This window comes from Glycine soja, chromosome 5 (assembly GCF_004193775.1).
Source record: "Glycine soja cultivar W05 chromosome 5, ASM419377v2, whole genome shotgun sequence".
In the NCBI taxonomy this organism is placed as follows: Eukaryota; Viridiplantae; Streptophyta; class Magnoliopsida; order Fabales; family Fabaceae; genus Glycine; species Glycine soja.
In genome coordinates this window covers 40507212-40579300 of record NC_041006.1, presented here as the reverse complement: position 1 = coordinate 40579300, position 72089 = coordinate 40507212, and the positions used below count along the sequence as shown (strand labels likewise).

The 72089-nt window shown below is 30.7% G+C and overlaps 5 protein-coding genes across 6 annotated transcripts; 2 read left to right on the top strand and 3 right to left on the bottom strand.

Moving 5' to 3' along the window:
• Positions 1 to 5683: 5683 nt before the first annotated feature.
• Positions 5684 to 10135, top strand: LOC114413335 (omega-hydroxypalmitate O-feruloyl transferase-like). Its single transcript, XM_028377669.1, has 3 exons — positions 5684 to 5829; positions 5951 to 6395; positions 8976 to 10135. Exons 2-3 carry the CDS (start codon positions 5961 to 5963, stop codon positions 9840 to 9842), a joined length of 1302 nt encoding a protein of 433 aa, XP_028233470.1. The 5' UTR covers positions 5684 to 5829; positions 5951 to 5960; the 3' UTR covers positions 9843 to 10135.
• An 8713-nt stretch (positions 10136 to 18848) lies between these two features.
• On the top strand, positions 18849 to 30699 carry LOC114413333 (protein MICRORCHIDIA 7-like). Its single transcript, XM_028377668.1, has 20 exons — positions 18849 to 19541; positions 21005 to 21079; positions 21229 to 21263; positions 21342 to 21420; positions 22267 to 22359; positions 22933 to 23017; positions 23736 to 23811; positions 24323 to 24451; positions 24602 to 24700; positions 24802 to 24903; positions 25158 to 25322; positions 25404 to 25499; positions 26372 to 26423; positions 26511 to 26622; positions 26717 to 26790; positions 26901 to 27265; positions 28179 to 28273; positions 28377 to 28464; positions 29794 to 29916; positions 30258 to 30699. Exons 1-20 carry the CDS (start codon positions 19088 to 19090, stop codon positions 30339 to 30341), a joined length of 2481 nt encoding a protein of 826 aa, XP_028233469.1. The 5' UTR covers positions 18849 to 19087; the 3' UTR covers positions 30342 to 30699.
• A 3066-nt stretch (positions 30700 to 33765) lies between these two features.
• On the bottom strand, positions 33766 to 39097 carry LOC114413332 (membrane-anchored ubiquitin-fold protein 3). The gene is made up of 4 exons (XM_028377667.1): positions 38866 to 39097; positions 38533 to 38748; positions 36105 to 36275; positions 33766 to 34102 (listed from the first exon to the last, which is right to left on the bottom strand). The coding sequence occupies exons 2-4, from the start codon at positions 38660 to 38662 to the stop codon at positions 34047 to 34049; spliced, it is 357 nt and encodes a 118-aa protein (XP_028233468.1). The 5' UTR covers positions 38663 to 38748; positions 38866 to 39097; the 3' UTR covers positions 33766 to 34046.
• A 10450-nt stretch (positions 39098 to 49547) lies between these two features.
• On the bottom strand, positions 49548 to 52103 carry LOC114413331 (bidirectional sugar transporter SWEET13-like). The gene is made up of 6 exons (XM_028377666.1): positions 51948 to 52103; positions 51472 to 51508; positions 51122 to 51335; positions 50825 to 50986; positions 50574 to 50693; positions 49548 to 50148 (listed from the first exon to the last, which is right to left on the bottom strand). Exons 1-6 carry the CDS (start codon positions 51991 to 51993, stop codon positions 49954 to 49956), a joined length of 774 nt encoding a protein of 257 aa, XP_028233467.1. The 5' UTR covers positions 51994 to 52103; the 3' UTR covers positions 49548 to 49953.
• A 9523-nt stretch (positions 52104 to 61626) lies between these two features.
• Positions 61627 to 64082, bottom strand: LOC114413328 (bidirectional sugar transporter N3-like). 2 transcript variants are annotated; one of them, XM_028377665.1, is made up of 6 exons: positions 63886 to 64082; positions 63703 to 63709; positions 63383 to 63593; positions 63073 to 63237; positions 62299 to 62418; positions 61627 to 62175 (listed from the first exon to the last, which is right to left on the bottom strand). In XM_028377665.1, the coding sequence occupies exons 1-6, from the start codon at positions 63965 to 63967 to the stop codon at positions 61879 to 61881; spliced, it is 882 nt and encodes a 293-aa protein (XP_028233466.1). In that variant the 5' UTR covers positions 63968 to 64082; the 3' UTR covers positions 61627 to 61878. The 2 variants fall into 2 exon arrangements, with proteins under 2 accessions (XP_028233466.1, XP_028233465.1); XM_028377664.1 differs by lacking the exon at positions 63703 to 63709 and having other exon boundaries at positions 63925 to 64073.
• Positions 64083 to 72089: the final 8007 nt, after the last annotated feature.

The window sequence follows — 72089 nt, the reverse complement described above, 5'->3', positions numbered from 1 at the left end:
TATACGAACTAGGCTACCAGTTTGCATTATCAAGCTTGAGTGAATAAGAACTTGCCCCAGGTGAAGGCCCGTGACAAGAGGATAAAGTTGGCCCTAAGTAAATTTCTTTCACCAACAAAAATTAATAAATTAATAACTATCATTGGTCTTTTAAAAAAATAAGAGAATGAAATTTGAAATATTTAAAAATTGTAAAATATATATTTTTGTCTTTTATTGATTTTTCATATTGTGAAAAGCCATTTAGTGTTCTCTAATTTAATTTTATGCCTTTACGTTATCTTAAGTTATTACGATGACTTTGGGTTTTCAAAGACCATTTTTTAATAGGCAAAGTTATATACACTATCTACTCATCCTCCCAGTATCCACTCAAAAGACCATTAATTTCTTTAATTAGGGTCCTTTAATTCAAAACTCCATGGCTATCTTTAATTACTCACTTTTGGTTCCTTATATATGATGATCAAGATTTAATTTTGGATCATGTGTATAGAAAATAAAATATCCTCAGTGCACACAAAAAAGTAGTACTTCTTTTAATTAAAAATGTTTTTGGGCTTCTTTTCACTTGTAATTCTAACAATAAATATAACATTTATCTACACGTATCTCATTCGAAATGAATAAGATGAGAATTCATGAATAGAGATTGAAATTGAGTATTTCTTCCCCCCATTGAAGTTTTATTTTTCCCCCTCATGTGAAACCTTGTTTTATCTATTTTGTTTATAAGATACGTGATATTCAAATTCTCAAAGCTCTCACTTTGTGTTTCAATCCAAATGCATTGTTGTGTGAAGTGAAACCTGTCCTGTATTTAGAGTAGGGTAAGTGATTGGAGTGATCACATTCTATACAACGTTTTTGTTGATTATTTGCATTTGTCAGAGAGATAATAAGTAGTACTAACAGGGAAGAATTTTGATTTCTTACATTTTTTTCCTCCTTCTTTTAATTTTCTAGAACTTATACTAGTATTTTTATAAAAACTCGTTTCCCTTTCCTTATTCCTCTTTAATTTTTCTGTAAACAAACCATATATTACATACTTTTTTAAAAAATATTTAGGAAAATCAATAAAAATATACAACTACTTCTTCTTTTCATAGAAAGGATACTACTACTAGTAAACGGCTGCTAGCTACTCCTAATTATCCGTGACATAATTGGACTTACATCTATATAAACGGCTGCATTGGCAGCTATATTAATGATAATAAATTTAGTTGGAACTGCAATTATGAGTGGCCTCACACTCACAGTCACAGCAATAGCAATTGATATACAATTGCAATTTAAAACAAACAAACAGATCATTACTTATTATAATGGCCCAGATATTAGCACTCCAATCCGAACAACTAATGCAGCCCATACGTTAATTGTCAACATACAGATATAAGTAACACTCACTAACATTTGTGAGCATCCTTCCAAGTCAAACTTGGCAGTTGCCACCATGGTTACGCTCTGCATCAATAATGGGATAGCTTTTTTTTTCTTTAAAAGGAAATACTATACAGATATTTTCTTGGGATTAACATTATACTTTTTTAGTATCAATATTCTAAAATATTTATCAAATAAAACATTTTTTATAAAAAAAATAATATTCAATATTATCTATACATTTTTATCATAATAATACTACACCAACAGTGGAAGCACGCATTCTCACATGTTGGAATGGAAATAATTAAAGAAATGATTGGTTTATGAATTATGACTTAGCTTACACCGCATCACGTTAAATTAGGTCTGATTTTTTAGGAAATAAATAAAGTCAAAACTTTATAAATAAATAAAAAATAGTTTAAAAGTTATTTCAAGCTATTCAAAAAAAAGTTTTTTCTTTTAATAGTAGGCCGGCCGACTTATTTAAGTAACACTATAAATATTGTTTTAATATTATTATTATTATTATTATATCATTTTTTTATATTATATTGAAATTGTATGTATTTATTTAACATGCTAAAAATTAAATATGTTGATATACACAGAGTCAAGGCTACAGTTTTTTTTAGAATAATTTTATATCCTATTTAAAGGCTTTTATTACAAAATAAACTTTTAAGTAACTTACAATAAAGGTCATGCTACATCTTAAAAATAAGTTTATACATTATAAACAAGTTAATTGATTAGACTTGATTCTTTTAAAGTCCAGCATATATATTTTGTTTGTGTCGTATGCTTTTAATTAGTATAAGTGATTTTAAATTTTATAACTTATAACAGGAGTGTGCAATGGTTTGGTGAATAAAATGTGTATCCAGCTCGACCTAAATTTGGATTTTGATGTTGTTTAGGATAAATTTAATATTATTTTAAATTTTGAACTTATATCAAATTCAAATCTAAAAATTAATTTACATATATAGTAATAAAAGTTATCTAAATTATATACATTTTTTAATCTTATTACTAATTCACCCGAAATTTCCATGAAATAATATATGTTATATTGTACTGAAAATATGAAGTAACTCACAAGCAACAGATATTAGCGAGTAAGAACAATTATAAAAGAATCATAGTCTTTCGTGACTACTAATTATTATATAAGGGCGTAAGTGGTATTTTAGTCTGAGCACTTCTGTAGAGGTCAAATTAACCTAGTGCTATGGTTGTTTTTTCATTATTGGGATACATAAATGAAAAGAAAAAAAAAAAAAAAGAAGAAGAGAAAAACGGATATAACGTACATGCATGGTACGTACTCTGCTATCCAATCAATAAAAAGAAGTTAAAACCACATTCGAGCAGTTCTTTCCACTGAAAAGCTAGTGGTGGAGTATTGTGCAGTTTAGGTGAGAAGATAAATTAAAGTGCCTTCAATTTCACTGCGTCCAACAAAAAAAAAGACTGAAAATGGTTCCTTTGCATTATAATCGATTATAATGAATATCGTTGGATTGTGATTGAATAATGAATATTTTTTAATGAGGATGGAGCCTTTGAATCTGTTCTGTTATGGGATATACCAGTTGAGATTGCTTCCACTAGATCTTATTCATTTCAATGTCATTGAAAGCCCGACGAAAAATTTCCTTCTTTTTTTTTATCAGCTTACGGGATTAACTAATTACGCACATATCCTTAGGAAGTTAATTATGAGTTCATATAGTAATTAACATACCTGGTTGGCAAACACGTGATGGGCAGCTATATAGATGTACACTTAGGAGTGTTCAGTTTTAAACCCTTGGGATAGATGTACTTAAACATCATTTCACACTTTCCAATAGACAAAATGTAAAAGCAAAGATTTGTTTCATTCGGGTGAACCTGGGTTTACATTGAGGTGAATGGTGAAACAAACACACTATTCATGCGATTAACTTATTAACTAGGAGTGATGACTAATTAATTGTGCGAATCAACTATTTTTTTCATACTGTTATTTATTGAATTATTTTTGTCGCACTGAGTAAGATTAAACTAATTTGTTTTCCGGAAAATTTAAAAAATTATCATACTTTGTTTTAGGTAAATTACCTTACTTTTAATGATTAATTTTTCAAAAATACCAAACCGTACCTTTTTTGACAGATTTTTTTTTTTATATACATTAACTTGAAAATCAAATATCTAACTACATATTTAAGAAGTAAAGTTATCTATCAGTTATAAAGTTATCTATCAGTTATATCAAATTAGTAGGAAAAAATTATCCTACATTATTTTATTGACTATGATCTTGTTGGTTAAATCAGTGGAGTCACTCTCTCACCATATTGCTAGTAACAAAATCACATTTATGGGTGTGTTTCGAAAAACTAACATATAAGGTATTCGAAGTTTAAAACCTAGTTGAAAAACTGAAATTTGTAAGTTAATTGATTGAATTGAGAGTTTTTTTATAAGATTAGTTGATGAATGTAAAATGATATAAAATAATATAATTAATTATTTAATTAAAAAAGGTTAAGAAAATAAGTAAATTAATGAGGATAAAAATGAAAAAGAAAAAAATTAATAACTTGTATATAAGTTAACTATTTTTATAAACTATTTAAAATCACTTAAGGGTGAGTTTGTTTAAACTAAAAAAAAGTAACTTCAAATAAATGTTTTTTATATAAGTGTTTTTTTATGAAACAGATCAGATTTATTTTTAAAATAAATAAAAAATTAATTTTTTTAAACAGAAATAATTTAAACAAACACACTAAAAAATATATAATTGTTTATTTTATTAAAATAAGTACTTATTTCAATAAATAAATTTAAAAAATTAATCCTTAATAACTTATAAAATAAGAAATAAAAAAGTTACCAAAATAAACTGCCAAACAAAGTCACGCACGATCAAGAGTTAAATGAATTTTTATAAATTCTCCGAAACACTCCCTATGTCTTCAAAGTTCAAATATGTGATCAAGAGTTAAATGATTATGTTGGTACGTAAATGTTTAAAAATATTAATTTCTTAAATGAATTTTTATATCTAGAGAGACTATTCGAGATTATCAGCCGCCAGAGAAAAAAAATCACATCCAACTTGAAATTTTCTTTTAGATGTACGTGTATTAGAATTAACTCTTATTTCTTGTAAAGCTAAAATAACTATAGCCTCGTGACCTTAATTCAAGCAAATAAGACTTATTCCGGATGCATATTATTTCAATTAATTAATATTTCGCATACAAATAAGATTTCAGCCAGTCTGCAAACCTGAAACATATAACTCCTCTAGGAAATAAGAGTTAATCCCGATACGTGAAGTTTTTTTTAGGGATGATACGTAAAGTTATTTTGACTTCTGAAAAGCTACACTTTAAATAATAAAATATACTTATGTTCCTTAATTAAAAACATAAACGACTAATTAATAATTGTAATAAAATTATACATAAAATAAAATCTAAATTGTTGATTAATGGTTACTGAAAACACATTAGTAATCTATGTCATATCATGTACACTTTTAGCTAATTAAATTAAATAAAGATCGAGACCAATCTTAAAGCGGAAACATATGTCCCAGCATGTCCTTTTTCTAATTAATATTGCCACTGGTGCATGAATCATGCTTGGCCTATCAATTCCTATTGACCTAACGTATTGATCATGTCTCCAGAAGACTCAGAGCTAGAGCGAGTTTATTTACCTTGAGAAACTAAAAAATTCATTCGAAATAGTAATATAGACTATATGAATCAATGAAGGGGTGATATTTGAACATTAACAATTTACAAATATTTCATTAATACCTTTTTTTTTTTTGTCACGTCATATTACTAATATTATTAATCACTTATCTCTTTTATCTCTCTCAAAGTATACACACTTTTATTCAAGAGTAATTTCCCAAATCAACTAATCGCATGATTATAAAGATTGCAAATTAAAATTGTGTTATATAGTAACAAATTAACTCGAAGGACACCTACATATATATTTTATACTTCTCTAACATTTTTGACAATGAAACTAAAAACACCCAAAAGAAATAACAAGTACCATCGATTCGGAAGAATGAACCCGAACATCACAATGACCATGGCTGGATACTCAGCGCAGGCGTTAGCATTAAATGTTTTGGCACATGAAGCCCGACAATGACAGTAAACTTTATTTTTGTAATTATTTATTGTTATTTATAACAATAAAATTATTTTCCAAGTCTAACAACACTTAATAAGTACTACTACAGTTTATTCTCTGTTTACCAATAAAGCAAGTGGCTAACCTCTTCCTATATAAATTTCTTTTAGGATATGCACAAATCTGAGTTATATAATCGTCTATGATCATATATATCTGTGTATCAATTTTCTCTCAACATCCTAGGTTTGCTGCTGTAAACATCTGATCAGAGTAAGTTCTGCTACTACTATTCTTTTTGCATATTCATAACTAGCTTGTTATTACACAAAATTTGCATACACACACACGTTTTTAAATACACAAATGCCACTCGTTTAAAAATTGTGGTCAGGTTCATATATATGGCGAATAAACTGAATATAAGGCTAGGAGAACCAACTCTGGTGCCACCAGCAGAAGAAACGGAAAAGGGTCTTTACTACTTCCTTTCAAACCTTGACCAGAACATAGCACATCCAGTTCGAACGGTTTACTTTTATAATAAGTCTGCATGTAGAGGGAACGAGGAAGCAGCACAAGTAATAAAGGATGCTTTGTCGAAGGTTCTTGTTCACTATTACCCTATGGCTGGAAGATTGGCCATAAGTTCAGAAGGGAAACTGATCATAGAGTGCACAGGTGAGGGTGTTGTGTTTGTTGAGGCTGAAGAAGCAAACTGTGTGATAAAGGACTTGGGAGATTTGACAAAACAACCTGACCTTGAAACTCTTGGAAAACTGGTTTATGATATCCCCGGTGCAACCAACATGCTTCAGATACCTCCTTTGCTAATTCAGGTTTGTGTTGTTAATTAATTATGACTCTTGCTAACTAGTTTACTTTAAGATATATGGATATTGATTAAAAATTAAAAAAAAAATATTTATTGTAAAAATCATGATATAAAAAAAACTCATAATTAACATGACTGATTAATATTTATTGTAAAAATCTTTTAATTTTTTTACCAATACCTAAAAATACTGATTAATATTTATCATTATTTATTAATCCTCTCAATTACATCTCTTAATAATAATAAAAACTAACAACTACGTACGAAAAAGAGATCTAGAGTGCTAGCTATTGCTATTCTTTAAAGAGAGAGTCATTGTTCAAAGGCAAAACTTACGGTGTCTTGATCGGCATCGCGTCATCTAGAATTTGTCTTTAACGTAAAAGTTATTGTTGGCAGTTTTATTTGGACTCAAGTAATATGGTTCTATTATTATTATCTTTTTTATATTTGAAATCACATGAGTAATGTGTAACTCGTATTTAAATATGTTTTTTTTTTCCTTTTAGGAAATATTCAAACATGCGGTTAGATGCAAGTTTTTCAGAGATTTTGATGTTGTTTTCTAATTACAATTGGATTTAGTTTACTAGGATAGTTCCACGTAACAAATTTTTGGAAAAAAAGTTAACATAAATTCATAAGGTGAAATTTCAATTTTAATCTTATAATAATATTAAAAATACCAGTATTTGGATGGAGAAATTTAAAATTCTGAAAAATTTTAAATTTTAAAAATTTTAAATATTTCAATTGAAATTCTTTTATTTTCAAAATTTTGTGTTCAGATAAAAAAATTAATATTATGAGAATGAAAAAATGAATGAGAAAAAAGAAAAAAATATAATTGGTAATGTTAGGAGAGTTTAAAGGGTGTTTTGTTGAAGAAGACGATAAGAAGATAATTTCGATTTCTCACCTTTTAGAAGGAAATTGAAATTCCAGATTTTTAGTTGTTTAAAATTCCAAAATTTTAAATTCTTCATAAAAAAACATCCAAACAATTAATTTTAAATTACAAAAATTTAAATTCTCTGATAAATTATTTTCCTTAGTTAAAATTCTCTATCCAAATCCTTTGTTTGGATGGAAAAATTTAAAATTCTGAAAAATTTTAAATTTTAAGAATTTCAAATACTTCAATTAAAATTCTTTTATTTTCAAAATTTTGTGTTTGGATAAAAAAAATTAAAATTATGAGGATGAAAAAATGAATGAAAAAAAAGAGAAAATATAGTTAGTGTGCTAATTATAAGTGTTCGTTCACATCCGATCGATGTTTTAGGAGTTCGCAGATGTTTCTTGAAGAGGACTATAAAAAGAAAATTTCAATTTCTCACCTTTTAGAAGGAAATTGAAATTCCAAATTTTAGTTGTTTAAAATTTTGTTTTAAAATTTCAAAATTTTAAATTTTTCATAAAAAAACATTCAAACAATGAATTCTAAATTACAAAAATTCAAATTCTCTGATAAATTATAGCTAAAATTCTCTATTCAAACATACTAAAAAAAAATTATAATACAGAATAGTGAATACCATGGGTAATTCCCACACGGTCACACGGTCACGAGCAGTTTCGTGGGGACGGAGGGGGCTATGCCTCCCAAACTTTTGACAATCTCTCTATATATATATAATTATTAATAATTTTTAGTCATTTAATATATAACCCCAAAGTGACATTTTAGTTGAAAATAATCTTTAGTTATTTTTTATTATTATTATAAAAGACAATTTTTAACATTATTAATTATTAATATTTTCATACATAAACTATTCCATCAATTAGTTGTATTATTATTATCTTTTTTATTTTTCTTTTTTTATGATTTTTTTAATTCTCATTTTGTACAACATAACTTATACCTGCAAGTTTTTCTTTTAGGTTTTTTATGCAATTTTTTTTTACAATTTTTCTTCCAATTTAACTATGATTTTGATAAAGGTATAATTATTTTCTTAAATCTATTGTAAAATAAATTGAAAATTTTAAAATATCCTCATATAAATTTTGTTATTAAATAGCTTAATTTGTCTTGTAGATTTTTTACAAAAATAATTTAGACATAAATTCTCTATTTTTTTTTTAGTAGCATAGAAGAGTATAAAAGTCATAAAAAAATTAAAGATTATTATTAACAAAGTAGAAAAATATATATTAATATTATAAAAAAATAATTAAGAAAATAACTTATATTTACATAATATTTTTAAAAGTTTAAAATTACTCATAAGAAATAGTTTTACATGTAAAAAAAAGATTATATTTAATTTATATAATATAAATTTAATTATTTTGTAGACACTTAAAAAAAATTATCACGTCACTTAATGAAGTGTCACAACATTAATTAATTAAGTAATGATATGACATATTAATTATTTAACAACCTTGATTAATTAACCGACAGTAAAATCAAACATAAAAATATTATAGGTAGTAAAATAATTTAATATGAAATTTAAATAGTAAAATCAGATTAGGATTATAATACAGGTATAAAAGAAGATTTCCATTGCAAATTAAAAGCATATATACATGTTTATAACTTAAGGTGCAACCAAACCCTCTCTTTTAGGTGACAAAGTTCAAATGTGGTGGATTTGTTTTGGGCGTAAACGTGAACCATTGCATGGTTGATGGTATAAGTGCTATGCAATTCGTGAACGCATGGGGTGAGACAGCCAGAGGCATGGACTTGAGCATTTCACCAGTTCTGGACCGAACTATACTAAGAACACGAAATCCTCCAAAGATAGAGTATCCACACCACGAATTCGACGAAATTGAAGATGTATCAAATGTCACAAAAGTCTATGAGGAAGAGATCCTCTACGAGTCCTTTTGTTTCGACCCAGATAAGCTTGAGTTGCTTAAGAAAATGGCCACATCAGAAGATGGTGTTGTAAAGAAGTGCTCTACTTTTGAAGCACTTACAGCTTTTGTGTGGAGAGCTAGAAGTGAAGCCTTAGGGATGCACATGGACCCTAATCAACAAACCAAGCTACTTTTTGCTGTTGATGGAAGGTCTAAATTCGTGCCTCCAATACCAAAGGGGTACTTTGGCAATGCTATTGTGTTTTCAAATGCTCTATGCAAGGTAGAGGAGTTAGTGAATAATCCACTGTCATTTAGTGTGGGATTGGTTGGCAAAGCAATTGACATGGTGACAGACAGTTACATGAGATCTGCTATTGACTATTTTGAAGTGAAAAGATCAAGGCCTTCCTTAACTGCAACACTTTTGATCACAACATGGACTAGGATACCTTTCCGAAGTGCAGATTTCGGATGGGGGAAGCCCTTCTTTTTTGGGCCTGTAACTTTGCCAGGGAAGGAAGTCATTTTGTTCTTGTCTCATAACGAAGAAAGTAAAAGCATAAACGTGCTCCTAGGTTTGCCTGCTTCTGCCATGAAAAGGTTTGAAAGGCTGATGGAGATATGAATGCTGATCACAACAGTCTTAATTAATTCCCTTCATTAATAATGTCGTAAGTAAGGCCTGCGTTTTGCTTCAAATTGTTTTATTGTAATTGAAGAATGTTTAATTGGAAGGAACAGTTTATTACAACCGCAAGAACATTACTTTATGGGTGACCATTTATAGGTTATATTTTTTTACATGAAGGTCGTTGGGGTGCATGATACTAGTATGGAAATAATTTATATAAATGACATGTAATAAAGGAAGATCCCTCTATCCCTCATTTTGATCATTGAATTATTGGTTAGCAACTATTGGACGGTTGATATGATAATTTAACTTTATCATTTAGTTTTTGTCATTTAAATTTAAATTTAATTTAAGTTAAAGATAACTTAGGATTCTATTATTCTTTTATATTATATATATATATATATATATATATATATATATATATATATATTTTGTACACATACTGAATTGTTGAACAAAATCATATTTTGTCTTCTCTATATAATATCAAATTAGTCTATGTTGCCTAATAGTTTTTTCTCGATCCATCGATGATTTCTCTTACCACGTTGTCACTAATAGAAATCACAACTTTTTAATAATCACCATACTTGACATACTAAAATTACCTACTTTCTCCAGACTCACAATCTGTATGGCTATGTCACTGGTGATGATATACTTTGTCCCTCTCCAATCATCCCATCCTATATATGCTCACCAAAAGTGGCAAAATCATTATGTTTTGCTAGCATTTCACCCTATTTTATCTTCTCTATACCAACCACAGTAAATGCATGAGTGAAGATTTGTGAACAAAAAATGATACCAATACTTGTCCCACTCAAATTTGTATACCTACCTTTAAGAAGTTAGACTTCAAATTGCTGGTTGGCAAAGTCATGATGAGCAGCTAGGGTTTTGGCTTAAACAGCATTGATTAGTTATAATTTACTGTACGGTGACATCCGATAATTTGAAAAACCGTTGGGATGTACTTAAACATCATTTCACACCTTCCAAGAGACAAAATGTACGTAGAAGCAAGAGATTCTATTTCTTCTGGATGAAGTGGGTTTACGTTGTGTTGAAGTTTGAGACAAAATAAAACACACTATTCATGCTACTGGCTTGTGATGATTAATTAACGATGTGAATCAACTATTTTTTTCATATTATATGTTGAATTATTCTTGTACGTGACACAGTCACTAAAAAAACTAATGATTTTAAAAATTATCTTACTTTGGTTTAGGTAAATTTAAGGTATTTTTTTTTACTAGAAGTGAATGATTAATTTCTTAAAATATCCAAATTTATTTTAAGGGACATGACCTTTTTTAATATGTATTTTTTATATACACAAATTTGGAAATTAAACCTCAAACTATATTTGAAAAAAAAAAGTAAAGTTATATACTAACTATGTCATATTGTATTAGTAAAATAAATTACCTTCCTTGGTATAAATAATTAAAAACCTTATTGACTACGATCTAGTCAGCTAAATCTGTGGAGTCACTCTCCCACCATTATTGCTTATGGCAATAACACTCCTTATTAAGTTCTAACCATATTTTCAAACATGTGGTCAAGAATTTCTTATACAAATTGATCAAGACCACAAATCATGTACTGATTAAATCTTAGGGATGACTTTTGAACATCCAAAGAGATTAAACATCTCCTTGACGAAAACTTATTAAGTAATCTTAAATCACTACATGATTTGTGGTCTTGATCAATTTGTATATGATACATAATTAAGAGATATTAATTATTTTTTCTTAAATAAAAAAACTTAAATATGTATTACCTGAAGATTGGTCGAGATCATGCAAAAGTGATAATCTAAAACTATCTAATAATTTCTCTTGATTGACAATCCGGAGTTGCTATTGGTCCCAAAAGCATTGCTAATGGTTCCTACCAAGTGGTTGAAATATTATTTTTTTTTCAAAAAATGTCCCACATAATCATGATTCTAGGTGATGAGAAACGGAATCATGATTCCATTGTATATCATTTTTCGCACCCCTTCTACACTTTGTTTGTGTTGTGTTCAACAGAATTATGATTTCATTTTTAATTTTTTGTCACCCCAAACAACGCAATAGAATCATAATTTCATTGTTATTTTTTTCACACCCAGGGCAACAAAATTACGATTCCATTACTATTTTTTTGTTACCCCCAAACAATGTAATGGAATCTGGTTTTGGTTGTATCCTTCAAAAATAAAATAAAAATAACAAAAATATGATTTCAGTGTGTGTGCACAAATGTTGTGTATTCATTTTTTTATTTAAAAAAAATATGGAATCATGATTCCATTGTGGTTGTATTTATAACAGAATCACAGTTTCGTTTATCATGAAAATGCCAAAAGGGGGGGGGGGTGCGGAGTTTGTGAGAGGGTTGAGAAGGGAATGTTGAGAGATTTTAGGCACGAAATGTTGGATCTAGAACATTAATCTAACACACATCAAGCAATGGAAACTTGAATCACACACACAAACTCACCAAGAAAAATGGAGAAGATGAGCAAGAAGGAGATGGAAGAAAAACAGAATAACGAAAATTGCATATTTTGCGGAAACGGAAAAAGTGTTTATCTCATAACAAAATGCTTCCCTTATGTGAAATTACACTTATTCCCCTACTTATATCAGTAAAGACAGAATTACCCCTTTCTCTAATACTCTCCTTTAATTCTGTATCTATCCTTTAAACTCAACATTACAATAACAGTAAAAGAAAACAACAAATCACAGATACAACACCCTCACAACACTTAACAGAGATCTTCACTGCATTTTAATCACTCCCAATCTGCTCCTTAACTCTTTGAATTGATCAATCTTCAATGGTTTAGTGAATATGTCTGCTACTTGCACAGTAATTGGACAATACTTAACACTTAGCTTGCCTTTTGTCACTTGCTCTCTAAGGAAATGAAATCGTGTTTCAATGTGTTTGCTCCTCCCATGAGCAACTGGGTGTTTAGCTAGATTGATGGCAGATTTGTTGTCCACCATCAGTGTAATAGCACCCTTTTCCTTCATCTTTAGTTCACCAAAAATATTATCAAGCCATTGAGCTTGACATGCTGCCATAGCAGCTACAATGTATTTTGCCTCACATGAGGAGAGAGCCACCACTTGTTCCTTCTTTGAGCTCCACGAGATTGGGGTATCACCATAGAAGAACACATAACTTGCTGTGCTCTTCCTATCACTCTTATCTCCACACCAATCAGAATCACTATATCCCATAACATTACATTTTTTGGCAGCACTGGAAAACAGAATACCATAATCGAGAGTACCTTTCACATACCTCATTATTCTCTTGGCAGCACGGAAGTGAGAAAGTTTAGGATTCTCCATATATCTACTAATTAAGCCAACAATATACAATAAGTCAGGTCTAGTACAACAAATATACCTCAGTGAGCCCACCATTTGTCTATACAAAGTTACATCTACTTCTTCTTCATTAGGATCTTTCACCAAGTTCACACCAGTGGCAGTGGGTGTGTCTGCAGAATTGCAGTCAACCATTTTGAACTTCTTCAGTACATCTCTTGCATACCTCCCTTGATGCATGATCACTCCCTCATCAGTTCTCTTGAATTCAATTCCAAGAAAATAAGAAATAAGGTCCAAATCAGTCATTTCGAATTCTCTCATCATCTCTCCTTTAAAGTTGGCAATTTCAGTCTCATTATTTCCTGTCACAAGCAAGTCATCTACATACAGGCACACTACAATCAAGTTAGTAGTATTGTTGCCCTTTATATAAACACCATGCTCAGTTGTACATTTGAGGAATCCAAGCTTCATTAGAAAGCCATCAATGCGCCTGTTCCAGGCTCTAGGCGCCTGCTTTAAGCCATACAAAACCTTGTTCAATCTGTACACCTTCTCTTCACTTCCTTTTATTTCAAACCCAGGTGGTTGACTCACATAAACCTCCTCCTCTAGAGGACCATTCAAGAAGGCTGATTTCACATCCATATGGTGCATATGCCACCCTTTTTGACTTGCTATAGCAGTAATAATTCTCACTGTCTCCATTCTTGCAACAGGTGCAAACACCTCCTTAAAATCAATGTCAGCCTTTTGCAAGAATCCCTTTGCCACTAGCCTGGCCTTATACTTGGAAATCTCTCCTTTCGGATTCTTTTTTACCTTATAAACCCACTTTACTACAATAGATTTTTTCTTAGCAGGTAGAGGCACAAGTTGCCATGTATTATTCTTTTCAATAGCTTTCAGCTCTTCTTTCATAGCATCAGTCCACTTTGTGTCATTCATTGCTTCCTCCAAGCTCACTGATTTAGATTCAGCAAATAGAGTTAAGTGTACTAGCTCACCTTCCTCCCCTATTGCTGAATCATGTATCAACTCATAATCTTGTAACCTGCTAGAGGGTTGTCTAGCTCTCTGTGATTTCCTTACTCCTCCTTGGTAACTGTCATCAATTACTGCAGCAGAAGAATCACTTGGCTCATCAATAGAAGCTTCAATCACAACTTTTGTAGGCTCTTCTACCATCTCTTTATCCCAATTCCAGTCCTTGGATTCATCAACTACCACATCTCTACTCACGAGCACTTCTTTGGTTATTGGATTAAACCATTTGTAACCACCAGTGGCATGATAACCCAGCAGTATCATTATCTCACTTTTGCTATCTAACTTCTTTCTCAACTAATCAGGCACATGTTAGAGCCAAAAATTTTAAAATGACTAACCACTGGTTTGTGTCCAGACCATGCTTCTTCAGGTGTGATTTTATTGAGCCTTTTTGTTGGGCTTCGGTTTAGCACATACACTGCAGTGGAGACAGCCTCTGCCCAAAGAAATTTTGGTAGCTTCTTTCCATTAAGCATGCATCTGACCATATTCATCACTGTTTGATTTCTTCTTTCTGCTGCACCGTTATGTTGGGGAGTGTAGGGAGGTGTCACATCATGCACAATACCTTCCAGTTCACAGAATTCATCAAATTCATTGCTAGTATACTCTCCTCCTCCATCAGTGACTATAGTTTTTATCAAGAAACCAGTTTGTCTCTCCACCATTCTCTTGAACTTCTTAAATACTCCTAGCACTTCACTCTTTCTCTTCAAGATATACACCCAGATCTTCCTAGTGAAATCATCTAGGAATGATACAAAGTATCTACTCTCACCAAGAGATTCACACTGCATTGGGCCACACACATCAGAGTATATCACTTCAAGCTTTTCTCTTTCCTTAGTTTCAACAAATTTCTTAAAAGACTCTCTGTGCTATTTAGACTCAACACAATTTTTACATAATTCTTTTGGTACATTTATCAATGGCAGCCCCCTAACCATGTTGTGAGTATTCAAGTCATGCAAGTCTCTAAAATTCAAGTGACCATATCTGTGATGCCACACCCAATCATCTTCATTCACTACTGCAACTAGGCATTTATGGCAAAGTGCTTCCAGATTGGCTCTAAATGTCCTGTTTCTAGACATAGAAACATCAAATATCAAACTGTTTTTACCACCTGAATCAAACAGTTTAAGTTTTTTATCTTCCATAATCACCTTATGGCCTTTCTCCACTAATTGTCCTAGACTGAGCAAATTGCTCTCTAGTCCAGGTACATAAAATACACCTGATATGCAGTACTGTGTACCATTCGGCATCTTGATCATCACATTTCCAACTCCTTCTGCTAGCATAGCTCTACCATCAGCAAACTTGATTCTATTTTTCTTGCTTGCATCAAAGTTGACAAGCCATTCTTTATGACCAGTCATATGTGTAGAACATCCTGTGTCAAGGTACCATTCATCAATGGTGCATATTTCATCTGCAGTAGTCACCATGAGCATCACTAGCTCATTTTCTTCATCATCACCTTTGGCAAGATTTGCCTCATCACCTTGGGAATCCTTCTTCGCATAACACTCATCTGCAAAGTATCCCCACCTATCACAATTATAACATTGGATGTTCTGTTTATCAAACCTTTTCCTACCACCTCTTCCTCTACCATTGCTACCACCTCGATAGTAGCCTCTGCCCCTGCCTCTCTGCGACTGATCAGGTTTATTTTCAACATTATTCTGGCCTCTTCCACTACTAGAAACATAGCCACTTCTTCCTCTATTGTTCCTACCAAGACCTCTTCCTCTAAAACCACTTCTTCCTCTGTTACTGTCGCCAGAATTCTTGTTACTAGATTGAGCCAATAAGGCTTGTTCAACAATTTTCTTCTTATTTCTCTCTAGCAATCTAAGTTCTCTAGCTTCTAGTGAACTTTGCAATTCTTCTAAACTCATTTCACTTACTTGCTTGGATTCCTCAATTGCACATACTATATAATCATATTTTTCCAGCAGAGATCGAGTAATTTTATCACAAATTTTTCCATCAGTTAGAGTCTCACCTTGTGTAGCCATCTGATTGGTGACTACCTTTACTCGTGCAAAGAAGTCAACAATCTTCTCATTCTCTTCCATCGTCATTGAGTCAAACTGTCGCTGCTTCGCTAAGGTCGCCTTCGAGATCAGATTGAAATTCGCATCATCTACACTCTGATGCAGAAAGAATATTGCCTTCGCATCCTTCTTCTTGCTATCCTTGTATGCATTTCTCACCGCCTCAATAGCGGGTTCTGCTGGTTCCGTCGCTACGCCATTCTTCACTACCTCCATCACGTCTTGAAATTCAAACAACGCCTTCATTTGAATATGCCACTGCTCCTAATTTTTTCCATCAAGAACCAACAATTGCGCAGGGACATTTCCTCCATTTGTGCTCAACTTCATTTTCATTCAATTCGTGTTCAATTCACTGAATCGATGAAGAACACTCACTCACACTCGTGTTTCCCAAATTGCAAATTGAAACCTCACTGATTTCACTTGTGTTTCCCGATCCTAGGCTCGATTAGGCTCTGATACCAAAATGTTGGATCTAGAACATTAATCTAGCACACATCAAGCAATGGAAACTTGAATCACACACACAAACTCACCAAGAAAAATGGAGAAGATGAGCAAGAAGGAGATGGAAGAAAAACAGAATAACGAAAATTGCATATGTTGCGAAAACGGAAAAAGTGTTTATCTCATAACAAAATGCTTCCCTTATGTGAAATTACACTTATTCCCCTACTTATATCAGTAAAGACAGAATTATCCATTTCTCTAATAGGGGAGAGAAGGAGAAGAGGTACCAAGAAAGGGGAAGAGGGGAGCGGAGGGAAGGAGAAAAAGAGAGGTAGGGGCCAATAGTGTTTTATGATAAAGCCCATATATGGTTTGTCAAACCTACCCCGTAGGGACAAAGCCCAAAAATAATCCAACTGACCTCTTCAACAATATATAGCTATGAATCCTGACTTACCTGCCCGACTCAAACAAACAAAGCACACAGCTTTTTGGGAATATTTATTCCAGCGATGAATAAGCCAAAAAAGAAAAAAAGACACCTTCCTTCAGACACGATTATTTGGAACCTCTGAAGTGTTCATTTTGTTGACAATGATTTTAAACATCATAATAGATGAAGTAAATGTGCATTTAAGAAACGCTTGTTGAGCTTTAGATGTGATCCAAACAATTAACCTTAAGCAATTCTATCACGTGTTTTAATTTCAAAATCAGCTTTTTTTGGCGTGGTTTCGAAATAAACTGTGACACTTCTGAAAACATTTTCATTCCGATAAATCTAATCTCCTTTTTTGTTTTTGCAGAATCTAATTCTCTTTTAATTTAATAAATTAACCTAGTGTTGAAGGAAATGCAACTAGGAATCACCTCCAATCCAAATTAAACCATGCATGCATAAATATGCGTCTGCAAAGAGTGAGAAAAACTGCAAGAAAATTGAAACATATTGTACACAACGGATCGACCCGAAAACACAAAAGAAAAATTGATTTGTTAGTAATTTTTTTATGAGTGGGAAATAAATGACTACAAAGAGCGCTGAAAACAAAGACACGAAAAAGGTAAACTAATCCCTAGTGATGGAAGCGCTGCAAGCAGAAGATGCCTCAACTGGGAAGGGCTTGATTCCAGAAGATGGAAAGTTGACTACTGAAGAATTTGTTAGTAATAAACCATGGCACTAAGAGTAGGGACGGATCCAAAAATCTTATAATAAGTGGTTGAAATTTTTCGGACATAAAAAAATTTCTTCCCTATTCCTTAACTACTCCACCAAATTTGTGATTTTGATTAATGAAGATAATATGTGTAAAGAAAAGCTTCAAACATGCAATATCATCCAATCAAGGTTCCCATATGCATTTATGAATTTGATTATAATAACATGGAAGAATTCAAAATCTTATCTTCTTTTTTTTATTTGATAATCAACATTTAATGAATTTTAATTCAATTATTACTTTTTTTAATTACATAAATGAATTAAATCAATCATTTAAATTGTATTTAAAATTTTGATATTTTTTATGCAATTGAAATTGCATGATTGTTCTTAAAAATTTTGAAAGGAATTTTTTTTCTGGATAATATATACTACTTGGATTAATAAATGGTCATAGATTACAAATTATAAGTAATGGTCAATATGTATAATCTTATTCATAAGTATGATCATAAATTTAATCTTTGATTCGAATAAAATTTAAAAAAATATTAATCCTTTAATAAATATTAATACCTCAGAATTAATTTTTAACTTTGGGTTGAGTAATATCTTAATTAAAAGAAATAAAAATAATAAATTCTTGATTATAGATATATTAAATCAAATATTGAATAAAATAAGAACTTAATATATTTTAATCCTATTTTCTTTGTATCCAACTTGTATTTTATATTCTATTTTTATCTTATGTTATCATTACTACTAAATAATTTCTGATGCCTTTTTTTACAATTCTTCGTAATATTTAGTGCAAATGTTAAATAAAAATAAAACTGTAATTCAAATGGGAGAATAATATTAAAATCTCTAAAAGAGAAATTTAAAGAAGTAGTAGTTTTTACTTTTTAGAAAAAAGAAACGTGGGCGAGTGCACCATATTCCCTGGATCAAGGGCGGAGTTCGTCTTTTCTTCTCCTCTCCTCTACGAGACAGACAAATCACAAATCCCCTTTTTAGTTCAATCGTTCCCATCACCTTCGCTTGATTCATTCGTTGCGATTTTAACTTTCCAACTTCAATTTTCAAATCTCTAAAAACCTCTTTTATGTTTGTTTGTGGAATCTTCATCTCCCGTTTTAGCCAGCCATGGATGTTTGCGTAAAAGAAGAAGTGTTGGAGACTCCGATTGTCACCGAGAGGAGGCCAAGAACCGGCGTCGTTTCGGCGCCCCCTCCGGGTTCGGTTATTGAACTCAGCGATTCCGACACGGACGAAGACGAGGGCCATGATTTGGACAGTGCAGTCGCCAACGCAGTGAACGGTGCTTCTTCTTCGGTAGAGAGTCCGTCCAAGAAGCGAAGGACGAGCGAGGCTGGAGGAGTGGTTTTGCCGGTTGGATTCCTCACCCCTCTCCCTCCGGCTCCGGCGCCGACACCTCCTCCCACTGCGGTGCTGTCCTTGCCGGCGCCGGAATGGGCATCTAATTCGACGGCATCGCGCGCCAACGCGAGTAAGAGTTTGAGTCTGAATAGCTCCAAGCAGTTCTGGAAGGCCGGGGATTACGATGGTGCTCCGCTCGGAGGCTCTGGATCTTCAACAGGTGCGTTTTGTTCTTATGAAATGCCAAATAGTTACTAATTGGGGATGATATTGTGTTCTACACTTTTTCTTATGTTTCTGGTCTTCATTTGCATCTATATTATATGACAACAATAAGAATGATATTAGCATTCGGTATCCATTTTTTTTTTTTACAAACTAACCGATATTCGCACAAACTACATATTCAGAGAATAAAAAATGCGGATAGACAGGCCTCTCGCAATGCTTGTTTTCCCCGTAGTTTTTAATAATGCTTATTCGGAACTGAAAGAATTTATCCACGTGCTTGTTGTTTCTAACGTATGACAAGTTTAAAATTAAAAAAGGTTGACAGAACCTTAGTTCTATGTCTGTTGTGATGTTAGGTGAAGTAGAGATTATTTTTGGGGAGGGAAAACCTGCTTGATTCCCGGGAAATACAGAGATTACCATACATTGTTATTGTTTTTGCGTGTGCCTTCACAAAATTCAAAATAGGAAATTGCAAAGAATTTTACAATTAAAGGATTATCCTCTCCCTTTTAAAATGTTGTTTAGATTTTGGGCTGAAGTTCCTTTAGTTGTTGTATGATTTGTTGTATATGTATCACAGCACTCTAAACTTAGAAACCTGTGGTGTAACATTTGCTCCCATTTCAACTTCCAAGTCATTTTCTTGTTTCTTGCTTACTTTTATTCAAGTGAAAACCCTTTGGTTCCAAAGTTTGTCTCCAAAGTTCAAGTTTAGAGTAAACCTCTTCCCTCAACAATCAAAACTACACCATCCAGAAAAAGCATGCAATTAGGGATAGTCGATTGTATGCCCTTGTTAAGCACATCCAAGAGACCAAGACTAAATTAAATAGGTAAGAACTAAAGGTTGGGCCTTGATGTAGTCCTATACTTTCAGGAAATTCCTAAGTCTTGCTTCTTCTGGATGATGTAGTTTTGATTGTTGAGGGATTAAATAGGTAAGAACTAAAGGTTGGGCTTTGATGCAATCCTTTTAGGAATTAAATAGGTAAGTATTTAACACATGTCTTGTATAGCCTGAATATAACCCATGCAAATACCTTAATTTTCCAAAGTCTCTTACAACACTTCTCTTTGTATGCATAATCTTTTGTATAGCGACCATCATGCTATGCACAATTTTACTATATGTTTTTGAGGTTGAGAGTTCTGTGTAGCTATTCAGTATTGATTATCATACTCTCTCAATTAATGTCTTGGGACTTGGCTGACCATTTCTGAACATGATGCTTTAATTAAGGTTCAGCATCAAACCTTTTCTGAACCTTCTTTGTTATGCAATGAATAAATTCAATAAGTTCTTCATTGTCATAAATATTCTTGTTGCCCTTTTCTTTTGGTTGATTCTTTTATTCCTTTTGTCTGGCTGTCACAAACCTGAGGTTCTTTTCGTTAGCCTGTGTTGTTGACAATGTAACCATAATCTGATATTTCTTCTAAAATCTGCAGTTGGTATGGATCATGTCAGAGTTCACCCCAAGTTTTTACACTCTAATGCCACAAGTCATAAGTGGGCTCTTGGAGGTAAAGTGGAAAATGGGCATGTTTGTATCAATGGTTAATGGTTAATCTTTTTTTTTTTGTGATATTTAATGAATTTTTGCCCTTCCCCTTGATCCTTGAGATTTATCATTATTTATCATGCTTAGATTGATTATGCTATGTTTATGCAGCTTTGGCTGAGCTTTTGGACAATTCATTGGATGAGGTATGCTTTGCTTCCCATTTTTTGAATAAGGCATCGTTTGTGATTATTACCCAGCCTTACTCTTGAATTTGACCTCAGGTCTGTAGTGGGGCCACATATGTTAATGTAGATATGCTTACAAATAAGAAAGATGGCACTAGGATGTTGCTGATTGAAGGTATTTTCATTCATAAAATTTCTTTTCTGCTCAATAGATATATGGAAAGAAAGATGAAGTGTATTCGTATTTATGATGATTGGTTTTGGTTATAAAATAGAACTATAGAAGGAAGTGGAGGATCTACTTTAAGTGCTGTGATTCTATCATTTATCCCGCTATTTGTGGAAGCTATCCCACCACACAATAGTTTCTCCATCAAAATGCAGAGCAAACCTTAGTCATTGAAGGTGGGCTTTACATCAGCCGGGCAAACACATCAATTGAAATTCTACTTACTGAAGGAGAATGCATAAAATAAGAACAGAACCACATGAAGGGGACACGTAAGAGAATCCATGAAGATTCTGGTTTGAACATGTTGCATAGCTTCAAAAAGAAGGATCTTACAGGTTGCTACTTGCTAGTGGCACTTTCAAATTTTCAAGATTAACCAACCAGGAGGGGATTTTCAAAGTGAATGTTACAATATTAAATGGAGCAAAAAAAAGGGTTATAATATTAAAATAGAGAACTGCAGATCTCAAGCGAGACATAAGACATTGAATGGATTTTCATTTGAAATTACAACTGCAGAGAGAAATATCTAAGCAAGCCACGCCTTTCGTGTGTTTAGTATGGATTTTTATTTGTACTAAATAGCATTTTCCTTTTACCATCTCTATTGAGAAGCAAATTTTATTTTGACATGGCTATATGTGGAAAAGGTTTAGAAATTTGATTTTGGAATGCCTTATTAGTAGAGTCCTAATAGAAGTGTTATATGCTCCCACTTTCTTTTACCACTCTTGTTTTCTTTTTATGTTTTCAAAATCTAATATGTTGGGTTATTAAATTTTATTTCAGATAATGGTGGTGGAATGGATCCTGAAAAAATGCGTCAATGCATGTCGCTGGGGTATTCCGTGAAAAGCAAAATGGCAAATACAATTGGGCAATGTAAACTTTTAGTCTTGGGGAGATTGTAAATCTTATTGAATATAACTCCGTCCCTATTTATAAGACCCAACTTTTTTAAGTTGTTTGTTCTTTTATATAAGACCCAATCCATTATGTTCCTTGCATTAATTATTTTTAGACTAAAATACCCCTAATTAAATAGGAGAGAGGTTATATTAACATGCATTTAGAAGAGAGAGAGAAAAATTAATGACAATGGTATTTTTGGTAAAGTATATATATTTAAGACAAATTTATCGTTATCAACTAAATCATTTTTCTTAATCCTGAAGAAGTAATCCATTATGTTCCTTGCATTAATTATTTTTAGACTAAAATACCCTAATTAAATAGGAGAGAGGTTATATTAACATGCATTTAGAAGAGAGAGAGAAAAATTAATGACAATGGTATTTTTGGTAAAGTATATATATTTAAGACAAATTTATTGTTATCAACTAAATTAACCATTTTTCTTAATCCTGATGAAGTAGGTAATTGTGTTTTATAAATAGGAACGGAGGTAGTATTTCATTCAAGAGAGCATACTAATCTTTTGTGTTCATGTGATAGATGGAAATGGCTTTAAGACAAGTACCATGAGACTCGGGGCTGATGTAATTGTATTCTCCCGCTATCCTGGGAAAGATATGAAAAGGTTTGTTTGACTTTCTTATTGCTTCATTCATGATGCTTGTTTGCATTTGTTGGATTTATGATGCTTGTTTTCATGCACAATGGTGTAGTATTTACCCAATTTACTAATAGCTGTGTAATGTAATGTAATGTTATCTTGCTATTGCAGTTTTTGTTCATAAATTAAAGTAGTTCTTCATTAAAAAGCCAAATGAACTATTTATCTTTTGGCAAATGCTTACCAATGCCCTAAGGGCAGTAGTTAAGGAAGTAAAAGGGGAAAGGTTTTTATTGGGATGCATAAAAGTGTGCTCCCCTATGATTTTTAAATGCGCTCCCATATGATTTTTAATAAAACCTTTCTCCTTTTAATTCCTTAACCAGTGCCTTTAGCAAGACCTTTATCTTTTATCATTTGTGAATTTTGATTGATGATTTGAGGTTCTGAGGAGCATGCTTACCTTACATTAAGTGTGCAGCTTAAAATGCACCCTGCTGAAATGTTTTTGCTGGATTTCAATGGTTTTGTTTCAGACAAATAAATATACATTTAGCATTATAGGTTGCCTGGTCTATTACTGGCACAATCAGTAATTTTAGAATTGTCCTTAATAACATTAAGTATTTATATTGTGCTTGATGTGAATTTGTCTTGCATCCATTCTGTTACACTCGTATAAATTTATTGTTTATCATGGCATGCTTCTGTGTCTGATGGGGTGATTTTGATGTTTTAATAGCTCTTCACAAAGCATAGGGTTGCTGTCTTACACATTTTTGAGGAGTACTGGGAAGGAAGACATTGTAGTACCCATGGTAATTTGTTTTCTTTACTCATAGATTTTAGTTTTTTAAGTTATTAGGTGTGAAACTAAAATATTTATATTGAATTTTGTCTTCACATTTCTCTAGAAGTCCATGAGCCACAAGAGGTCTTGCCCTTGTCAATCAATGAACTTTGCCTTTCACTCTTTTGTGATATTATTTTATAGGAGTTTATACTATATATTGGAATAATGATAGGGTGGTCTAGTTTGTCTGCTTGAAGATAGCGAAATTCCTATGGTTTTGATATATGTTGCATCTTATACCTTTAGTTTGTTTACCTTGATCATCATTGGCACACACTTGTAATAATTACGTATCTGATTTTCTGCTGAGGTCCACGTGTTATGAAAACATTATTAATTGATTGCAAAGCATGGGGTGGGGGTGGGTTTTAAGAGACATTTAGGGGTGAGTAGGTGTTTTCTATTAAATTTTATTATTTGAATTGAGTATGTGCTTTTAATTATGCGTCTAACTATTGTTTATACTGAAACTAAAGCTGGACTATGAAAGAAGAGGACAGGAATGGAATAAGATAATACGAACTTCTCTGGATGATTGGGATAAAAATGTTGAAACAATAGTACAGTGGTCACCATTTTCTAATGAGGCTGATCTTCTTCGTCAGGTAATCCCTTGTTATTTGAGGTGAAGGTAGTAATTAATCTGATCTTATTTTCTGACATATGCTCTTCTTGACAAATTGGCTAATTTCACAAGTTGTGGTTAAAAGTCTATATTGTTGATAAACTGTTATTGTCTTACTCTTAATTTTTAGTTCAACTTGGTGAAAGATCATGGTACACGAGTAATTATATACAATCTTTGGGAAGATGACCAAGGTCAGCTGGAACTTGATTTCGACGAAGACCCACATGTATGCTTGAAAACTGAAGCTCATCATCCACCCTTAAAAAATTATTCTTTTTTTATAAGCAAATTTCATACAAATTTTGATACTTTTATGGATTGTGTCAGGATATCCAAATAAGAGGTGTAAATCGAGATGAGAAAAACATACAGATGGCTAAAGAGTTTCCTAATTCTAGACATTTCTTGACCTATCGACATTCACTAAGGGTAAACCAAGATGATTATCATTACTATTACTAATATATACTTGTGTAGATAAACAACATATATAGTTTTTCTTGTATGGAATTCCTGCTCCACTGTGTATGTATTATGTGTGTAATGTGTAATATGTAAGCATTATAATGTAATATTTTATATGTAATTTAGTTCTATTCTATGTTCAGTATAGACATGTATCTGATTTATGTACTGTGTGCGCATTGTCACACTTCTCATTATTATTTTTGTTTCCTATCCAGAGTTATGCCTCTATTTTATATCTGAGACTTCCTCCTGGCTTCCGAATTATTCTTCGTGGGAAAGATATTTTGCATCACAACATAGTGAATGATATGATGATGTCTCAAGAGGTGACCTACAGGCCTCAAGCTGGAGTTGATGGGCTTCTTCCGAAGGATTCAAATGTAATAATGTCTATTAAATTAAATCGAGTTTGATATTCCTAACTTGTGCAGAAATATGATTTCATCTAGATCTTTTGACAGATGGTTGCCGTTGTTACTATTGGATTTGTCAAGGATGCAGTACACCATATTGATGTTTCAGGTTTTAATGTTTATCATAAGAACCGACTCATTAAGGTAGGGTTTGTTATGATTAACAAATGATAAGCATCATTATGACATTATGTCATATGTGAAGCTTATCCCCTTCTCTCTTTGAAAGTTTTTGTGGGCCAAGTGCTTTTGAGATTATGAAGAATATCTTTTCAGTTGTTAAACTGGGTTTGTTGATTTTAATCTGCAAGACTTAGTTGGTCATTTGACCGTAACTAAAATTTTTATGTACTTATCATTGTTTTCTAGCTAAAAAAACTTTATCAATAGGATCTTTATAACTGGTATTAGTTGCTTAATGTCATCCTTTTGTTATCCTTATTTGGTTCTTAGAAATTAGAGAATTTCTGAGAAAATAGAATTTATTGATTCTGATGTAAATGTACAAAGTGATCCCAGTTCTGTTACAAGTACTATATATATTATAGATTTATAGCTTCAGTACCTGGTCAAGCTAAACTGAATAGATTTATAACTGCCTTTTAACTGAATAGCCAGCTGTATAACTGACAGCGGTGCACCTCTTAGTAAACCAGGAAAAGCAACAGTAGCCAAGAAATACTATTCTGACAAATGAGATAATTTGCAATTTATCTCTGGGCTGCTAATGTTTAATAATAATCTGTTGGGTATTGTTCTGAAAATAGTCTTTCTTTGTTTTCGAATTGGACTCGGCTTAAGGAGTTTCTTTTGAATTAAATTAACATTATTGTTTGGGGAACTTACTAGCGAAGAACTCTAGCTATTCTGCCTAGCAATCGAACTTTGAACTACTTGGAAGCCTTAGTTTGGGGGGGTATTAAGTTCATAAGGTCTATGATAAACAATCAATATGGAGGTTGCCACTTGGAGAAAACATTGTCATAATTCTTACAGGTTGTTTTCTTGTTTGTCAGCCATTCTGGAGGATCTGGAATCCAGCTGGAAGTGGAGGGCGTGGGGTCATAGGTGGAACCTCTTCTGTTCATTGAGTTCTGAGTTTCTTTTATCATGTCTACTGTATTCATTTAACACAAGGTTCATTTCTTTTAACAGGTGTGTTGGAAGCCAATTTTGTTGAACCTGCTCATGATAAGCAGGGCTTTGAGCGTACATTAGTTTTATCCAGACTGGAGTCTAAATTGATACAAATGCAGAAAAAATACTGGTGATTCTTTATTCTCCATTGGACTATTTATGGTAGTGGCTGGCGTAAGATATGAATTATGGTCTACTTATTTGTTATTCTCTATTTTATTTAGGAGCACTAACTGCTATAAAATTGGTTATGCTTCCAATCGAAGTAAAATACAAATCAGAGATTCTGCTGATAAAGGTATGATGTAGGCCTTGCTGTTTTAATTTGATTTTTATGTTGCTTTCTCAGTGAGTGAAATCTTATTGTGATGACCTTGCAATATTCTACAAATTGATCTTATTTTGCAGAGGCATCTGCCGATTATTTTCCTGAATCATCACAATCAAAAAGGAAATATTCTACCACGGATGGCAAGGCTCCACCGTTGACATCAGACAAATTGCATTCATATTCGAATCAGAAACGGATACAAAAACAAACAGAAAAATATAGGGTATATATTAATGGTCAATCTTCAGTCTCTCCTAAACGGAAAGTGCAAAGTTCATCTGAGCAATCATCATCCGATGACGAAGTCAGTGAAGTCTTGCCTAAGAAAAAAACTCAAAAGCTATCTACAGCCGAAAAATCATTTGAAAATGAGAATGGATGTTTTCAACATACCACATCAAGGGGAAAAACCTCACAGTACACACGAGGATCCAAGCTAGAGGTAGTGCATATCGTCATCTTTATTTTACTTTGTTCTCTACATAGTAGTCAATAGCGGATAGCAGAAAGAAACAGCCACCCCTTGAAAATGCTATAGCTGGATTACTGACTTAGGACTAGAAATGAGTTGAGTTGAACTGAGCTCGAGTCAACTTGATAAGTAATGGTTCAGCTTGGATCGAGTTCAATTTAAACTTTTATTCTCAACTCGACTCGGTTTAAACTCACAAATAGCTCGGTTAAACTCGTCAACTTGACTCAATTTAACGTTATAATTATTTTATGTAATTTTATTTATTTATTTTATGAAGAAACAAAATCAATATGGAATTAATAAAAAAATTATTATATATATATATGTATGTATCTACATATATGCATAGATAGATTTATATATCGAACTTGTTCGTGAACTAATCGAATTGAGCTATATGTAGCTCAAGTTCAGTTTATTTATTTAACGAGCTCAACTTTGAACTCAAGTTAAACGAGTCAATTGTCGATTCGAGTCTCGATCGGTGTTTGAGTTGATTTGGTTCATTGCCGGCCCTAAGTTATTTTGTTTTTCTTTTGTTATGCCTGTTTTGAAGTTTTCTATAACACATTGTTTTTCTAGATAGTTTGTATTATATAATACTATATGTTTTTTTTTAATTATTTTAAGTTCAATTTTACTTATATATATTATTTAGAAATTAGAAATTTTGTTATTATTATTTAACTTAATATATTATACATTGTGTTTTTATTTGGTTTTTAATTATTTAATTTATTGTATCATATATTATACTTTATTTAGTTGTTTATTATTATTATTATTATTATTATTATTATAAAATGATTTTATCTAGAAATTCTTTATTGTTTGTTATTTGAAAATGTCTCCTAAAAAAGAGTTAATTTTTGAGCTGCAGGGAAAAGATGTAAATGGTGGTGAGCAACCACTATCTGACAAAGATTTACTAACTCTCGAGCAATTCAAAAAAGAGAATCGTGAGTTGAAGGAGAGGTAAATTGAAATTTTAAATTTTTTACTGCATATCTTGCTTTCTTCAGTGAACTTGTTTCATTGAGCCTTATCCTTCTCGTTTTTTTTATATTTATGGTTATAGATTGCAAAGGAAGGAGGAGGACATTTTAGGGGAAGTGTTGCATGCTCTGCAGCATGAGAAAGACAGGTGTAAATCTCTTGAAACTCAGGTTTGGACCATGATCTCAACGCTTTACAGCTTAATACTTGGTTTCATTAAGTGATGTATATTGTTTGTATTATCCAATGGCGGTCTCAATGAGTTTACAAGATTGAATGGCACTAGCCAAGTTTTAGTACGACTTCTTGAGCTGGAATAAGTCTTAGTGAAAGTAAAAATCATAAAAAAAAGTCAAAAAAGAACAAAAGAATGTTAGACTACGTGTTTTTTTGTAGTTGGATCTCCAAGATTTTTGGAATGCTCCAAATTCTACTTGAGCGTCTAAATCTGGGTCGATACCCACAAAAACATCTCTGAACAAAGTTCTAGCACCATACCAAATGTGCTTGAAAAAGAATAGCAGAGTTCTTTTTTTGTTGGGGAAATCTAAAACTTATATCTATCCTTCGCCTTGCTAGTACTATTATGTTGTTCAGGATTTCAACTCAATAAGTACTTTTCTTTTATATATTTTATATTGGGTCTGTTTGTTTAAGTTTATTTGTTGAAAAAAATACTTATTTTAATAAAATATGCAACTTTCTGTTTTTTGTTTGTTTGTGTAAACGGCTTCTGCATAAAAAAATAATTTTTTGCTTATTTTAAGAAGTAAATTCTATTTGTTTATTAAATAAGCGATGAATTTTATTTTGTTACTTGGAGAATTTATCTTGATTTGAATTGTGTTATATTAAGATAGTTAGTTTAGCTTATATTGTTAGGTTGTTTGAATTATATTTTGATAATTAAAAGATATCAAATTTCAAGTTTAAACTAAAGATGTTGAAGATGATAGATGGAGAAAGAGATAAGAAATTCCATATTGTTAGGAACATATTTGACCTTTTAAGATAAAATATATATATTTGAAATTGATTTTTATTTCTCAGTTACAAATTGTTAAACCATTCAATTGGTATCGAAATTTAAAAGCACAAGAGTATATACCAGATTCATACTAGAAGAGTAAACATCAGAGTCGACGACCAGATTGAATTTGACTCAATTAGAGATCTCAGCTTCCATCCCCAAACTACTATATTGTTGAACTTGCATTTTCTTTAGTCATTTTACATATGTAACCGGAAACAATGTGATTTGAAGTCTATCGCCATGCAAAGCTAGTTTACCATTTATGGTATTTCTCGACTCTTCAGGATTATGTCATTTGCACATTTCATGTCTAGATCACGGCTTAAATGAATGAAAAAAAGACGTAGATTCAATTGGTCCAACTTTGACGACATTGAATATGATACTTGATGAATTTATTGAACCTGCAAAACTTTTGTGCTCGTTTAAACTCTGTTGCATATTTCTTATTTTTTTTCTTCATCAGCTCATTGATGCTGAAAAAAAGCTTGAAGAGTTGAACAACGAGCAAGAAACTCTCATTGATGTATTCGCTGAAGAGAGGGACAGACGTGATGCTGAAGAGAAAAAATTGAGAAATAAGCTCGAGGTTTTACTCTTGCCTAATGCACTTTCAAAATCAGGTGTATTAGCAATACACTCTAACATATGTTTCACATATTTTATTATTAGTTATAATTTATTGGAAATTACAAAATAAAGAGAGAATCATTAAATGAAAAGTGAAATCTATCAAAATTTGTGATTTTCAATAAATTTCAGCTGATAATAAAGAATATGTTCAAAAAATTGTGTTAGAAAATGTGTTACTAATATTTCTTAAAATAAAAATATAAAAGGGTGTATGTTCTCTTTCTTATAAAAGGCGGTTATAGTATTTGCGTTTTGGTTTTGGTTAAGCCTGACGATGTTTTTGTCTTTCTCCTGTAGGAGGCATCAAATACTATCAAAGAGTTGCTTGAAAAGATACGGAAGCTTGAAAGGAAGTCTTCAAGCGGCAAACTAGATCGATAAAAGCCTTGTTACTGCATTTTGAGTGTTATATCTACGTGGTGCCGGGAGCCTATATTTTTTGCTGTGCTGTTCATTGTTTGTATAGTTACACGATAGAACTCTGTTCCCTTCGTTAAACTTTGAAGTTTGAACTGTTGTTGAAATCCAATCCCTTCGTTCACCATGCTGTTGTAGGTAAGAGTTTTTTGATTGGAGGTCGGAGTCTTGGGTGAATTTTTCCACTTTTTTTGAGACAATTTGATTAGCGGGCAGAGGAAGTTGATTATTATACGAAGTCTTATTGAACAATCACTTCACTATTTTCCTTTAAATTCATGCATTTATCTTTCTACTAATTTACCTTTGCTTGTAAGTTTAATTTTATCCAATCTTTGGTTTTTAATTTAAATTCTCGCACATTAAGTTGCAAGTTGTCTACATTTCTTCGTTTTTCTAATTCATAAAAATGTATGTAAATGACACATGGCAACATCGCATTGACTTGTAAAGATATTATGATTAAATAAATTTTTGTTAAAAATAAATTTAATAACAACCTATGAAGTATTTGTTATATTATATTATTAATTATATGTAAAAATATTAAATTTAAAAATACATAGGCATCATCTATTTTATTTGAAAATAATTAAAATTGAAATTCTTTAATTATCAAATTACATCTTTATATTTCATTAAGATTAAAATTTAATTTAATATCATTTTTACTTTTGAACTAATCTTTTTGTTTATTATTTAGGAAATATTTAATATATTCATTATACTATTAGTATTTTTATTTAAAATCTTTTAATTATAAGAATTAAACATCATAAAATGATAAATGATACCTCGAACTTACCAATTAAAACTATAATACTTTGTAATTCAATTTTTAAAAATTTAAAATATTTTAGAGTTGGCGATGAAAATTATCTACACTTGCTCTCTATATACATTTAAAGAGCATTATTTTAGAACTTAAAAATAATAATGATAATTTATGACTCCAAATCTAATTAAAAAATAAATACTTTTCAGTAAAAAAATTATTTGCAGATGTAATGTTTATAATTCCTATAAGTTTAGCGGAAACCTTTTGCAATTAAATTTCAAACCCACCATTTGAAAGTAGCCTTTTTTCTTAAAATAATTGTAAAAAAATTTCAAACTCGCAGCAATTAATTTTTACTACCTAAACATAATCTTTTATTTTTTAAGGAACATAATCTTTTATTTTTTAAGGAACATAATCTTTTATTATAGTTAAAGTAAAATTTTAATCTCTAATAATTTTATTCAATATTAATTTTTATTTTTTAATTATTAGTCATTTTTTTGTCAGATTTCCTTTTCCTTGAATCCTCAAATTCTCTTTTCCTCTTCGAAATCTTAGCGACTAAATCAATTAGACTGTTTATATTACTTCAAGGGGCGCATTTGGTACAAATAAAGTTAATTTGTGTCCGAAAATTATAATTCCTGAAAATTATAAATCCTGGGAATTATGATTCATATGAATAATTAAAATTTGTTTAATTTGTTATAAATATCCTTTTTTTGGAATCAAATAATTAATGTGATATGTTTATCAAAATTTTTAAACAGTTATCAAATTAAATGATCTAATAATAGTAACGTGATTTTTTTAAAATTATTTTTATCATAGTAAAACTCTTTTTTTTTCTTTAACTCAGGCTTCCATGAGACTATTTTAGTGGAAAACTTAATTAAAAACAATTGGATTCTTGTGAATGTTAGATTCATGAAAAAGATTTTTAAAACATGCATATCAAATAGGAGTTTAAAATTCTCAATTTATAATTCATGCAAAACTTAAAAGAATCCCTCTACTTACCAAACGCCCCCAAAAATCTATCAATCAAAATATTATATTCTTTGCTAAAATTAGAACATATCAACAAGATAATGAAAATGATGTAAAATAAATTAAGAGATTAAGAGATACATTATAATTATACCTAATCTAATATTTTTGTTTGGTGAATATCTAATCTAATATTTTAGATTTGATTTAAAGGTAATGCAAGATATTAAGATATAAAATTGTGTATAAATATGTTATTAATGTTAAAGTATAGTGTAAAGAAATTTCATAAGAAACGGAAAATAATCATCAAAATTATATATTATTATTATTGAGTCCCCTTATATATATATATATATATTTATATATTTATATTTGAGCTAAAAAAATTTCTTTTGTGATAAGTGTTAAGGATAATCTCACAAACACCTTGGATTTAGGAATTTTCTCAAGTTCCTCAATAAAACTACAACTCAAGGTTGCTTGACTATAACAAGCTAAAATAGATTTAAGTTGTCATCTCATTATTTTCCGTTAATTTTTTTTTATTTCCAAGTTTTAAATTTATTTTTAAAAATAATATAACTAAATACATGTCTTGACTGATGAAAATCAAACATATGTAAAATTAAATATTAAATATTTTATTTTATAATTAAAAAATAATTAATAACTCTTAATTAATGATACATGGAAAATAATGTTATAAAATTAATTAAACAAAATAATTGTTACAATGATTGATTATTTTATCTTTAAATGAGGTCATATTCAACTCCACAGAAACTAAAATTATAAATTTAAAATTATAGAAGAATTAAAATTATAATTTAATTTTTTATTTCATTTACAACATGCGACTTTGGGAAAAAAAAGTCCTAATTTATGAAAGTCGTATTTTTTGTTTTGATAAAAGTTGTGTTTATAAAGCTGTAATTCTTAACGCCATTTCTTTTAATAATATGTTTGTTATCCAATATTATATATATTAACAAATCAAACAGATGTAAAGGAATATAACTTGATAATTTATGAAGGGGTGATTCTATCGCATTATTCACTAAAAGCACCCAAAAGAATTATCTTCCGTATTTTGTGAATGCTTTTGTCAGCCTATAAAATTGATGTTAACTTGTTATGAATATTAAAAAAGTTCTTATTAAAAAGAAAGTATATATTTCACAAGAATCTTTTCATGTTACTATACTTAACATTAGCTCCAAAGACTAACAATGTTTAATAAAATCATTTTGCTGAAAAGCATATTGAAATACGTAATGATAATTACATAAATTCACATAATTGAATGACAACAAGGAAATTGCTCATTATTTTGAACAGTTTAATTTTTGAAAAAGTTGTCTTTTGGGGTCACGTAACTTCGATAAAACTTTTTTGGATCATGCAAATTAATCTCCACATGCCCGAAGCTCGTGTGGCTGATATTTTCTTGGCTTTTAACTTATAATTGTGCCTTCCTAGTTCACATTTCCATCAGGTTCATAGAGAGATTCATTCCGAGGTTTTTAGTTGAAATACGTTCAACCAGGAAACAGTGTTTTTCGTGAATTATCCATGTCAATGGCATCATAAACTGAATGAGAAAGTGAACACAACTCAAGAGATATCACGCACGTCATTGCAAATGCAAATGCAAAACGACAACTTGATGCACAACAGTAGCAATCAATGGTTACAATGTGTCATCAACCCTGTAGACCTTGTAATAAAAGAATGACAGCATCTTCGGAAGTCACCATTAACACAAACTTTTCTATAAGTATATAATTGCTCGTATACGTACTTTACACGGGAATGTTGAAATAGGGGTTTGTTCAGGCAGATGATTTCTACAGTTCATGAGTGATTGATGTATAAGGATACGCATCCAACTCACTTCACAATATGGAACAAGAACAGACAACCTTCTTGGGCGAATCATCGACCTTCTTATCTGTTTAGGCAAAAGAGAAATGCAAATCATCAAACTGTATTGTTTATTCAACTTTCAAGTCAAAGGTACAGAATGTCTGGTGCACAAATATGAAAAGAAAATAGTTTTCAAAGCTGGTAATGTCAAATATGCTTCATGTTTGATGGACGACTCCTTCACCCGCACTGTAACCTAGGTATCTCCTCCAGCAATTATTATTTTGTCATATTACCCTCGGTAAAAAAAATTGATTCATGCTAACTAAAGTTAGTTAGCTAACCATATTTAATTGCGTCAATCTCAATTAAAAACTAAATTTTTTCCCAACTTATTCTTCATTGGAACTTGGTGTCATAAATAAAAATGAGTAATTGGAACTAAAACTGCAATTAAATGAAAGGTATTTTAGAGATAATAACATTAAATGAAGTAAAGTTAGTGTCTTTACCAGAAAATGAAGAATTGGCTCTCCAAGAAAAGTATATTCATATTTTTAAAACAACCTACTGAACTTTACATTTTTTAAATGATAGTGAGCCTAGGAAAAAATACTAAGAAATTATGTTTTAATATTTTATATTATATTTTACACTGACTTTTCTAAATGTTTTAAAAAATTATAATACCAGTGTATCTAACTGTATGGAAATATTAGATCAAATATTCAAGCCAATGAAAAAAAAAATCTTTTAATTGGACATGTAATGAGCAGAGTAGTGTTAAACATGTGTTGTAAAGGTCTTAGAGGGGTGTGAGGTGAAAACATGTCCAATACTCTTAACATCTCAAGCAAGAGTGTTCGTGCTCAACACTTTACCTTCCCCATACGAAGCAATGGAGTAATGGTAAGCTACATTGATATTTGGCTTGACAATCAAACCAATAAACTGCAACTATTATTCAGAAGAAGATATAGGTGGTTATGGATGACAAACTACACAGCCTATAAAGCAATACAATAACCATTTATAATTTATACATACAGGCCCGTGCCACACATAAAAAGGAATATAACACTGAAGGACATCAGATCTCCCTTTCATATGTTTCTTGTCATACATTACTAGCATTATAATTTTTGAACCAAAATTATGAACCATACCCTTTTCCTTTACCACATGAACCAACCAGGGGAAAATCATTCTCACAAAAACACAATAATTCATTTCTAGTTTAGTATTTTTAGCACTGATTATACAACTTGAGTCTAGGCAACTTGTGTAGACTAAATATAATAAATAACACGCCATATGTTAAAGTATTGTCGAAATCTTTGTTCCACACATTTATTTTACATTTGAAACGAATAAATGTCATATTACTTATTAGGCTTTTGGTTTTCAATTTTCAATAATATTTATTCAACTACTCAAAGCAATGGAATCATATAATATGATGTACAAAAAATTATTGAAAGACCAGTTGTTTTTTGGGTATATTTTTCATTTTTTTATTCAATCAAACTTTTTAATCAAATAAATGCCTAATGCCAAATTACAATGCATATAAGGTTCATGAATAGATTGAAATTATTTAGCCTATTATTATTGTTTTTTTTTTTTAATCTTTTAGGACATATAATGTGATCATTTTATGCTAATTTACAATTTTCACTAACTTGATTTATTATGGTTTTATCTTAAGTTTATTATTAAATATGTTGCATAAAATTAAAAATATATAACTCTCCCCTATTTGACCAGTTTAGTTATAGTTTTCAAAAATTAATCTCTAATGGGAAAAGCTGGCTACCCTAATTAATCTACATTCTACAAGTGTCCCTCCATTCTACCTCATTTATTTCACTTACAAGAGACCGAAATGTTCCAAAAGGGTTCTTAAATCACTACATGATATTAGCAAGCCAATATGTCATCATGCAGATCCAACTGCAAACTCGTGGAAGTTGGTTCTGACATGAGCTCTACTTAATTTTTCATACCAAGTAAATAATAGTTAACTTAAAATAAATCTAACTAAAAATCATATATATTCCCCGTAGCAAGAAGTCCATGGAACTTACCAGCTTTAGTTTTTGATAGAGATGGCTGTACAACAACATGCATTATTATAACACCCCCTGCAGTCTCACCAAACGGTACTTTACATTGACCAACAGTCTTATTGTTTTCCAAGATTTTACCAGAGCTAATCAATTTCACTTCATTAGCTGACTTTGGCACGACAGTTTTACCTACACAAGGGAGAAAGTGCAACAGATAAAATGATAGAACAAGAAAGAACCTATGCCATACCCTATCTTCAATAAGTCGTAGAAAAGGACCCAAAGCAACCATAACAATTAACAAGTTGACTGGATTGATAGAGGAATAAGATAATAAAGGCTATCATATGTAACAGCCCATACCTTAATTAGAATGATAATGTTTAATCACCCGTTTTTAGTTTATAAATGTCAATTGAGCAGCTGAAGAGCCCAATTTTCCGTTGCAAAGAGTTTGACCACAACTTTCTAATGTAATTTTATTTAATGTTATCATCAGTATTTTACAAATAATTATAATTTGGTCAATGACCTTCAATTATATCAAAGTAACTGGAAAAATAAATAAGATTCTAAAATGATCAAAAGATTAATTCATGTTGGCTGTCATTCCTTTTGATCAACTAAGCATCTCCCAATCATTTTATAATTTCACAATAAGGTTTACACAGAAATAAGGGGAAAAGCACATATTGGATTTGTTCACAGAAGTCAGAAGGGTTCAAAGATATATATGTAAATTGTTGGAATATTTGGGTTCTCATTGTTATAGGAGACTTTAATATATTAGGAGTCTAGTTGGGTTGGACTTGTACTAGTTGTACAACTGTATGTTTTAAATCTTTAAGTCATTGATTATCAATATAAATAGCAGTCAATGTTTTACATCATACGCACATTTTCATTATATGTGAAATGTTATTTCTTTTACACCTTTTTCAAATAATTTCAACATGGTATGACATTGGTATCATCCTTCAAGATCAATTCCATCACAATCTCTGTTGCCGAGTTTCAAAAAACCTGGAACTCCTTTTGTTTGGTCCTCCTCTCCCATATGAACTTTGTCCAGTGACTATCAACTTCTGTTTGTTAGAGCACCAACTACAACTACCACAATCTAGTTTCCCGTACTACTTATGGTTGTGTTCACTTTTCTGGTGTGCCTTTTCTTCTTTCCCACCAATGTGAGATCTAGTTCACCTTCATGGCCTCCATTCAACAAACTAACAGCAACATTTTAATCAGACAGTGCCAATCCAATAGAACTTTCCCAAAACCTTGCAGTGGCCCACCCACACGTAGAAGTATCTACAGCGGCCTCAGTCTCATGTCCCACTAGATGGTAGTGCATCCCAATCAACCTTCACGGCTTTACTGGTGACCAGTCCAGATTTCCATGCCTCAACTTTTCAGGCCAGTTGCTAGCCTTGGATGCTGGTTTAAGCCACTCCTCTAAAACAGTTGGCTGTGCTATGCAAAGATCCCATCTGTATTTGGATCTGGTTACCCTATTTGGGTTGTTGGCTTCTTCTTACATCATGGAATACTATATTCTTGCCTTTGGCTTTAATCCTCTCAATTTGATTCCAACTTGTTCTATTTGCATGGATAAGCTTATTCCATATTTCAACATAATATAAATATATAACTTCTAGAGTTATAATTGATTTCAGCAATGCAAGAGATTTTGTGACAAAAATCTGGTAATATCAATCTTGACATATGCTATGCAACTGATAACCAAGTCCTTAACTGCTATTAATATGTGAGCAAGGAAGGTATTTAAATGTCTGTGCTTCATCACAATGAGGATAACAGAATGACAATAGCAGTCCAGTAATATTTTACTCTATTTAGGAAATATTTAGGCAAACCAAGATCTGCATGCCTGTATGAATGAAAATTCAGGTGAAAATCTCATGTCCTCATTATTCAGTCTTCACGCTCCAATAAACCAACATTCAAGTTCATGAAATTAACACAGAAATGACAACAGAAAAAAGCAGCTCTGCAACTTCGATAATAATAATACTATTTTTCAGTTATGAACCTATGACTACAACAGTGTGATCTATGCTCCTCTATAAATATGCAGGCCAAACATTAAAAGGGGGCTTCACTTGGCTTGGGTTATTCAATTCAGATTTTACTTGACACAACACAACCACGGTCTCACCAATATATCACAGTTTCAACTTTCAATGATAGCAACAAATTCGGAACTCACCAATTTCTAGCATGAAAAAATTGGATAACATGTTTCCCAGAACCATCAAAGATCAAACAATCCGCAGCTATAATTGAACTCGCTAAACCAAACTAGCAATTTAAACTTATCAACTTATCAAAATCAAAACCAAAGGAATGCGTAAACAAAAGTAACAAAACAATTGTGATGAAGAATAATTGAAATCAATATGGAGGTAAGTGAAGAGAGAGAGACCTTTGGGCCAATCGGAGACAATCCTTTGCTTAAGCATATCGACGGTGGCGGCGGAGGAGTACCTGAAGGGTCCGATATCGGAACCATCGTACAACCTAAATTTGATGTCCACCAAATCCTCTTCCGGCATTTTGAATTGACCTCTTCTTCCTCTTGTTCTCTTCTCCTATGGCTTCCCAATCCTTACCCTAATCCTAACCCTTCCTTCCTCGATTCCTAAAATTCCAATCGAGAATTTGATTTGATTCCGTGATTATTAGACACTAAATCGAATCTTCAAAGATCTGTAATTCGACGATCTATTATAGCTATGAAAGAGAAATTGAACACTACCTCAGTTTGATCAGAGTGAAACCATTCCGACTTTTGACTTTATTCGATACCTCTGTGCAGTCACCTTTTCCTTCCTTCTGCTGTTTCTGTTGGTGAACGCTGAACTCAACAACAACGCAAACATTCAATAAATTAAAACATTTTTTTTAAAAAAAAATAATAAGGGGAACAAGCATAGTTGGAAAACCCTTTATTGATCCAATGGAGACATTGGATTATTGGTCCAAGTGGTGTGTTAGTATTTGATTTACTTTCATCTGATTTATATTAAAAAAATTAAAATATTATATATATATATATATATATATATAAAAATTATATATAATAATATAATTAATATTATTTAATTAAAAAAAATTCATCTATAATTTTATATTTCAAAATTTAAAATAACAGTATCAAAGTTAATAACACGAGTAAAGTGTATTAATAATAAAAAGAGTGTAAACAGTAACTAACAAAATTAAAACATAAACTCACTTTTCAATAAATAAAATGGGTGAAAAATTTAGTTTTTCAATAAACAAAAAGTGTGAATAAACTTTTTATACTTCCATTATTGTTGTTTTGTGCTATCCCATTATTTTTTTAACGCACACAACCTGATCCGGATTTTTAAAATCGGTCAGGTAATCGAATTTCCACAAAATTAGTTAGATCATTTCATACATGAATGGTCCAATAATGAAATCAGTTCGATTATATCACCGAGTTCTCGTTGGATCTATTTGACTAACCAGATCGAACGGGGTTTTACAAGGTAAATTACTAAATTCAATTTAACAAATACCTACTGCACTCACCATTTCTACCCCGACACAGTTTCTATGATGGTGTGGATTTGGGTTTATTCTGGCCCAAGAATAAGCTTTTGTTGACTTGAATTGGGCTCGATATCGTTAAATTGATCCTGGACTGGACCAAAAGTAAGCCTCCCATAATTTTCTTCCTTCAGTTAATTAATTATTATAATTATTCCTTCAAGACTGAAATTAGCATTCCTGTTATATGCTTCTAAGAGTTTGGTGCAACTTAATTAAAAATGCTGATACAGTGATACTTTTATGTTATATCGTCAGTTATATTATTTCTACCAAAAGAAATCGTAAAATATTCATTACGGGCTTTTGATCGTTTTAATTTAATCTTTGTCTCAAATATCTCCAATTAAAACTGGCAAGCTCTTGTCATTGCATGAATATAAATATGATATGATGTGGTCTACTCACTGCCACATGTGCATCTGACTCACTAGAAATGTGTCCTTACCTTTTGATGCAGGCCACATGTCAGCCATGCTGTCACTGTGTATGCTATAAGCGTGCACACATATGAGTATCTTGTATAGAATCATTTTGGTTGTCATAGTCTTATTTATAAAACGGCAGAAAAATATGTAACAAAGGAAATGGAATAAGAGCCACATATGCAATTGAATTCTTATTTCAATAGCAAATTCGAAAGCCATCAATCATGCATACTTTTCTTTCAACTTATTAATATTATTGTTCTTTATTATAGATTATATATACTGGTCATGAAGACTTGATTCCGGTGTAATTGGTACATTCCATTAATGTATTTCCAATGACATGTTGTACATTGATGGATATATAGTAGATGCTCGAATGTCAAATCAGATGCATCTTGATCTGACATTAAGTTTGATGCGAAAGTGGTCAATGAACGTGAAGACAAATTATTCCAAAAGAGATTAAAATATCTGCTGCTCATTTATGACGTAAGTTGTCAAGGATGCATAGCTTTTTTCTTTTTTCTTGTAAAAGAGTCCCTTATATATATATATATTCTAGGCTTTTGCTCGGTTGTCTGTGGTAGTAACTGCATCATAAGAAGTTGATTGACATAGAATAGATTTTATCGTATGATGTAGCCTAGCTTATCATACTTGCATACCACAAGATCATAAGTAGAGAAAGTAAAGAGAAGGCTTATACATATGATTGAATGTTACATAATGAAAATACCTATGTATCAGTGTTCGTTTTTGGTGTTGAAGTTGATGTTACAAAAACCTTTAAGTCTGCATGAATATAGCGACTTGCTGATGCTACCATTGTTTCAAAAGAATATTTAATGTTTGTTTTGGAAAACTAGATTGACCATTACGTACAGTTGGTTAAAGTAGAGGAGTTTTATATTAATACCTTTTTCAAATACGGGAAAGCTTATTGTGATAGCTGAGAAATTGGTTTGTCAATACTCAGCAGCAATCATCTCCTAACTTTGTCATATGATTACAAGGATTCTACTGGCTGTCATTGGGGTTATGAAATAACTAAATTTCCATTTTTATTGATTTTGTAATGGCTGATATTTCGGGCAAAAAAATATATGGTCACGGTGTATTCAGCAATCAGCTAGCAATTGTACACCAGATTTTATAATGGGTTAGAAACTTAAGAGTACCCTTTTGAATTTTAAGAAATGTCTTATCACTATTAAAAAAATGCACTCTGGACCCAGATGGACTTATGAGTGTACATACTCTAATTTGACAAATTAAAACTAAGCTAAACACCTTGTATCTGTACGGTGACAGTTTTCAAACAAATATGCAATTAATAGTACTATTATCTAACCTTACTTCTATGCACACTGGTAGATCACTAGATATTTACTATCACGGCAGTTCTCCACGTGATTAGATTTTGAGTAGAGGCTACTTCATTTAAGGCTAGTTTTTTTTTTTTTCTTCTCCTTTGAGACACCTCAATTCTACCAAGTAACCCAGTCAGTGTCAATGGCACAAAAGAATAATTGTACAAACCTACCTCACAAGTAGTTTTTATCCGGTTGTAATTATTTAATTAGTTCTTAAACGTCAAATAATCTATATGCCAAAGAATGTTCACCAACAGCGAGATTTTAGGCTAGCTATGGCATGTCACATAAATGATACTTGCACGAGGGCAACTCTAAGTAGCGGCAATCAAAAGACCAGCTTTACAGAGGGAGTGCTTTTGATCAATCTGCAAGCTGAAACTGCTCCATTTGTTCACTGATTCTGCTGTTCAAATATTATTCCAGGGATACAAGACAGGAATTAATGAAAATGAATCTGTTGTTTTCACCTTTCTAAATTTAGTTTTGGGGGGTTGCTTTTTGAACGGGGGAAAGGTGCAGAAGAGAGGTCGGATATGTTTTCTATTCTAAGATGACTACATACGTGTTTTAGTATTGCATGTGTTTGCATAAGCTTTAATTTCCCGGTCAAACCACACATATTCATCACTGATTTAACGTGAATGCTTTGCCTTTGCCGACAATAGGTGGGTGGAACGTGGAAGCCAAGTTTAACAAGGCATGCGACTTGTAACAGATGTCTCGACCATACGGAGTATGAACCATCTTTAAAATTTGAAATGAAAAATGGTGTATTTCTACAATAATTTGATACAATTTTGTTTTACATGCAACAAGATTTAATTAATTATAAAATTACGAAATTTAATTAATTTAGTTGATATTTTCTTTGTCTTAAAATAATTATCATCTTAAATTATTTTACAGAAATAGAAAAGTAATAAATAAATAATAATCTTATAAAACTAATCTTATATCACTGATAATCTATTTATAGATTTTATAATTTTTCATTAATATACAAGAAATATAAGTGTAAAGAAATAATTAATGTTATGAGTATGGATCAATTTTTAGAATAATTTTAAAAGAATTATTCTTTATCTTAATTATTTCTTTTTTTAAAATCTAATGATTAATATTAACCATCGTTAGATTAAGAAAATGAATGATAAAAATAAAAAAATAATATTTTAAAATTATTATTGGAGTAAGTTAATCTCTAATGATAATTATTTTGAGATATTTTTTATTTTTTACACAATAATTATAACGAGAGAAAGAGAATCAATTTGTTTTAAGTATATATTTAAAATTGATTCTAACATTAATGAATTCTTATCCTTTTTAAAATATTTTCATTTAAGATGATCACAAAATAATCTTTAATTTATAGTAATTTAAATAAGCATTAAGAAATGGGGGGTGGGGGAGAGAGGGGGCGGGGCGGGGTTGACTATGGTCTCACTAGGTCACCCCTCCATTCATCTCATGTAATTATGAATTTTTTGATCAACTTTCGTGAAATTTTATGAATTTTTTAACGTTTATAACAATCTCTCTTTCGTAGAGACATGGTATACATAATGATATTCTTCTTTATAATTTATTATAATATTTTAAATATTTATTACTTGTATCATTGTATGTGTTATATATATTCTTCGTTTGCGATTTATTATAATATTTTTAAATATTTATCACATCTGTGTTATATTTTTCTTTACGATTTATTATACAATCTTTGATGTTAATTGTCATATTCTTCTTTACGGTTTAATATAAAATGTTTGATGTTAATTGTGGTACTGAATGAAATGTGAAAAAGGAATATGAATGACAATTTTTATATAATTTGGAAAGGAAATAATTTAATGTGCATCAATATAATATTCTTAGCATATCATTCTCATACTCACCTCTTATATTTTATCCTATTTTATTTAATCTAGTCACCACACTAGTCCAATAACATATAGTGTAATTATAACTATTCATTAAAAATTAATAAGATTGTCATAAAACATATTTAAATATATAAAAACTTAAAATTATAAAAAAAAAATTAATTAGTTTTCTATCAATTGATGTAACTACACTTTATACTCTAAAGTATATATACCTCTCTCACTTTAAATGAGTCAAATTTATGGGTGGGTGGATAATTAATTATTTTCCTACTAACTCAAAGGAAATTCAAATCACAAAGTGTTGATTAACATTTATATTATGCTATAAACTTGAAGTCTTTATTTTTTTAATGTAAAGATACATGTTTTTATTTGAATAGTTATATATTAACATTCATATATTACAAACATCTAATTCACACTCCTATTTTCTCTATATCTCTTTCTAGTAAATTATATGACCTATCATACTTATATTTTTGTATTTTTTTTTCTCTTTCAAGGTATCTAGTAGCACGAGTGTCTATTCATCTTTATTTTTTATACTATATTTTTGCTTAACACACTATCTGTTCTTTTTTCTTGCATCTTAGTGATTTTTTCCCTCATTTATTTGAATTATATATATATGAGAATAATCATTCTCATCCTTTAGATTGAAATAAAATACTAAGATTAAAATATTTTAAATTTAAATTAAAGTTTCATTCAATTATAAAATCTCTATAAATTTACCAAACAAAAAATCAAATATTTTAAATATTTAATTTACGTCAAGATCTTCACCATACTTACTAACATCATGATCGCTGTCATAATCATTGTTGTCACCAACATGAATATCATTACTGTCACTATTACCATTGTGTGATTGTCGTCATGACCACTGTCATCACTATCAACATGATTACTATTGTCGCTATCGCCAACGAAGGCAATGACGATTATATTGATGATGGTGACGGTGATTATGAGGGTGGTGGTTGAGGTGATGGTGATGATTGTGATAACAATCTTAATTAAATATTTAAAAATTTTAATTTTTTGTTTGGAAAATATTATAAAAATTTTATGATTAAATAAAATTTTAATTTAAATTTAAAATATTTTAATATTTATCTTTTATCTCATTCTCACGTAAGAGAATCATTCTTATAATCATTCTTGAATGATATGTTTTTCACGTAGGAAAACTTTCTTATCAAAAATAAATTATTGGTGTTGTTGGGGCTTCTTTTTTTGTTTTTTGTTTTCTCATGATGGAAAGGGGGACAAAGGGATGAGGGAGAGTAATATTGCTCACACATCTATACCCGTTCTTTTTGCAGAAACTTTTTTCATGCATGTAATAATCTACATTAAAGGGTGTACCCAAAAAATGTTTACTTACATAAAAGATGTGGACCGTATAATTTAGATCTATATATTTTGAATAATGAAGCAAAAGAATTTATGTGAGGTCCACTGCATAGGGGAAGTTTTAGGCCAAAGGGTACATCATTTTTTTATTTCACTAAACTCCATCAATTTTAGTCGAACTGAATCCACTAGTAAAGAATCTCTCCTTTATTTACATAGAAAGTTTGGCTTAAATTTCGCAACGTGTAGAGTGACTTTATATTTGTGTCTGGATTTTCACATTCAGTTAACCAAAAATTGAAAATGATTGCAATGGTAGTAACCCACCACAGCTTCTCTTGGGTGAGAACTCAGAAAGCATTATAAAGGCGGGGGTTCAATGATAACCCTAACAATTAACATTGTAAAACAAACTTTACGAACCGCGTCAAGTAGTTTTTTAGGATTTGATTCGTACAATGACACGGAAAAAGTAATTTTAATTATTCTACCTTTTCCAAATAAAATCAAAATTTTAAAATGTTTCTTTTAAAATAAAATTAATTACTTTTGTAATTTCGGACGCTACCTTTGCTAGGTAACATGCTTTGTTTGGTAGTTTTTTTTTTTTTTTAAATGGAGATTTGGTAGCTTATTAAATAATATAATTTTAAGTAATATATAAGTTAGACTATTATTAGTTAATCTTTATGCAATGGGTAGGAGAACTACAAATAATCATGCGTAAATTGTATAACGACGTCAGTCGAACAAACAATTTGAAGAGCCTTGAAAACCATATTATTGGAGCCATTTCATATTTGATTATTGATTATTTATACACATTTTACTCCTGATAAACTGGTAAACTATAAATTAACTAGTGATATAATTGACATCAAATTATCTTATCAGCACTATTTAAAAAAAAATAGTCCCATTTCTGTTAGATTTTATCTTTATTTAATTAACAAAAAAAAAATTTACATATTTATTTGTTTTGGGGGGGACGGGTGTTGGGACAAGGAAGTTTGTTAAAGTTTTCAATTAAGACTTAACAACTTAAGGAAGGTTCGAAATTTTGAAAAAGTCTAATTGTATATTAGTCATGAAGGATCAACGTTGATTAGTACTACATGACAGTACTAGGACCAAATCTTAAATAGTTTGCTTGATACCATAGAACATTTAATGTCGAGGATATTGAAGAAAATAAGATTTCAATAATAGATTAGTATTATGTGATCGAGCGCATGAGACACAATCGTTCAAGTGACACAATCGAGCACATATATCTTCTTTGTCAGATAGATTCATGCGAGTGAGGGTGAACCAGCACAGCAAAGTAGGAACATAAAATCTCTAATGGGTCATGTGGCAAATAATGATAGGGTTAAATGGAACACGTATTAAGATGAGTTTCCGGCCACCGTAACTGAACTGATTGAAACGTTTAAACAGGGAAAAGAGAAAATTAAAGAGAAGAAAAGGTAGGGAGAGTAAGATATGATTGAATTAAAGTGTATGAGCTAAGCAAGGTCCACCACAAAGTTGATGCATGACACATGGTACAGGTCCAGTCACTTAAAAATCAAAATAGCCAAAACCAAATCATATACATAATCTAGGACGGTATTATGGGGCAATCATTGACTAATACATAAGAGGTTAGCCACTAGATATTAATAAAATTTGAAAAGCAATAATAATAAATTGGCGCCCCATGCTCATGTAATGAACGACGATCGATCATTTCATTGACGTTAATTAGGATAAATTTAAAACATGATAAAGCAATAGAAGAAGACATGGCTTGATGGTTGACAAATACTATAATGGGGTTTGAGGGCTTTTAAAAGATACTCAACAAGTGGTGTATTGCATCACCCTTATCTATGCATGGTGGCGCATCAGCTTGAAGGATTGAGCACGGGAACAAGCCAACCAAGTGTTGTGCATGGCAAGGTTATCTTTCAACACAATCATATGCAACTTTTAGAGCAACACCTTCCCTCACTTATTTGCGTAAAGCCTTCAAATGCTTATCTTGAGACGCATAGTCATCAACATCCTTTGGTGCATTATCTCTCTCTCTCCCTCTCTCTTTGGCCCATTCTTTCGTTTCACGTTTAGTTAGTGCATTTTCCTCTGCCTACCGTTTCCCTTTAATTGAGTTTATCCCCCCCACTCCCGAAATTGAAAAAATAATTAATTGAATTAATCATTTGAAATAAATCCTTCGTAATTTTCATCCCAAGACATAACAGAACGCGACATTTTATTAAAAGCATACATGAATTAACGACACATATAGACAAAAGGCTCAAGCTTTTCCTACAGAGAAATTGACACAAAGCAAGTTTTAAAAAAGAAAATGCAAATTCCAACTTTGTCTTCTTTAAATTTCCTCCCCCTATATGTCTTTTAATTTTGAGACGATCAGTGTGTCTACCTTGCAAGGGAGGTTACCACGAAAACATGAAGTGGTGGGGCAATATAAATCAGCGTGTTTTAATGTCATCTGATACAAAATATCAGATTCCCTAGGAGAATTAAACATTTTTTCCATATAAAAAAATCTTTGGACACCTTATAAATGTAGACACCTAAAGAGAAATAAGAAGAGGAGAAAAAAAAAGTGGATAACATAATATAACGTAATAAAAAAAAGAGAGAGAAAAAAGATGAGAAATACAAATACGGTATCTATATTTACAAGGTGAGGTGGGACAGGAGTGAGGAAGTCTGTGTGTCAGCATGCAATCAGAGATTTCAGTCCTATATAAATCCATTGAGTGATGATTTTCCAACCCAGTTTTTTTTTTTTGCTTAATTATCTCTACCTATTTTACTAAAATTAAAAAAGAAATAGAAAATTAGAAGTTAAAAAAAATTAAGAGTAGGTGATAGTTATTAGGAGAAGTAACAAAAAATTTAAAACTAACAAAGATAAAATAATATAATGAAATATATATACAACAAATGAGAATATTTGTTTTATTATTAGTATAAATTAAGTCATCCACGACAATGCTATCTGCCACTATGTTTAAGATATAGAACCAATGTGCTGGTTGAGTATCTATTGTTGGAACAAAATCTTATATAGGATCAAGTCGATATACAATTGATTTTAAAAAAATTATAGGATCAACACGTTTGTATCTTCGTAAAAAAAAAGGTGATAAAATGTAATAATGTGTGATTATTTGTAAGACCTATTTAATATAATTTATAAAATTGTTGGGTAAAGTTCTTAAATTACAAAAGTTGATAGATATGAATGAAGTGTAATGGTAAAACTAATCTAAAAATAATATTATTAAACTCCGGTCAATTATCAATTCAATCAAGATATTGGGTCATGGATCAACCTAACAAGTCACTAATTAATTTATATAACTTGATTTATATTAAAAAAAATTCTAACAAGTTTATAACTATAAACTTGTACATTTAAAATTTAAAATTTAATAAAATTTAATATATTTAGGAATATAATTATGAATTTGTTTAAAATATTAATTTTAGTACACAACATATTTTTTCAGAATTCAGTATACATAACCTTAATTTCAAATTAAAAATATATTATTATCATCTATTTATTAAAATTATCATTGTTATACATTTCTATATATAATATAATACACACACAAATTAATCAATAGAAAATTAAAAATGACAACAATTTTATTATCATCTCAAACTCTATACTGTTATGTTTGGTAAAAATATTAAGTAAATTTATAAATAACATATATGAATTAAATTTTTTGATATGAGTGATGTGATTCCACTGTAACAAAAAAAATTCATGATTCACTAAGTCAATTGGGTCATTGATTCAAAGCTGAGTTATGTTGAGTCAAACTCGTTGGTATCCGAGTCATGTGCATATCCAATAATTGTGGCTTGGATTGATTAAATTTTCAAATTTTAAACTAATAAATCAACCTGATTGGTTCGAGTGGAGTCGAATGATAACACTTTCTAAAAATGTTAAAATAAGTTAATGAGCCACGAATATTTGTTGGTGTAAAAAAATGAGAATTCTAAAAAAAGTGCAACAATGATATGCCCATGCACTTAATTAACCTCAGATCCGTACAGTTGCTCAAACCCTCAAATCACTATCCGGAACAGTTACTATATATTCCAGAGAGAACAAACTCGTAGTTAGTTAATCGGTAACACGAGACAATAGTGAAAAAAAAGGGGAAAAGTTTTATTTTTTTAATACTAAAATGCAAAGTTGTGGAAGGTGCATGCAAGCAAAGGAAGACAAATAGATATGCATCGATTCCCTTGGCCACGAGCAATTCACTTTTATGTTTCATCAAGAGCACTTTTTTTGTATGTTTTGACTTTGTCCTATATATCTTAGGTTTATACTTTGAGCAAACGCTCCTAAGTAAATTTTAATTAATTAGGAATCAATATAGTTTTGGCGTTCTAATCCGTAGGTTTTGGAATTTCTAATTATTGGAATTTCTTTATTTTAACACTTTCCTTTTAAGATTGAATCGGATCGAGCACGATTAGATTAGTATCCTATAATCATAATGTCCGGCGTTTCTGTCCTTAACTTGGAACAATATTGTCAAGATATACAAAGTTTTTAATAAACTTTTAAGAGGGCTTATCTGCCCCCTTACATGACACATGAAAAGCAAAGTGGCCCCACTTCTCATCGCTTTAATCACTTATGATAAACATTTAATTATATATGATTTGACAATTACCAATACAATTTGATCACATACTTAGGATAATGATGGAGAATTAAATTGCAAACATAAATAATTAAATAGTAAAGGCACCAAATTACTAAAGTAATTCATTTTCATTACCCGAACATTAATTACGAATACAAGGGAAAAGTGAATTGAAATGAGTTTGACTGGGGGATACACCGAGAGAAGAGAATATACTACGTTACACGTAGTAGTACAATATGAGAGTGATATGGGCCAAATTAAGAGAGACTAAGTGTTGTGGCCAACAGTTACATCTACCCGAACAGGCAAATTAAAACCACACCTTTACATTAATCGAACTAAATTAACACTTATACCAAATACTACTTACTATTCTTGCATTGTAGATATGAGTGATATTAGATGTGACCTCACTCAGTAAAGTAATTGAAGTTTAGGTTATTCCCTTTTTTTAACTTTTCTTGTCATTGATCCCTTGTTTCTCCACATTCATATAATCTCAATGGTGATATTCAAACTTTGCCAACAGCACCAGCAGTAGCTGCGTGATTCGGTTCCATTGTTCCCATCTTCCCAACGTCAATGATGTGGCCATTCAATTCTTGAGCCTTCACTGGCTCCTCTAGTGCCACTGGGGTGGCGTTTCTGTACATCAAATACATCCCCATCTGAATTATGCCGAAGACAAACCCAAGTGTGTTTGGAAGCTGCATCGTCCAAATGTAAACATTAATTAATTAATTAATCTTTTTTCAATCAAACTTTATATATATATACCCTCTTTATCCAAAAAGAAAAGAAGAATCATTTTAAATTGTCCTACGCATAAAAGTTGTTATGATCAAATAATCATGCACTTAGAAATATGGGGTGTACATATTGCACTTGGATTTATTCATGGGAACCCCGCATCAATGGAGCACGCAAACATTTAATTTTGTAGCATTATTGATTCGACGTTATCACATATAAAGCAAAATGAAAAACTAAAGGGATTTCCCAAAAAAGGAACGGACAAAGTAAGCTAGACACGCATGCACCTTTAAGAATAATAGTAATACAATAATTAATAGTTCAGAGGTAAAAGAATTAATGAATTTGTACGTAGGTAGGAGTATAGCATTGAACTTACAGCAACGTAATAATCCCTGAGGAGAAGGCCATAGAAGAACCACATAACAGCATTGATGGTTAAAAACATTGACAAAGTAAATGGCATGTATTCCACGCTCCTCGTCTTTATGACACGCCTCTGCACGTATTGATCATAAAAATTCAATTAATCATTGTCTCAACCAAACTACCACAAAAGAATAAAATTGAATTTTATACTCCAAATTTTATAAAAAAAAAATGATTAATTAGGTTTTGTAAAATTCTTACAATAATGAAGAGAGGCGCAGCAAAGACACTGATGTTGAAAACAAGGCAAATCCATCCTATGATAGCAAGACGCTTTGCTCCCTTTGACAGGTAGAGAGTTGATAGAAGCATGGCTCCAAACCCAAACACATTCAGTAAGAGAAGAAGCTTGATGGTTGTAAGCTGTGATCCCAGCCAAGACAAAAAATTAATAAATATTACCATACATCGAAAGGTTTAATTTCAGTTTAATTTAAAAGTTAATAACAAGAAAATAGATTAAGAAAACTATAAAGGAGGGTTATATAAGATAAATACCCTAGGCTTCCTTGGGGCATAAAGTAGGAAGATTGCAAGGTAAATTGACTCCACAACAATTCCAAATGTGTTAATGGTAATGAGAAGGAGGGCAGCTTCCCTTTTGACGAAAGCATAGTAAATCCAAAGCATTGCACTGAACAGTGCAACAACATAAGGAAGTGACTGGAACCCTTCAGTGGATTTCTTCTTGTAGATTTGGTAAAAGGTTGGCCTACACACGCAGATATTTATATATTCATGAAATTAGCCTTCTTAAAGGAAGTGACTGGAACCCTTCAGTGGATTTCTTACTACAGAGTATATATATATATATAAGAAACCAAAAATAATAATTATAATTCACTTACAATGGAGCAAGGAACACTCCAAAGGAGATGATGTTGCCTGTAAAAAAAACAAATTAACAGCAAAAAGAAACATCCATCAGCTTGTGATCAAATGTTATAACATGATTTTCTCATTTAACACTATATGATATAATTATATTTATTAAAAAGCGTACATATGAATAAATTAAGTATATTGCTATATCCAATATAAGTTCCTAACTGCATTAAAGGCCATGCAATATGCATGATCTACCTATTGCTGTAGTAACAAAAAATAAAAGTGGAAGTTTGACGTCAACTTTAAGGATTAATTGGCGAGGATGCACAAAATGATAGGAACATCATACCAAACTAGATGAATTAAGAAAGAGGTTAATGATGATGATGATGAATAATGTAGCCTGATATGGAGATGGAAATGGATTATACTGAACAAAATTAAAAAAAAAAAAAAAAAAAAAAACTAGATGACTGTAGGTAGCTAGTATTAGTACCCATAACGCCGAAGACAAAAGCCCAAGACTCGCGATGCATGGTCATGTTTTGAAGAATCTAATAGAACTTTTAGAGTAGTGCTCCCTAGATTTGTGTCACTCTCACCCTCAGTTGAAGTTCTCTCTCTCTCTAAATCCCATGAATCGATATGCATATAGTGCAAAGGATATTTATAGGGGGAAAAAGTATGGAGAGCTGGGTCAACTTGCAAATTAAACGGGAATGCGATCCATCAATTTAGCTGTAACGCACTTTCCAGTTGTGCCTCCTAAACGGCATTTGCTTTAACTATATATCCAAACACCTTTCTTACCCTATTACCCTCTCTAACCTCATTTGTATAAATCTCTTGTACACACACGGGGTAAATAATTTAAGATAGTACTATTACTGGTACATACACAAATTCCCATTGCCCACCATGGCTCTTTCTGATGTGTCACCCACCAAGTGGCTTAAAGCCTTCCAACTCATATATACTTTAATTTGGAACCTGGGTCTGGTTTCATATACTTGAGTTGAATTACCTAAGGGGCTCAGGGTGTGTGAGTGTGTGAGTCCTCTATTTGATAGAACTTTACCATACAAAATGTTACCGTGGTAAGTGGTAACCCCCAATATATCACCATCTTTGGCATTATTTGCATTATGCTTGCGGGTCCACCTTGCGAACTATAGTAGTTAGCGACTGGCAAATGAATTTGCGCTACTCTTTATGTGATAATAAACGTGTTTCTCTTTCTTTTTTCTTTTTTTTCTTCTTTTTAATAATTGGGCAGCCAGCCACAAAAAAGTTTTAATTGAGGAGCAGGATGTAACCTCTCCATCTTCGAATTATTCTAATGTTTTATATATATATGCTTGCTCCGTCCAATTTCTTTCAATTAATTCTCAACGGCCACGTTAATTATCTTAAATGGATTACTTAATAAATAACTTAATAATTGTATTGTTTAATACAGATATATAATTTTTTGTTAACATCATATTTTGAACTTATAAACAAAACTAAAATATTTGGACGAGAAATAACTACGAAATCAAAGACGAATAATCCGATTCCCAACTATATTTATTCATTAATTAATAACTTTATTTAAAAGTTTGGAATTCTTATATGTAGCACTATCCTATAATTGGCCTGCTTCTGGTCCTCCACGCCACTTTCCTTGTACATATTCGTTTTTTCTTTCTTTTGATCTGCTTTCCCACAAAAGGATTTTTATTTGTAAAACATTGGTGTAAATGATTTTTTCGTGAAAAATGCTATGAATAATTTTTTAAACTATTAGGAGTTAAATGAGTGTGTGAGTAAAGAGACTATATAGGAGATTTAAAGAGAAACAAAGTGTTGAAAAAGATAAAAATTAACTCTTCTGCATTTTCACAAATATGATTTTTACCAAAATTATTCTTTATCATTCAATATATATTTCTATTTTTTTTTTCACAACAATCTAATAGGATTCAATATACCAATCAAATGTGTTAATGGTAATGAGAAGGAGGGCAGCTTCCCTTTTGACGAAAGCATAGTAAATCCAAAGCATTGCACTGAACAGTGCAACAACATAAGGAAGTGACTGGAACCCTTCAGTGGATTTCTTCTTGTAGATTTGGTAAAAGGTTGGCCTACACACGCAGATATTTATATATTCATGAAATTAGCCTTCTTAAAGGAAGTGACTGGAACCCTTCAGTGGATTTCTTACTACAGAGTATATATATATATATAAGAAACCAAAAATAATAATTATAATTCACTTACAATGGAGCAAGGAACACTCCAAAGGAGATGATGTTGCCTGTAAAAAAAACAAATTAACAGCAAAAAGAAACATCCATCAGCTTGTGATCAAATGTTATAACATGATTTTCTCATTTAACACTATATGATATAATTATATTTATTAAAAAGCGTACATATGAATAAATTAAGTATATTGCTATATCCAATATAAGTTCCTAACTGCATTAAAGGCCATGCAATATGCATGATCTACCTATTGCTGTAGTAACAAAAAATAAAAGTGGAAGTTTGACGTCAACTTTAAGGATTAATTGGCGAGGATGCACAAAATGATAGGAACATCATACCAAACTAGATGAATTAAAGGATGCACAAAGTGAAAGTAAACCATGAAAGAGAAACTTATCCATCAACTAAGTAGACCATTCATGTATTGCGTTTTACATCATATTTAATTAGAATGTTGCTGTTTTACTCTTATTTATATGCACTATTTGTATATTTAATCTTGTTTATTTTCTATTTTTTCTTTTAGGGCTTGTTACTCTATTGTGTGTCATTTTGGTTTCAGGAAAACAAGCTTGTGGGAATGGTTTTGCTTTAGAGATTGTAGCATGAAGAGGTGGAGAAGGTGGATGTTAACTCATTAGCAAGTGTACTAATTTGTCTTAAGTAGTAAAGTAAAATAAAAGTTTGGATGTCGAGTTCACATAGACTTTGTTTGTACTTAGATTGGTGTATTCTCAATTTTCAAGCAATTAATAAATTGATTAAAAATTTGAGAGATGAAAAATTAAAATTAAATTGACATAAAATTAAATTAATTATCTAAAATAGGCAAGAGCAAGAAAAACAAACACTTTGGGGGTTGCGATGTGAAGGTTGATTCATAATGCAAATATGTTGGGGTCTAGCCTACCAAAATCACTCTTGATGTAATGTTAATGATTTTTCTCTATCTAATTTCAATTATCACCCACATCTACTCATTTACTCTAACCGTGATTCCTCAAGTGAAATAGTCTAATTTATCTAATCCATCTCCTAATCCCTTAAGAGAATAAACTAGTTAAATTGCATTATGATCAGAGATGCATAAAATAGGTTAAACAATATCATTCTATTCCTAGATATGAATCATTTAGATGTCCTTTCCCAGTTCTTAAGAGATTAACATTTCTCAATACCTAAACCCTTAAAGCATACTATGAATATGGGTGGTTAAATCCCACAATCCATGAAATTAAGCATAGAAAAGAGTCAATAATAATTAAAATAACATTAAATAGATAGTACGGAAGAAATTATCACAAGCGTTTGGTTGCTAGGTTCCTAACAATCGGGGGGTTTAATCTCTCATTGTCATGAGAGACTTTACAATTGTTAGGGATTGATAGGGAGAAAAGAAGAACAATAGGGAAGGAATGACTCCCAAAGGTTGGTTTCTCCTATTTGGGAGACTCTAATTTTGTGGACATTCAATGTAGAACTTTGTGTCTCAGTGTGTTCTCTCCTTCCCTTCTTCTTCTTTTTATAGGTGTAGTTCAGCTTGGTTTTCACGCAACTACCGCGCTTGGCGAGTATGGCGGCAGCCTCGCGCTAAGCGCGCCTTCACGATCCAAACTTCTCCATATTTTCTGGCACTAAGCGTGCTTTGCTCATTGAGCGACTGCAACGCACTGGGTGCCTGAGACATGATGAGCAAGCAACTTCAGATCTTTAATTTTACTTCTTTGAGTTTTACTTTATTTTTATGCGCCAATTAATCACCAAGCACTATAAATTCACAAACTTTTAACACTTTCTGCACAAAAAATTTAAATAATGTTAAAATTTCAATTATTCACATAAAAAGAAAGAAATATGAGAGAAAAATTAACATTTCTTATATGATTTAATCCCAAAATATCCCTATACATAATAGTTATCAGTGGAACTAAGAAAAAAGAGTTTGGGAAACTACAATAAATAAGGTTTTTTAAGACGATTATTTTATGTTTTCTATGACGATTTTGAACTGTCTTTGAATCTGTTATTGTAAAAAATATTGACTTTCCACAACGATTTTAAAATTTTACATCGGTTCTCTTAAGAATTGTCTTAGAATGTGCATTTTTTTTAAAAAAATCTTAAAAAATTAAGGATTTGAAGAAATTTTCTAAAAACTGTCTTAGAGATTATTTTTCCATTAAATCGATATTTTTTTAATGTTTATTTTGGTTTTTTAATGCCTTTTTAGTTACAGTTGTACATCGCCATTATCGTTATGCCACAAAAACACGAGCTCACAAAATATAATTAAACATGAAGTGAATAAATCCAATCTCAACTTCACAATCAAAGCATAAAAGAGGAATCCATGGCATAATTCTCTAGCGTGGCCAATTACTCTCCCCATTGGTGTTGTTGACATAGTTATTGACTTCACTATCCATCTCGATATTTTTTATGGTGGCAGTGAGAGTGGGAGCCTCAAATTGGATTTTTATATGGGTGTCATCATTCAAATGTAAAGTAATAACTATAACATTGTGTCACTACCAACTATCACGAGACCTCCTCTTCAAATAACAAGGGATTGAGTCAATTATTCAATAAAATGATATTGAGTATGTTTTCCATCTCTTCTTGAGAAACAAGCGGATTATTCTTTTGCAAAATCATGTTCAATTTCATATGTGACAATTCCTATCTCTTCATTAGTTGGGAAAAGAGTATGCACGAATCAGGATTTTTTTAGCACATGTCAAGAGAGAATTGGATTTACATTCATATTTTTTACCATCCCGTACATACCCACTTAACACATTGATTATCCGATCAACCTGTCTCCCGACTTAATTGATAGTCCAAATGAACGAAATTGATCTAGATTAATACCTATTCAGTTGGTTTTGGGTTTGAATTATTTAGATCGTATGCAATCGTAACTGATCCATGCTCACCCATAGGGGAGGGGAAGTTGGGTGTATTCTCATATTGATAGTTTTGCTGAACTTTTGTTCATGGATTAGAGTTCCCTTATACCCTTTTTAATTAATAACCAAAAAGAAAAAATTCTACATTTTCCATTTTATCTTAAAACCATGTTGTCATGGTGCAGTTGAGACCAAATTAAATTCTAATTAGACAACCAAATTTGTCATGGTGCACTGTAATGCACTGGAGGAAAGTGCACACTATATGTAGAGTGAACCCACTTGCATGTCCCCTTCCATTGTTTTTGCGGGATTCCGGAGAAGTTAAAGAGATACCCTTCCCATTCGTAAAATCCTGAATCGATCGCACTAGCTAACTAGCTATAAGCTAGGATATCTTCTTTTTGATGTGTAATCGCATTTGATGTTCGGATCTTAACTCCTTTGGCATAAAGGAGAGGGATTTTAACGGTGGATAAATAAACCCAGCTTCGTTATGGAGAATATGCTGTCTTACTTAAACAAGAAACGCCTTCGCTTCTTGACCTAGCCAAGTATCAGCCGCAATTAATGCACACTACTACTTCTCAATTAATTACTGGCTGGGTTATACTGAGTGTGTGTCACTGTAAAATTTAATGGACTTTGTGACATTTTTAGCCACAATAGGCAATACTCGCGTGAATCCGCAAACTAATATTATATTGTTGGCAAAAGCTCCAATCCCTTATCCATATATATCACCCATTTTTATATATTCTTCCCCACCTTTCGCAAAAAGCTAGGATTACAAAGTTATGTAATTGGATTAACTCGTAACCATTTAAAGAAACTTATATAGTGTGGAGATATATATAATAATTCCAAAATAAAAAAGTGTATTTGGGGTTTTGTTTTTTTCTTAGTTGTCTTGGCCTTGTGTAATTAAACATATTGTTACCCAACGAAAAAAATATAAGATAAGGACAGGTGCCACGGCATAAATTAATTAAAATTATAAGCAAATTTTTCAATAATTCAGCGAGACTTTAAGTTAGTGTTAGAGATCTATTCCTAGTTGGAAATGGAAGTGTGAATAAAATTTGCAATGGCTGAAGGGAGGTGACGTAGGTTAGACCCCTCCACCCCAAAAGGAAAGGATAATGATGATTTTCCCCCTCTATATGTGTGTTCAGTAAGAAGGATTTCTCGCAAGGGTTTTCATTTTCAAAAATTATTTTCATGACGTCAGGTTGGTTTTTATTAATTGAACCAATAATGAAGAAAGGATATGATATTATCTGCGAGTGCATGGCTGCAAAATATTTTAATAGAAAAAAAAAGATTCACTTTTTTCTGTTTCGTATATCGCCATTGCAAAGTGAAGAAAGAGCACCCTGTATATTCCCACAACTTTGGATATGAACCATGTGAAAAAACAGTATCCGGTGGTGCCTACACGAGAATTAATTGAATGCAATCTCCTGAGGTAGAACACATTTTTATTACAAAATTATCAAAGCAATAGCTAAAAGAGCAAAAAAAGTGGAAGACAAGATCATGTTTAACTTTAATTTTTTTTTATCATCGATGATGTAAGAAAATGTGAATTATTATTGCAACAATATAGAAAGGATTCCAATTTCCAAAAGTGTTCCTTATCATAACGTACGTGAAACTTGAGGTTTTTTTTTTTTTTTTATCATAAGTTTCGAATTGAAAAGAAAGAGTTTTTTTAATGGTCAAGGCAAATAATTAATTTTAATAAGATTTTATAATAAAATTATATATATAATTATCAAAAGGCTAATCAAATGAACCATCTCACACTAATTAATATTCGACTCAGAGGTATTACTATTTTATTGATTTAATAAGCTGCCTCAAGTTAAGTGATATAATATAATTTAATCAAAGCTGCACACACTTTTGTTTTTACATTTTTATATTATTAATTTCATTTATAACTTAGTATAACTTAATGAATTTAATGATCATGTAGTATCAATGTAATTTTTTTTAATTATCAACCAATAAAAAATCATTATTTATATTAAGAGAATCAGTATAAAATTCAATAAATTTAATCTACATGATAATTTATAAATATATAATATAAAATTATTTTATATTGTCATGTATAATTTATTTTCTTAAATTTAAGAAGCATGTTTTTATTTATATGTTTTGAAAATTAATTATCTTTAAATTAATATACCATCTAAAAGAATAAATAATTATAACCTAACCTTTTATTTTAATTTAACATTTAAAATTAATCATTCTATTTTTACTTAAATAATTCATTCTCATATGTCTTTGAGGCTATTCGTATGAGAACAATTTTTTTATTGGCAGAGATTATATAAATCTACATCTTATAACACATGGATGATCACGAAAGTACTTTTTATTGTGAGTTAGAATTATAAAAACAGACCATTCGTTCTTATTTAAATGATCAAGACTAGAAAAAAGAAAAAAATGATTAAGTAATCATGTGATTACTAATTAACTAACTTTTAGTTTTAATCATCCATATAATTAATTATATGACCTACTTTTATAGTTTTTATTTCTTACAATAAGAAAATTATCACAACAATGAATTGGATCTAATAGAAAAGATTAATCCCTCATATGACGAATCAAGATTTAAATCTTTGTTGGGAGGGATTCTCACAAATTTAGTGTTGTTTGATAGAGTCTCTAACAAGATTATCTCTAAAAGCGGATATCTATAAGTAAAAAAAATAAAAATAAAAATCTCACTTAAGGGTGTGTGCGGTTTATTTAATCTTATCTTGCATATTACACTTGATATATAAATGATTATTTTTATTTAAATAAACATTACAAATGATATATCAGTGTGTGTTTTTTATTTAATTTTAACTTGTGCATATTACACATGATATATAATTTTTTATTTTCATAAAATTATAATTCATAAATAAATAAACATTTTTGAATATAAAAATTATATTATAATTGAAGTTAATAATTAATATATATATATATATATATATATATATATATATATGAACATATAAATTCTATTTATATTTATAATAAAAAAAATTATGATATAAAATTATTTTTCATTATTCATAGCTTTCTAAAAAAAATTATTAGAATTTGTATTTAAAAAATAAAGATAAAAAATTATAAATAAAAGAGATGAACAATTAAGAATATCAACAATATGTAGAAGATAAAATGAAAGTAGTTTTGAAATGGTTTGATAGTGGAAATTTTTAGCTATAGTTGTAGAGTTAGTATGTGAAATGTAAACTCAAAGAAAAGAAAAACGAGTGATTATTGAGAATGTGGAATTGAAAGAGGAAATAAAGTAAAAACTCCAATCTCTAAATTATGTATTCCAATTTATAATATAAGATAATATAGGATAATATTATATATATATATATAATCAAACTTCTTTATTTATACATAAACTCAATCTACAGAGTGTTGTGCGACAAGTCTCAAGTGTGCACCAAGTATACGTTAAGCCGTTAAAGCCTAAGGCGGAAAGTCGGTAAGAAAGGAGTTACTAAGATTTTGTGTCACAAACTTAATTAAAAACCAGGAAAAAGTATATTGACGTGGGCATAGTTTAAGGGGTTACAAAAAACATTTTAACTTGTGAACCTTAGTTGGACAAAATTACCATTAAGCTAAATTGATATGGGTTTCAGCTAAGTCACGTTGATACTTTGTTATAAACATAACCAACATAGCATGTATTAGATGTATTTATAAATTATAAGCATGACAAATAGCATACATGTTACATGTATTTATTGATGATATTTTATACCTGTACCGATACAAGATTGATAATAGAATACGTTGTGTAAAAATGTTAACTAGAAGTATTAGTATATATACTAGCTAGGGCCACACTCACACACCAAAATCCTAAAACTATAAGCTGGTACAGCATAAAGTTTATTCATCCTATGATTCCTATCATCTACCTACATATCCACCAATTAAATCCTACTGCACGATAATGCTGGATATATGAGAGACTTTTTAGGGTGGTGATACACACAACTCGTGAGATGAAACACCATCTTGTGGCGGAGGAATCAGTACAATTCCTTAATTGGCAGGGGAATGATAAGACCGACACGCCTGACTATAACGTAGAAGCAATAGTTTCAGTTTCAGGACCACCATTACCATGTACTCGATCTACAATATATATACATTTCTCATGAAGATTGATTACTTGTCACCTACCCATATCTACCACTTCCCATCTCGTTAATTGTAATCCGATTTTCTTTTCCTAGTTATTTGTTTACATATTGGACCATTTAGGCCCAATAGTTACTTCTTCTTCTAGGGGATGCTATTTGGCCCCAACACATTTGTTATTGGTCTCAAAAACATTCTTTCCCACAATACACAACGAAATACACTCTTATTACACTAATGAGGTGCAATACAACAAAATGATTTTATTGTATATTTTTTTTACATCTCATTAATGCAACATAAGTGTATTTTCATTATGTAATTGGGTTTATAAAAAAAAAATACACAATGAATATGATTCTATTATGTTGTAATTTCTGTGACAAAACAAAATTATGATTTCATTATCACAATTTTTAAAGCAAAAAAAAAATTATAATTACATTGTATTATAGAAATTATAGGTGGAAAAAAGTGGATAGCTGATATTGAAGGAAAGTAGGTAAAAAATATTTTAGTATTTGAGCATTGATTGGAGGAGTCAATATCAATTCCCGTTCTTCCATCCCTTATTTTCTTTTCCTTAAGTTTTTCACTTTGGACTTTTTGGAGCCTATTCTTAAAATGAATAATAAAATATAGGAAAATGAAATTTAAATTATAAATCAATGTCACCCCAATCAATTTGTTTTATTCGATTCATTTATGCATCGTTATCATGATTTATGACATTAAGTCCCTTTTAACAGAACAGACTTTTTATTCACGAATAGGAAGATACTAACTATTCGTGCAGATTCAATCGGTTCATGCAATAGCACCTTCGAATAAGATTTGGGGACAAGTTCTATTTTATTATTTTATTACTTTAACAGAGAAAACAAAACAGAGATTACATAAAATAGAAACTAACAACTAGGCAAAAGAGATACAGAGATAGATATGGATTGATCAATATTGTATAACGCCTCTGCCCCCATTAACCCTCTTAATATTTCACAGGAATTTGATCAACACATGGTGGCAGAGAGAGAGAGGCATAACACGTGCTCATGTATTCCTTCATTAAACTTCTCAACTTTCCCTTGTTTTGTTGTGTTCTGTTTGGTCACGAGCATTAACAAACTGCTGGTCCTGTTTTTTCTCTGCTTGTTCCTGAACTTGCTTCTTCTCTCCAATCTCAATATCAACGAATCCAGTAGTGTTTGGTCCCTGATTCTCACCACTCACAGCTGTGCTGGCGTTTTCATCGTTAACAACATGGTTTTTGTGTTCTGGCAGCTTTTGATCCTTAACGGGCTTGCTCTTTCTATATATTAAGTAGAGCACTATCTGAATCGTTCCAAATGTGATACCCACAAAGTTCGGAAGCTGTCCAGATAAAAAAAAATTATTACATACCAGTATATATTATATTATTTATGAATAAAGATTAATATATATAGCATATCCCTGAAATCAAAATGACTTGTCATTTTATGTTGGAGTACTTACTGTAACATAGATGTCCCTGAGGAGAATACCGTATGCCATCCACATCGTTGCACTTACTGTGAGGAGGAGTGACAGAGTAATAGGCATGAACTCTACACTTTTGGTACGAATAACCACTTTCTGAAATTCAACAAGATCAACCATGCGATTAGTAAGTATACCAATGCTATTTATTATGAAATCAAGTATAAAACAAACTGTTTATTTTTTTTTTAAAGAAAAGGGGGATTTGAAAAAAATAATAATCAAAGAAGTGATAATCATTCCTCCTATTTTAGGGTGGAAAACGAAAGAGAAAGAATAACATATGTGATAAATGACGTGAAAATGATTGGAAGAACAAATTAATACATTAATATAATTATTCTTTTGCAATGAGTATTTATCAGCCATAAATGAAAAGAGGAATTCAGCAAATCATAACAAATAATAATTAATCTATAAAATGAGTGCATGCATTCAAAAAAGTTTATTTGAGTTTATAGAAACTCTTTTTAGTTTATTTTAATAAATTTTATAAAGGAACTTATAAAAACAAATTGTTCCTTTTAGACAATAAATTTCACAACTATCAAACTAATGAATACACTCTGATTTTATAAGAGGTTATTTAATGAGAGCTTAAATGCTCAATTAAAATGTTTTCTCAAACTCATTGTATATATAAATCCAATAATGAAAGATATAAAATGAGCTGAATGATTAAAGAAAAAAAATGAGTTTGATTTTTTTATAATAAAATTAATATTTGTCGATTAAGAAAAATCTACTCACGATAATGCTTAAAGGTGCTGCAAACACACTGGTCGAAAGGACAACACAAATCCATCCAAGAAGCTCGATACGGGCTGTTCGTTCTTTTGCTAGAACGTGGGTAAGAAGAACCACCAAGAAAATCACCCCAACGTTGAACAAGAAAATCATCTTGAAGGTAAAGAACTGCCAGTCCAATCATAGTCTCAAATTAGTTATATTAATCGTAGTTACGAAAAAATAATAAAAGAGACGCAATGAGTGTCATTAAGCTATATAAATATAATCCAGCATCAAGATAAATTTAATTATCTTAATTATATATACGAACCCTAGCTTTCTTGGGGCAATAAATGATATAAATGACAAGGTAAACTGTCTCTATGAAACAACCGAATGCGTTAATGGTGATAAGAAGTATTTCGCCCGTCTTTATGTACGCATAAAAAATCCAAAGCATTGAAGTGAAGAGTGCAGCCACGTAAGGAAGTGATTGGAAACCTTCCGTGGTTTTCTTCTTACAAACTCGATAAAATGTTGGTCTGCAAAACACACATGCAAGTGATTCAATTTTTATTTGAACTAGTAATAGTTCTTCATTAATCATAGTTATGCAACACAAACGCATATAGATGAACAAGTGTTACTTACACTGGTGCTAAAATTAAGAAAATTACATCAGTAATGGAACAATAATTTAGTAATTAAAAAAAACCGTTGCTAAAATTTAGTGAGTCTAAAATTAGTGAGAGAAAATTATTTTTCAGTCACTAAATATGATCACCAATTTATTGATTTTTCGATAGAAAAATCAGTAATGGGAAGGATGGAAACTAAAGAAGATAATGTGATTTAGCTTTCTTGTGTAGATACCTAGAATTCCAACAACAAAAATCATAGGATTGGCGTGAGCCATGGTTTCGGGTGAAGGGAAGGTAGCTCTAGTTTTGTGTTCACTCTCTGCCGGGGAAGAAAAGGGAATGGATGACCCCTTATATATAGGGCATGCATGGGAGGTAGTCAAGCAAATTATACAACTATGAATTTAATCAGTGATATATTGATGATTAATATCCAAGACGTTGGTTCTGAGATACACCAAAGTCATGAATCTAATTTTGAGTTGCCAACTCAACACATTATTGTATCTCTAGTTGGTGGGATGTAGTTCTTTAATTAATAGCCAACCCTTCACTTATTTACGTGTTACGTGCTGAATATGCCTTGAATTCTCATTTATCTTTTTCAATGCCAAACCTTCCCTCACTCTTTCCCACCTCACGTGACGCTTCTCTATTATTTACTCTCTATAGCTCCTTTCACATTCAAGAAGTCTCACTCATTTTATTGCTTGTGTTGGTTCCTCAATATTTTCATGTGCAATATCCGCCGCCAAATAACCATTGCTGATTCACACCCACTATTGCCACAATTAGGTCACCGATCTTTCATGAGTCGGAGATGAAAAGGGAGACACGTGTCACAATGAGGTGATCACCTTGTACTGTTGCATTGCTACAAGTTAGAGTGCATTGATAGAATTTGGATTATTTGCTGATAGAGTAATGATGTCGTAAATTCTCTAAGAATTTTTATAACATTTTATATGTATAAAAATATAATTAAATAAAAAATAAGTTCATACAATGTCTTGAAAATTTAAAAGCATTCAATATTTTTTTATCTAGTAAATAAAAATATTAATTGGAAGATTCTGCAAGAAATTAATACTAGTTTTAGAACTATTCTTCTTGATATTGAATTATCCAATAATAGAATACTGTTTTGTTAAAAAGGAAGGCACAATTTTTTATACAATCAATAGATTAAAAATTATTTGTTATAAAAATTGTGTCGTTTCTATCTAAATAACTTGCTACAAGAAAAGAAGATGATATCAAGATGCTTAGTGATATTTATTTCTTTCCGTGTGATATAGTTTGCAAGCAAATCCAACTCCAAAGCATGTTACTTTTACTCAACTCTATCCCGACCGATCATATAGTTTTTGACTGTCACACATGACTGTGGAATTCAAAGTTCTCCTCGTGTTTAACCTAAATGCGTAACCTTGTCATCAGATAACTATAACAGCATTTTCAATGGAAAAAATTTGAAGTTATTTTTTTGTTTTTCATATTATTTTTTTAATTCTCATAGTGTCATGTCAGGTTAATGTAAGAAATTTATATATAATTTTGCTTCAATAATAAGAAACTATACAAACTTCAAAAAATCCACACTTTTATATTTTTTTATTTTTATTTAATTATGATATTACTATGTATCAGATAAATAATTGTTAAAAAATAATTTCTTATAAAAAATACAAATTTTATTTTTTTAAGAAATTCTCTGTCACATAAATTTGCTCAAAAAAACAATTTGTTCACTTAAAAAATCTTTCAAAAAATCTCCTATTAAAGATACTCTAAGTGTCTACCGGTTTGGTATAATTAATAAGCTAAATTACTTACATGCTTCTTTAACTTGATGTTAGGTTGTATTTCAGTTTTTTATTTATTAAAAGTTGCAAAATAGTCATTTAATTGGTATTTTTTATTTTAAAACACAATTTTGAATCTTTCTTTTATTTATTAAAGTCATAAAATTTGTCTCGTTAAATTTATCTACCTAAAATTATACAATTCAACTAATGTTTAGACCAAAAATAAATATAAACATGGTAAAAAAATTGTGTGAAAAGTGAGACTTTAGGAGCAAATTTCTTGCTTCATTTTGGGAGATATCTTAGTTTTTCGGTTGTTGGTGTGACACATTTTTTTTATGTAATGCTGATCATCTTGTTTATGTTTCTTTTTTATTTGAGCATTAATTAGGTTCTATATTTTATGTAGATGAATTTAATTAAATGAACAAATTTCAAGTATTAAATAAATAAAAAAATGTTCAAAATCATATCCTAAAATTGAAAATGATTACTATTACTTAAGGGATCATTTTTATTACTTTTAATAAATAAAGAACTAATTAAATTGTAACTTAAAAGGGACTACTGAGTAATTTAGCCTAATTAATACTATATGTGAATTCTATTTTCTTTTATTGTTATATTTTTTATAACAAATTCTTATTATATTTTTTTATATTTATTTATGTTTATCTTTTTCCATCATTTCCAGAGAAACCAAAATGGTTATGTTTGACTTTTACTCTCAGTGCATTCAAAAAAGCATGTGACCCTTTCGATTCAATTTTCAAAAACACATTTAACTCTTAATGGAATAAATTACAATAATAATATATGGATTTTTAAATAAACAATTATTTTTAAAATATTATATTATGATATGTTCTTGGACATAGTATAATTATGTAAAGATGTGTCAATAAAAATTGAATCATTTAATTCAGTCCAAGTAACAATTTATCATATTGGTTTGAATATTTGGATTTTTTATGAAAGCAATACAAACAAGATCAAATTGTAAGTTATTTTAATCTTTAGATCGAATAACTTTTTGACTCATAACTAATTAAACCAAACTGCAAACACCTGTGAAAGATAAGAAAAATTAATCTTGATCAAATAATTTTATATAATTAATGAAATTTTATTTTATTTAAATCTAAAATCACCATCACCATCTATGTTATGTTTGAATTAATTAAAATTACTATTTTAATTTCTGTAAATGCATGCGTAAATATTTTTATATATAATTATTTAATTATATAAATTAAATAATTTATTGTATTATTTTAAATTAATATAACATGGAACTTAATTTTGATTTAATTTTAAAGATATTAATAGTATAATTATAATTATAACAACAATATTTTAAAACAATAAAATTTAAAAGACCTAAAAATAAAGTAGAATTTAATTTGAATTTGAAGATAATAATAATGATAAAATTATTTTAAAATTAATTACAATATTTTTATAATTTAAAATAAAGTATACTTTAATTTAAATTTAAAGATAGTAATATACCCATAATAATGATAATTTAAAAAGTGTAAAATCTTAAAAAATCAATTTCACCCTTATAAGACAATGGGGGCAATTTCCCCCCACAAAATTTAAAAAAATTATAATGTAATATACACATGTGTAATTGTATATTACCCCCGTAATATGAAATAAATTATAAAAATTTAATCTATAACATAAGTTTGTTCTCACAAATTTAATTATTTATCCATAATAAAAAAATTTGGAATCCGTTAACAATATTCTATATAAAAAAAGTTAATTGAAAGAGTGAGAAAAGTGAAAATCTCACACACTCTCACTTCTTAAAAACAAATAAATTAAGAGTCTAACATAAAATGTTCCTTTCCCCGGCCACGATAGGAACGGACAACAAAATCTTAGGATTGGTTAAATGTATACTAGTACATCAAGTTTTCTTTTTTTTCTTTTTTCTTTTTACAGAAAACTGGTACATCAAATTTAAGCACACACTAATCATCTTAGCATATCTCTCACATTAATTACGTTTGGCTGTTTCAATAATTCAATGACATGGATCAAAATTAGGACAGATATTTTGGAAAGACAACATGGCTCTGGTGATTATTACCAACGGTGTCAGTGCACGTGTAATCGTTATTAAATGATATCTATACTAATAATCATATATGATAGGAGTAGTATACACAATTTGTTAGATAATTTTATTTTTAAACTATACTTCTTTAAACTTCCATTATTCTCTTTTTGTAATGAAAGTTCCAAAATTCTACCTGCTTTCTGTAATGAAAGTTCATGCGCTTAAAATGATAGTTACAACCACAATGGAAGTCCCTGTCCATGGTGGCGGAACTACGCTGTTTGAGGTGGACATTTTAATAAATCTACATATATATATATATATTTTTTAAAATTTTATATTTTATACCTCTAATTTTATGTGTTTATATCCGTTAACTTGTTCTCATCCGAGAGTAAGCAAAATATACGCCCTTAGTTTAGTAAAATCATGATTATTTATCTTAAAATTTTATCTTTTACGCATCTTATTTTTACCTATTTGAATCACTTCTTCATTTTTATGTGTTATATATATTTTTTAAATAATTTCTTCCCACTAGCCTCATTTCTAAGATCTGTCACTGCCCGTCAAATAAATAATTCTTATTTAAACTACGTTAAAAAGAAATACAATAATTTATAACTTTTTTAATTTCATTATTAAATGAATTGTTTTTATCTCATATTTTTCTTTTCTTTTCTTTTCATCCCACTCTTATATATATATTCTATTCTATTTAGGTTATAATGCGTTATGCGGAGGGTTCGATTTTGGCTGCCCTTGGGGAGCGGGGGAGGCACACAAAAAAGAACAAAAACCAGACGTCAGAATTATATATTTCTGGTGGTTGTGATGATCATTTGAGCTAGGGTGGTTGCTTTTATCTTTTAGTGCATGCATGTGCTCTAGTTCATACAACAAAAAATTGATTCTTGACGTTTCCAAGTGCCTCAGACTATGGGTGATATATGACACTAAAGTCTAAAGAAACCCAAAAGAGAACGGAGTCAGAGGTCCTAATTTTTCTAAGAGGCACATTACAATACCAATTTATTTATTTAAATTTAAAATCATTTGTGTATTTGTGTGTATATGGTAGTGAATCAAATTGCAACGATGGTCAAACTTCCGTCGTCACTTTCGCCTCATTTGATTGATACAGTCATTATAGTGGGTAGTTGGACCCTTGGAAGAAACCTATATCCTCTAATATGTTACATATCGTAATTTCCGTGTTAATATGGTGTCTTGACCTGTTTTCAAATACAAGGATAGGTCCTAAACTGACCAGTTTAGTAACACTAATAATTAAATAAGATTATTTAGTATACCTTGTTATACGTTTTTCTTGAATATGTGTGTGTGTGTGTGTTTTTCTAGGCCAGGTTTTCTTTTTGTGTGGCTCAAACAAATGGCTAAAACCTTTGGTACGTATGCGGAATCAGCTGGAATTTACTCAAAGAGCTAGTATACGACAAGTTGATTTAAATGAAAATTGACCAATGCAATAATTTAGTGCCTAGCTAATAGTCGAACTCTCCTCTTCTCTGTACTTTGAAAGAATGCGAGCCTTCACATTCTCGTGAATCTGAGTACTAAATATATTGCTAAATTATTTTGGATATCTGTATAAATAAGTCCTATTTTTTTACGTTCATAAATTTCAGATAAATATTTTTTGACACTATGCTAATTGACACCTTAAAAAAGAAATTAAAAAAATATAAATATGATAAATGATATGATTTGACATGATGATGAGATAAATAAAAAGAAAATAAGAATATTTAACTAATTTTTAAAACTTATGTATGTCAAAAATCGGGACTCATAAATTATTACTATTAGTGTTCCAAGCCACTTCAATCTTCCTAGTAAAACACCACACAGCCATACCCCTTATATATGATATTCATATTATATCCCAAAATTTTAAAATTCACACAATATTCTTCCTTGTATATAGGGTTTTATAGCAAAAAAATTCCAAAGCCACACATTTATACAAATTCATATGAAATTTATAAGGAAGTGTAACCCTAGCCCCTATAATTATCATGGCTTGAACTTGAAGTCTATTTTGTTTACGCAATGATGGGGGGTGGACCCTCCACCAGACACGTTCCACGTACAGTTCACATGAAGCTCATCTCAATCTCAATGTCAGCCGTGGAAATGCCTTTCATGGAATTAAATGCCTCGATCAATTTAGGACAACTCCTTCATTTCTTTCATTCATGAATCATGAATCGCCCCCAACATGACTCAAGGTAACGTAACCCTTTTAATCCTTGTTCCTGTGAATAATTGAATGCCACCTGGGCCACACAAATGGTGCCACTTGGTAATTTTCTGGTGCCTACACTCAACAAAGTGCACTCCTAAGTTTTATGGCTGTGATAATAGAATGTTTGTTAGTTATCTTAAAATCTTAGAGTATACTTTATGTCTAACTCAATTCTACTAACATCTTAAAATCTTAGAATTTAAGTTTAGGTCTAATTCAATTCTAAAAATTAACTCAAAGGGTAAAAGTTATCCTTCACTTATATATTCTAACTTAATTTTATTTTTAGTCTATCTGAGACTTAAATTTTTTCCAACAAGTTAATCTTACAGTAGTTTTGTACTGTAAAGTGTAAACCACACCTTATTGCTAATTAAATAATATTATTACTACTGATAGTATTTCATGATGTCAACTAAACTGTAGCACAATTTTAAGAAGTCAAGAAATTAGGGATTTGCCTCCTAATCCCGAATCGCCAATCAATGAGTACAAGAACTATACAGTACTACAGTTATTCATTGTTGCACACACTGACAAGAAGGGCATAGTCACCATAGGGACAATAATATTAATGAGATCGTTAGTTAATTAATTAGAGTTAGCTAGCTGCCATTTTGGATCAGTCACTGGGATTGTTAGAGATCGTTGATTGGATTAATTAATCATAGACCACAAATTGGATTTGTAATTGGCACTTTGGCAGAAAAGGTTAAGGCTATTAACTTCTTTTTTTCTTCCGGACATGAGATTAAGTATGTCTTTCAATCTATTAAAATAGAGTCTAATTTTGCTTAGAATATATGATAGTCATTGATTCAAAAGAATATGATTTTATACATTATATGAATCGAAAATGAATCTTTTCATTAATAGACCATTCTTTCAAATATAAAAACAATAGGATTTTACCTAGTGTGTCAATCTTGTAGATGGTTATACATTTAGTACGTATCTGTTTTAATTCTTCTGCTTAAAACGAGATTATTAGAATTCGTGGCAATGTGACACACATATAGTAGTAACTACATAATCTAAAAGGGGTGCTGGTATTATGAACTCTTTTAATTCGTTCTGGCACAATCACATTCAGATGTGAATAATTAATTAATTCAGGTTCCTTGAAACTGTCATTGTTAAGCAACGGTGGTGCCATTTTCTTTGACGAAAGTACCTGCCTGATCCTGGCCTCAATGAGGCAACAAGGAATGACATTATTGCAGACAAAAAACAATAGTTCGAATACAATTAACTTCCCAGACAGTGTTGGCACAAGTGCCAACTTTGGATTCTCGTAACAAAAATGATATGTTTTTATGAGATAAAATTTAATAATAATTTCTAAAATAATGTATGCCATTGTGTAATCTGTATTTTTATTTATCTTTAAAATATTTTAAACTAAATTTATAAATAAAAACGAAAAATTGAATTTTTTAATACTGGTTTAAACTGATTTTTAATTTGCACTTATTCTGAGATGAGCCAGATTTTTGGAAAATAACGAACTAATCACTAGATTGGTTCCGGATCGAACAAGTCGATCCAGTGTGATTTATAAAACAATGAGAAAAATATTCAATAAAAATGATAAACTATTTGGCAAAAATTTGAGTTCAGGTTACTCAGTAAGATTAATATAAATTTTTGTTGTATGGCTACAAAACAAAATGGCTAAACTAAGATACATTGTCTTTGTCAGCACCTCATCGGCCATCGACATGCTTTGTTACGAGAGGAGAGATAGTATGGTGCATTTGTAGTTTGGTTTTCTAATGAAAATCATTCTCTTATCACTTATGTGAGTTATGTGTAGTTTACTTACGAACATGCTAAGTACACCTATGTAAGTCAAAAGATAACTCATATCTTCGTACCCCCTTGCCCAGAGGCTCTTCGCTATGTGAAGGTATGGGGGAGGGATGTTGTACGCAGCCTTACCCTTGCATATGCAAAGAGGCTGTTTCCGGATTCGAACCCATGACCAACAAGTCACCAAGGCACAACTTTACCGCTGCACCAGGACTCGCCCTCCCAAAAGATAACTCATATCACAAAGGGATAATTAACAACTTCAAAGAAATATGTTGCACTAGAATTCCTCCATCCAAGATCAATTTTAGGGCTAGGCCGTTGATGGAAAGAACCCCGGAAAATATGGAATTAGGATTGAGTTCACTTTAAGTGATTACAGAGAAAGGGGTTTCGCAATGAAGCACGTAGCAAACAATGTTCACTTCGTATAC

What these genes read in the sequence shown, in the direction of transcription:
- LOC114413335 (XM_028377669.1), top strand. Translation starts at nt 5,961, where the DNA reads ATGGCGAATAAACTGAATATAAGGCTAGGAGAACCAACTCTGGTGCCA. An exon ending in TACCTCCTTTGCTAATTCAG is followed by an intron (nt 6,396 to 8,975) that starts GTTTGTGTTGTT and finishes CCTCTCTTTTAG; the next exon opens with GTGACAAAGTTCAAATGTGG.
- LOC114413333 (XM_028377668.1), top strand. Translation starts at nt 19,088, where the DNA reads ATGGATGTTTGCGTAAAAGAAGAAGTGTTGGAGACTCCGATTGTCACC. An exon ending in AGGCTGATCTTCTTCGTCAG is followed by an intron (nt 24,452 to 24,601) that starts GTAATCCCTTGT and finishes CTTAATTTTTAG; the next exon opens with TTCAACTTGGTGAAAGATCA. An exon ending in TGGAGGGCGTGGGGTCATAG is followed by an intron (nt 26,424 to 26,510) that starts GTGGAACCTCTT and finishes TTCTTTTAACAG; the next exon opens with GTGTGTTGGAAGCCAATTTT.
- LOC114413332 (XM_028377667.1), bottom strand. Translation starts at nt 38,662, where the DNA reads ATGCCGGAAGAGGATTTGGTGGACATCAAATTTAGGTTGTACGATGGT. An exon ending in TGTCTCCGATTGGCCCAAAG is followed by an intron (nt 36,276 to 38,532) that starts GTCTCTCTCTCT and finishes TCCCTTGTGTAG; the next exon opens with GTAAAACTGTCGTGCCAAAG. An exon ending in TCTATCAAAAACTAAAGCTG is followed by an intron (nt 34,103 to 36,104) that starts GTAAGTTCCATG and finishes TTGCCTAAACAG; the next exon opens with ATAAGAAGGTCGATGATTCG.
- LOC114413331 (XM_028377666.1), bottom strand. Translation starts at nt 51,993, where the DNA reads ATGACCATGCATCGCGAGTCTTGGGCTTTTGTCTTCGGCGTTATGG. An exon ending in TTTTGTCTTCGGCGTTATGG is followed by an intron (nt 51,509 to 51,947) that starts GTACTAATACTA and finishes TTTTTTTTACAG; the next exon opens with GCAACATCATCTCCTTTGGA. An exon ending in ATGCCCCAAGGAAGCCTAGG is followed by an intron (nt 50,987 to 51,121) that starts GTATTTATCTTA and finishes CTGGGATCACAG; the next exon opens with CTTACAACCATCAAGCTTCT.
- LOC114413328 (XM_028377665.1), bottom strand. Translation starts at nt 63,967, where the DNA reads ATGGCTCACGCCAATCCTATGATTTTTGTTGTTGGAATTCTAGGTATC. An exon ending in ATTGCCCCAAGAAAGCTAGG is followed by an intron (nt 63,238 to 63,382) that starts GTTCGTATATAT and finishes TTGGACTGGCAG; the next exon opens with TTCTTTACCTTCAAGATGAT. An exon ending in TCAGGGACATCTATGTTACA is followed by an intron (nt 62,176 to 62,298) that starts GTAAGTACTCCA and finishes TTATCTGGACAG; the next exon opens with CTTCCGAACTTTGTGGGTAT.